This window comes from Stenella coeruleoalba, assembly GCF_951394435.1.
Source record: "Stenella coeruleoalba genome assembly, chromosome: 1".
Lineage (NCBI taxonomy): Eukaryota > Metazoa > Chordata > Mammalia > Artiodactyla > Delphinidae > Stenella > Stenella coeruleoalba.
This window is the reverse complement of record NC_137169.1, coordinates 99,977,325-100,048,132: the sequence shown is the minus strand read 5'-3', so window position 1 is coordinate 100,048,132 and position 70,808 is coordinate 99,977,325. Positions and strand designations below refer to the sequence as shown.

General features: G+C 51.9%; 1 protein-coding gene across 1 annotated transcript; it reads left to right on the top strand.

The window, feature by feature from the left end:
- Positions 1–12,958: 12,958 nt before the first annotated feature.
- On the top strand, positions 12,959–70,527 carry SYT6 (synaptotagmin 6; the record flags this gene model as incomplete). The annotated part of the gene is made up of 8 exons (XM_079940998.1): positions 12,959–13,121; positions 13,790–13,947; positions 23,799–24,064; positions 25,882–26,437; positions 59,032–59,152; positions 63,641–63,812; positions 65,022–65,151; positions 70,456–70,527. 8 exons carry the CDS (start codon positions 12,959–12,961, stop codon positions 70,525–70,527), a joined length of 1,638 nt encoding a protein of 545 aa, XP_079797124.1.
- Positions 70,528–70,808: the final 281 nt, after the last annotated feature.

Genomic DNA, 70,808 nt, shown 5'->3' with positions numbered 1-70,808 from the left:
GTATCAGTTCAAGAACACATAGATCTATTAGTATCTCAGCTTCATTAATAACCCTCAGGTTCAACTTAAAAAAATAAAAAAAGAGCTGGCAATGATATCAAGCTTAAAAGAATGATAAGTTAATTCTGCAAAGGTCAAGGGATTAGAAAAGCCCAAAGGGGGACAGCCCCTGACCTAGGGTGTGACATTCATCACAGTGAGAGAATTTTCCTCCCACCAAAATAGCTACACGAACTAGAGTGGATGAAAGCAGAAGCTCGAGGCCATGGGCTTGCTGACTGTGAGAAGAACTTGCACCCTGGGGGCCTAGCACCAGAGCCTGGACCACCCAGCAGCAGGAGTAATTAAGCTAGGAAAGGTCACCCATTCATAATTTATGTCAAATGGCTCGATTTAACCAGCAGCCCCCTCCTCCACTAGTGCCCACCTCAGTGTTGAGGCAGAGGGGCCATCTGAAGATTTCCAGGCCCGCAAAGACCCTGCCTGTCTTATCTGGGGGCAGAGCACTCCTGCTGGACCTGAGGACAAACTGGGGCCGGGGCAGGGGCGGGGCATGACTGTCCCCATGTGGTTAAGGTGTTCAGTTGGAGGCCTAGGATAGGGGACTTTACCAAGGCCATCCCCTTGTATTTGAGGTCACTCAGTAATCACTTACCAAGTCCGAATCATCATTATTATTAATAAGTGTTTACTGTATGCTAAGTGTTTTTCAGGTATTACCACATTCGATCCTCCAGACAACTCAACAGGTGGTCATATTAGCCCCTTTTACAGATGACAAAAAGGAGGTTAAGTTGGGGGGGTGGGGTTTTATATACATTAAATGAATAGGATCCCCAGTATATATAATGATCTCTGCCTAACTCCAAGGCCCATGCTCTTAGCCTCTGCTGGGTCTTGCCCAATGACAGTTGTCTTGGGCTGAAAATGAAGGTCATCCAACTCTCTTGGTGACAGTTTACTGTGGTCCTATTTCATGTTTTGATCAGAGAGGTCAGTGTAGCGTGACCAGCTCATCTGAAGATTGGCAGTGGCTGGAAGGAAAGGAAGCTTTCTGATCAGCCCCAAACTCTCTCATCTTGCTCAATCCACACAGCCCTACTCACACCACAACCACTCCGTAAAGGCAAGTTGCGAACATTCACAAGTGTTTGTGACACTTGCCCTGGGGCCCAGCCTGCTTTGTGTTGACCCCATCCCTGCTGGCCTCTGACATTCTGGGTCTGCAGCAGGGATCTCAGCTCCTGCCCCTGGTTCTGGTAGCCTTTCGCTTTGGCCTCTATGCTATTGCACATGCAACCAATGAGCTGCTGCTGCAGAGCTTACAGTGAATGTCAGGACTCCCTCGTTCCAACCATTTAGTTGGTGAGCCCTGAGAACCCAGCCCTACTGGCTCAACCTCACCGGGCCAGGACCCCAGTGAGGCACTGGTGACATGCACCTGCTCTTTCTGGCTTGAGTGTGGTGACTCTGATCATAGGCTCTGCGTTGGGAATCTAACTACCCAAAACTTTTTATATGATCTAAAATTCCTTCCTTAGTTGTTCTTGAGGTTCTTTTTCAAACTGCCAACCTGTCATTGCACCCTGAGAAGACCCAAGGAAGAGAATTCTGTCTTCACTTGGGTGGGACCACTAAGGGATGGAGCAGCTCCTCCCGGAAGCAGAAGGTGGCAGCAGAAATCTGCAACAGCTCTCAGGTGAAACTGAGCAGAAGCAATGAGGCTCCTGGTCCAAGAAGAGGATTTCCAGGGTGTGGAGCCAGTCAGGCAGCACCTGCCCTGAGCTACATCTCTAGAGGCACCTAGAATTGGATCCTGGGAGATCAGAGAAGGAAGGGAAAGGTCTCCTCTGATGGTTGCCCCTGGCTCTGGTCCAGGTGACTGAGGTTCTGAGAAGGTCTCAAAGCTTTACCTGGCAGATCTTCAAAGCAGTTATTCTCACTGTGCAGCCGATTTTAGGAATTTCAGGTTGAGGACACGCCCCTCTCCCATCCTGTGGTCCACAAACCTATCTTTTGCCTTCAAACACTTCATGGCTATTCCCTTCTTGGCAAGAAAGAATTAATCAAATTAAAAACAACTCCCCTCATCACTACCACCAATGTTGAAACTCTTATCTCAGTTAATCCATCTGATTAAAATTGATTGAGCACCTACTAGGCAACAGACCCTAAGCGAGGACTGAGAAAACCAAAGTGAACAAAACAGATGCAGAACTTGCCCTCACCCGGCTGATGGTCTGGTCCTTATCTGGTCTAGGAGACAGATAATTAGGTAAGTCGTTCCCATGAAGTCTGAGGGCAGTTAAGGCAGCAGATATATAGGGTCTATAAAGGGCTCTCGGGGTCTAACCCAGATAGGAAGATGGGACCGTCCCCTCCTCCCAAAGCAGATCCTCAAAATGAGGAAAGGCTCAACGTTTGTGTCTCTGGGCCGTGTGGGGGAATGCGGAGGCAGTCAGAGCTGAGGGAGGTGCATGGGAATTGCTTTCTCGGCCAGGGAACTGTCTGAGCAGGGTTTGAGGGTAGCCAGAGGGAACTGAGGAAAGCAGAGCCCAAATTCCGCTCACAAACCCCACGGCAGCCTCCAGGCCAATCAAGACGGCTTTCAGGGAGAGCAACTGACTTCCTTTTGTTATACTGTTTGGCTCTAACAATTTAACGCAATGAATAGTGGAAAGCCCCCCGCCACCCTCCCTGCCACCTTCCACCCCAGGTGAGCACAGCTGTGAGGAAAGCGATTGGTTTTTGGCAGTTTTCACGTGCAAGAATCATGAACAATTGGATATGAGACAAGCCAGGCTGTTGGCGCCTCCTGTAGGGGCTAGAGGCACTTACCTCACTCTCTGTGGCTTCCCCGAGCTATGGCGCTGTGGCCTGTCTGCCACCCCAATGCCTGCTGTATCTGGAAGTCTCCTCTGCATCCAGATCCCACTTCAGCCACCTCCTGTCCCTGATTCCTCCTCCTTAAGCCCTAGGCTTAACCGTTTCCTCCTCCTGCCTTGTTTCTTCCTCTCTGCCCACCGCCCCACCTCCCCGCTGCCCCCACGGTGCTAGGCTTGGGCTCCATCAGCCACTGTTGGTTTCCGCTGGCTGGGGCAGTTGGGGGCTCTCCAGCCCTCCCCCCACTCACTGTGAAGAAGCCCACTCAGGAACCGAGGCCTCAGTGGGCTCTGGGCCTCCCCTCCATGATTTTCTCAGCACTTTCAAAACTTGTCCCACTCCATCCTACAAAGACTGCTGAGATTTCCTAAAAGCTCAGTAGCCTCCCAGAGGGAGAGTAAGTCAGAGAAGCTGTCAGGTGCTTTCAGGAGCAGGGCTGAAAAACCCCCCTGGCGGCGTGTGTCTGACTGTGGCCCGTGTGTGTATGTCCCTGTGGCACGGGAGGTGCGTGTGCGCAGGGGAAAGAATTGGTCAGAATGAAGCAAAGCATGTTCCCGTCAGCATGTTCCCATGTTAGCTGCTGTCCTTACCAGCAGCCTGGACCACCCAGGTGAACAAAAATGCATCACCTGGGGCTTCCCTGGTGGCGCAGTGGTTGAGAGTCCGCCTGCCGATGCAGGGGACATGGGTTCGTGCCCCGGTCTGGGAAGATCCCACATGCCGCGGAGCGGCTGGGCCCGTGAGCCATGGCCGCTGAGCCTGCGCGTCCAGAGCCTGTGCTCCGCAACGGGAGAGGCCACAACAGTGAGAGGTCCGCGTACAGCAAAAAAAAAAAAAAAAAAAAAAGCATCACCTGGCTTCAGCACTGGGCCATCTCCACACCGCTGGGGCAAATCCCCCAATTTCCAAGGCGCTGGACAGGGTCCTGGGGGGCGAATAGCTGTCAGGTTGCTCCCCCAGGCTACAGGGCTCCTCCCTTTTTAACTTTACAGATGTTCTCATCCGAGGCCAGCCTCCACCTCCCCTTCATCCAATGCCCTTTGTTCTCTGCTCCCCTCCCAGCTCCAAGGGCACTTTGCTAATTTGGAAGGCCTGAGAGTCCCACCCTGGGCCCTCTCTTCTCCCACAGCCAGCTCAGCAGTTAGAGGGAGAGATGGGAGGAGAACGTGTGTGCAGGGGTAAGAAAGAGCAGAGATGGTAGAAAGGGAGGGAGGTGAGTGGGAGGTGGGGTGTGTACTCCAAATTCCCCTTAGCAGCGCTCATTGCACAGTAATGACTTGGTGTTATCATCAGAAACGTTTGCACGAAAACAGTGAGCTGTGCCAGCAGACACACACTTGCTTCCCAGAAATGGCTTGATACCTGGAAAAATGAGCAATTTCTTCTCATGAAGAAACTTTTCAGGACCCAGACTCTGGTGTGGTCACAGAGGACTTTGGAGCTGGTTCCCCCCCCCCCCCCCAGCTTCCTGTAGCTTCATCATAAGCTCTCTGAGGGCAGGGTTTGGGTCTTCCTCAGCTGGCCTCCTGACTGGCTGGAACAAACTGGGCTCTTTGTAAAAATCCAGCCAAGTGAGATTGAGCTTCCTAGAGGTGAATCTGGGAATGCGTGAAGGCTGGTGGTTCTCTCTCCCACCTGTCCCTCACCTATGCTCCAGTCAAGAAAAGCTGCTCACTTCCCCTTCCCATGGAGGGCTTATTTTTGCCTGAAAGCCTTACCCCAGGCTGTTCCTGCAGCCTGGAAGGAAGGTGTTCCCCCATTCCTTCCAGTCTCGCCTGCCTAAGAAACTCAAAACTCTACTCCCGCAGGAAGCCTTCCCTGATTTGGCCCATTTAATTGTATTCTGGGATTCTTCTGGCACTCACATCCTTGCTTTGCACTATATTACATTCACATATGTACCTGTCTTCAGAGCAATAGTCACTCACTGAATGTGGATTAGGTGTGAGGCACTGAGGAGATGAAGATGAATGAGATCCAGACCCCAGCTCAAGGAGCTCATAGCCTAGTTAACCAAGTTAATGGTATGCTGTTGCAAAACTCTGTGAAAAAAAAGTGAGCATTGGGCTGACGAGAAAGGGGACATCTTGAGACAGCTTTGGAAGTCAGGGAAGGGGCTGTTCTGAGTGCTTCATGTATGTCAACTCATTTAAACCTCTTGGTAAACTGACGAGAGAGGTACTGCTATTATCGTCTCCATTTTATGAAGAGGAAAACTGAAGCACAGATAGGTTTAGCAACTTGCCCAAGGTCACACAGCTACTACACGGCAGATCTAAGATTTGAACCCAGACAGCCTGGCTCCAAAGCCCACAGTCCTTACCTCTGTACCCCTCTATGTCCTATAGGAACCAGCTGGGTGACGAGGAAAAGAGGAAAGGTGTTCAAGGCAGAGGGACAAGCAATTGCAAAGTTCCAGAATCTAGAGGGGCCATGGGTAAAGGAGAGAGGATGTGCGGGAACAGTCAGCAAAAGCAGGAGGTTGGGTGGGGTGGAAGGATGAGAGACAGGGATTATCACTCTGTGACCGCAGCACAGGCAGCCTCCAGGGATACCCGGAGTGTCTGGAGAGGAGGCTACATAAGTGGACGGAGGCCATGTCTGGAAGGGACTTGTATGCGATGCTAGAGAGTGTCAACCTCATCCTGAAGGCCCCGGAAAGTCTGTGAAGGGTTTCAAGTGAGAGGATGACATAATTACAGTATCCCGTAAGGTGACTTCCATGATCCAGAAGAGGAAGTTTGAGTGTCTAAGCTGGGACAGTGACAGTGGTGCGGAGAACAGGGGTTAGATCATTTTAAATATAAAAACAAGAGGATTTGGTGACAGGCCGAATATGGGTAGAAAAGGAAGAGGCAAGAATCAAGGTTTTGGGTTTAGTTTGGTTTGCTTACGTCCTCCTTTAAGGAGGTACGGCAGGTTTGTGAAGGAAAATATGAATTCTACCTTGAACATATTAGATTCAGGAGGTCTGGGGTGAAAGTGTTCAGAAGAGGAATTTAGAAATGCATGTGTAGGACCAAGGAGAGACTGATGAGTCAGAGCAGAATTGGGAGTCCTTAGGAGCTAGGTTCTGGAGTGAGACTGCCTGGGTTCAAGTGCCGGTTCCATCACTCCATACCTATAAACTGCAGATAATAACAGGGTTGTTGTAGGAATTAAATGATGTAATCCATGTTAAGCAAGCAACATAGACCCTGAAACACAATAAGTCTTAATAAGTGTTTAGTACTATTACTATTCGTATTATTTAGTATTTAAAGCCCTAGGAGTAGATGAGATCAGTGGAGAGAATGTGCAGAGACAGAAGAAGGGATGAGAGTTGAACCCTGGAGAAAATGGAAGGGCTGGGAGGAGTCAGAGGAGAGAGTGAGAGAATCAGGAGAAAAGAGCGATCCAGAGAGAGTCATGTCACAGGAGCGAATTTCACAGTCGATGTGGGCATGGGCAACTCTGCAGCAAAGAGGTCGGAGAACTCATCTTAAACCAATTTCATGTGTGGTCTCTCTCTGCAACCGATTATGCGCACTCCCCCAGGACAAAGGCCGTATGCTTAGGGCTCTGCACACTGTGTGTGATGGAGGGCTAGTGCTTATGGGAAACAACACAGGTCTGTTCTTATGTGCCTGGTCCAGAACTGGGACTTAGTAGGACCTCAATAAATGCTGAATGAATGAATGACGTAAAAAGACAGGCTCAGGTTCTGGCTCTGTCACTTGCTAGCTGTGATCCCAAGTCAGTTATTTTTAGCCTCTCTTGAGACCTCACCAGTAAAAGGAGGATAATAATATTCACTTCCTAGGGCTGTTGCAAGTATGAAATGAGACAACATACGTGAGACCGTTGTATAAACTGTTCCACTTTACAAATGTACAGGAGTAGTAATGAAGGTGGGGGCTGAGCCAATAAAACCACTCACTGTACCTCTAGCAAACAGCAGACACATAGATGATGCTTGGGGGCTGGGATGGAAAAGGATTTTTATCCTACTGAATGGATGGAGGCTAAAATTTAGGGAACAGATTTGTTCTTTCCAGGGGTTCCAGCCCTTCATTGCACAGGGGGCAGTAGGCCCCTGACCCAATGCACACTCTGTTGATTCTTCCTGCTTGGGTTCTGTTGAAATCCAGTATTAAGACTTCCTAGTTTTGACAGGGCCTTTTTTGGATTTGTCACTTTAATTAGTTTTGGTTTTTGTTTTTTTTTTTGCGGGTTTTTTTTTTTTTGCAGTATGCGGGCCTCTCACTGTTGTGGCCTCTCCCGTTGGGGAGCACAGGCTCCAGACGTGCAGGCTCAGTGGCCACGGCCCATGGGCCCAGCCGCTCTGCAGCATGCGGGACCCTCCCAGACTGGGGCACGAACCTGCGTCCCCTGCATCGGCAGGCGGACTCCCAACCACTGCGCCACCAGGGAAGCCTAGTTTTGGCATTTTATCCGGTTTCTTTTCATTAGTGGAACAGCCAGAGTCCTGAGACTAGAAACTCTCTCCAGGCTCCTTGGGGATAATTCCAGTCCTTGGGGTCCTGGTCGTACAAGAATCTTGGCTTGGACCTTTCCTGGAAGCTGTGCTATGACCACAGGACACAACCCAGCTGTAGCAGAGACTCCCTAAGCTGTCCTCTGAGGAGTCCTATCTCTGTCGAGTGAAGCAGCCAAGCATGTCCTGAGCCATGAAGCTGTCTGGTCCCAGCCCTGTGTTTCTTCAATGACACTGTCTTTTCTCAAGACCAGCAACTGGGTCCAAGGGGTAATTGGATGGCTAAGGTCAGAGGGCCAAGACCTTTGCAAAGAGACACAGGAGTGAATCTTTCAGTACTCTGTAATTTCTTTCCAAATACTTTTTATTTATTATGAAGTCAATTTGAAAATACTATAACCTTTTTTTGTAAAAGAAAAAAGTTATTCATACCCTCACCATCCTCCCCAGTAGAAGGAAGAGACACTCACAGAAGGCTTAGATTCCAGTTATCTGCTACATCCTAGCTTGTATGACCAGGGACCAGTCACTTAACTTCCTCATTTACCAAATGGACTACTAGCACCCACCCATTCTGCCTCTTAGGGTTGTTATAAAGTTAAATGAGGCAGATTTGCTCTTGGCAATCTTCAGGGTATGGTTAACCTTTAGACGATGCTCCTGCTGGCTTTCCCTCTATGATCTGAGAGAAGGAAGAAAGGGATAGGAACTGTCATTTGTTTGAACACCTGCCATGAGTCAGCCATAATATAGTAAGCATTTAACTCCAGGTATTTAATCCTTATACACTATAAAGCAGGCCTTATATGTCCCAATTTACAGATGAAAAGTTGAGGTTCAGAGAGCTAAGTGCCTCAAGCGATACAGCTACTAAGTGACAGAGCCAGGATTTGAACACAGGTCTGTCTGACTCCAAAACCGATGCTCTTTCTTCTATCCAAGATCAGTGTGAAGAAGAGTACAATTGGCTTCCTTCCCAGCCCTTCCCGTCCAATATCCTTCTCACTTCTCAAGTAATGCAGAGAAAGCCCTGGACCCAACATTGTTAGGTCCATGTCTAAAACTGTTTTAGGGAGGATGTTGCCTTCTGACCTTGAACCTGTATCTGCTTTTCTGGTCCCCAGCCTGCTTTAGCCCACAAAGCCAGGCTGGAAGCAGCAAACTCTGTCCAGTCTTCCCAAGTCTGATCTGGAACTCTGTATGCTCGAGCAGAAAGCACAACAGAAATGGGGCCTCTGAAATGGGGAAGAAATGAGACAGGGGCAAATATACCCTCGGCTCAGGAGGTTTGAATTGTCAAGGACCTTTCCTAGAATAAAAGCAAGACTGGACTCTCAAAAATACCTGGGCATCGACTCAGGGCTCTGCAATGTCTTCTGCATCTTTCAGGCAAGGAGGAATTCCTGAAAACTCTTATAATGGCTTGGAAGGGCATGGTTTGCAGAAGTCACCCAGCTTTGGCTAGAGTTGCTATGTTGGTGTGAGGTTGGGGGCATAGGGTGACATCTGCTGGAAACACCAATAAAGCTGTTTTGGCAGAAATCCCATGGGGATTCCATAGAAGAGCGTGTTCCAAAAAATGGGATAAAGTTACTCCCACTCCCCAATTCACGACGTCAACTGAATTCTCCACCAGCAGTAGAACAGGTTCAGCTGATGTCTGCTTTCTCTAAGTTAAAAACCTTCGCAGAAAGTGGCCAGATGCCTCAGTAAGCAGGAAATGGGAGAGGTGGAGACAGGCGATCAGTGGTCCTCAAGGTTGGGTCACAGTCCCCTTGGCTCCAATCTGCTCGGCAAAGCAGTGGGTCTGCTTGTGTCTATTTCTCTGTATCTCTCCCTGAGCGTCAGACAATCCACCTATGAATATCAGACTGATTCCTTCACATCTCTGCTGGGGGTTTGGAGGGGAGGAGGGAATGGGGAAAGGGTTCCCTATTTAGAAATTGCATTGAGATGGAAAGACAATATGACACATCGGCTCATGTCAAAAGAGCTCATTCTTCCCGCCTACAGCATTAGCAATTTCCTACTGAGGTTTAATTTCTTTTTTGAAATTATTATTTTGTTTTAATTTATTTTATTTTTCGTATAACTCAACAGGACATTGCTGCTCAGAACAGGTTGGGAAGCTTCCAAGGGCAGTCAGGCCACTGCCTAAGAGACTTGGGGTGGGGGGCGAAGGGGAAGTGTACTTTGGCTATTTCTGATCAGAGGACGGACAGCAAAGCAGTGAGAGGCTGCTGGTTTTTGCCTCAGGCCTCTTCTCGTTCTTCCTCTCGCCTCACCCCCAACCCCCTCTCCTGCTTCTGAGCAGTCTGGCCTCGGGGGCTCCAGGCTCAGGATGCTCCAGCCATGACTGTACAGGAGATGAGGGTAATGAGGGAGGAGAAGCCCAAAGTGGGTCTGAACATCTGTGACACACTCTTTTCTTGAGAGCCAGAAAAACCTGCTCCTCACTCCCTCCTTCCTTTCCCTGCTCAGCTTCCTCCTTTCCCCTCCTGTAAAATCCTAGAGTGTGGTTGCTGGACAGAGACTCAAAGAGCTCCTTATCCCACTTCATTGTCTTGCCAGTAAGGAAACCTAGGCCCTGGCAGGGGAGGTGACTGCCCCGGGGCTGGTTTGGTGCACCAGTCGTGGAACCCAGCCTCCTGTGCCTTTGTTTGCCTGTGCCATGCTGGCTGTCTCCACCCCTCCTTCGCTTCCCCACCCCTAAATAAAACTCAGAATGGTCTTCCTGTGAGAGGTAGCATTGAGGGGCAACAATTTCACTTCTTCCCTCTCCTTCCCTCCCCAGGTCTGAGTAGGACGGACTCTGGGAGCCTGAATTTGGTCTCTTCACATGGGAAGAAGCATAGATGTGTTTTGGGAGTGGGCTTGTAAGCGAAAGGGGTTCTAGAGAGGAAAGGGTCCCATCTTTACATGAGGATATTTTTTCTGCTTTGTGTCTGGTTATGTGACCACAAGTATCAGCAATTAACTGTGGGGGAGAGGGCAGGAAAATGACTACTAAGGCAAAGCTTTGTTCTTAATGTAAGAAAAACCACCTTTCTCTTTTATCTTTCTTTCTGAATGAGTGTCCCTTTATACATCCCTTTACATGCATGCCAGTTCTGTCTCTCTCTGCTCTCTGAATCTATCTCTTCTATTTGTCTCTTTGTATGTCTCTCTCCTTCTCTGCCTCTCCAGGTGTCTCTGTCTCTTATCTCTATCTCGGTCTCTGTCTCTCTTGTTTCTCTCTCTCATTCACAGGCACACAGTCACTTGCACAATCCAGATTCAATGGTTATTGACTGGGGAGCCCCAGCCCCTTTCCGCAGCCCTGTCAGAGCAGAACCTTTTTCTCCCCGTTAGGATAAGAAACGCCAGGTCCGGAGCTGCTGCCGGGGCACCAGAGACGCTGCAGAACCGCCTGCCGAGTGTGGAAGCAGAATCCTGGAACAATGAGAAATTATCTGTTAATTCTCAGTTCCTACCACCTGCTCTGCTCCGAACAGGCTCCTTTGCCTTCAGTTTAGATGCAAATTCCCCCACTCGTTGTAAAGCAAAATATTGATTTCCCTGCATCAGGGGCCTGGGCCCTTGGAACAGACCTGTGTTTTTTCATTTTCTGCAAAGGCAACACAAGGCGCTTTGTTCTGCAAATTTCCCCGGGAATTTGAGAGGGGGAGGGAGAAATCGCCGCGGAGTGAGAGTTGCCATAAACATGGGCAGAGAGCGGTTCTTCTCCATTTGTTGTTTTACATAAACACAAACCAACCCCCTCGGAAACTGCTAATGAGCGTGTGACAAGGGGCCTCTGAGCTCCAGTCTCTCCCAGCTACTGAGCTCTGCATCGGGTGGTGGAGGGAAAAGTGATGGGGCCTCTGGGCCCCTCAGGTGAGTTCTAAGAGCACTGGGAGGAGAATGGGGACTCCACAGCCTCACCTGTTCTTGGAACAGCAGCTGAGCACCTCCCACAGGAAGGCAGCCTGGATTGCATTGTGTGGCTGGGATCATGCCTGCTCAGTCCCTCCTGCCTGAGTTCCTAGCCCTCCCCTGTCGCAAGTTCCTGAAGTCAGGGTGGAAGCTTCGAACCCACCGCAATTGCCCGCCCCACCCCCCCTCCCTTACGGGGTGCCCACGCGACGGTCGCACCAACTGGGCCTTCAGCACCATGGACAGAGCTAGGAAGCACATGGGGGAGAGGAAAAACCGCCCAGTTAGGCCACGGTCCTCTTAGGCCTTGGCTTGACCCTCTGTACCCAGGGCATGCCCAGGGCAGTCAAGTGTCGGCTAGCGCGGCTGGTGCAGATGGAGCACGATGGACACCGCCAGGAGCTGGGGCTCCGAATCTCCTGCCTCCGGAACGCGAGTCACCTCCCGAGCCACTTCCAATTAGCGTGTTAATTAGGAGGAAAGACCCTCCTCCTCCATCCGCCACCCAGGTACACACCAGCCCCGTGGCTTCCAGAGGCTCCAGCTAAAGTTTCCTTCCCAGCTCCGGGAAGGCAAAGGGACCTGAGCCTGGGGTTTCAGGTGAACCGCACAGAGGAAGAGGCCCACCCGCCGACCAGCTGATGACGCAAGACTTTTGTGACAGGGCCCCCTCAGGGCCGCGACCCGGTGGCTCTCCACAGACATCCAGGCTGAGTGAGGCGCCTAGGAGCCCCTCAGTCAATCTGCTCCTGGACCTCACGCCACGATTCCTGGAGGGAATTGTTCTGCCCTATCTAGCCTCAATCCTCCCGTTTAGTTTTCGGTCTTCCTGGACCTTGTTACGCTTAATAGCAAGCGTAACATCAGTGGTGTTGCACGGATGCGGAGAGATGGGTCTGGCGGGAACTGAGAGCCCTCTTGAAACACCCCCCATTCCGATTCGCCAGAAACTTTCCCTTCCCGTTGCCATGGAGAGAGACGGCCGCTGCCTCCCGTCGCCATAGAAACGTGCGGGTACCGCGGACCTCAGGATTGCGGGGCTCAGAAAGTCTTTTTGCAGTTCGCATCGCCCCGCAGTCTTACGGTTTTCTGTCTTCGAAGCTGCGACTTGGGCCAAGTCTGACTAATTTCTCCCATCAGGAACCTTGGCCAAGGTCCTCCCACCCCCAGCGGGGTCATCCTTCTTTCTGTAATAGGTTTGTCTATTTCGTTTCCGCTTGTGTGGCATGTGGCAATTTACCAAGTGTTTTCACAAACACTATCTTTATATCCCCAGGCAACCCGTGAAACACTCGTAATTATTATACCCCTTATAGAGAGAGGAAAAATTGAGGCTCAGAGAGGCCCAAGGTCACACCAGGCCGTGAATGTGGAGCCAGATCCCAGGCTCTTTTCCGAGTGTTGCACCCTCCAGGATGCAGAACAACCTGGCTCCCCCGCCTTGAACCGCCCGGACTCAGACTGGTCGCTGAGTGTAGAGGGGGCGGCCGTGAGGCGCCAGACTTGCCAGCTGCTGCGGGATGCCACGTGAGGGGCGGAGACCCTGCGGGGAAGTGATTAAAAGCCGAACGGAGCCCGAGGGGGCCGCTGCGGGGAGGGTCTTTTTGGGGACGCCTTGCCCCGCCCCAGTCCGGCCGCGGCGCGGTTTCGGGCGGCTGCTTGGAGGGCTGGGGTATCCAGGGCATGAGCGGGGTGTGGGAAACCGGGGAGCCTCGGTGCCAGGCGGCGCTCGCGGTCCTGGCCTCGCTGTGCCGGGCTCGGCCGCCCCCTCTCGGGCTGGACGTGGAGACTTGTCGGAGCTTCGAGCTAGAGCCCCCAGAGCGGAGTCCGAGCGCTGCCGACGCAGGTAACAGAAAAGCCGAGGCCCCCTCCCTTCCTGGATTCTCGCCCTGGCTGTCCCCGCTCCCCAAAGCCCCAACCCCGGGAACCCCGGAACCTAGATGGAGAACTCCGGCGCAGGATTCTGGATTCGGATCCAGCCTCGGCCAGTGCCCTGGCCCATCGCCTGCAGGGCAAGCAGAGAGACGTGAAGGGGACCCGGGAGGGAGAGAATCCCACTGCCCCCTCCTGTGTGACTCTGCGGGGCCCCCGCGGAAAGCCGGGCTCCCGGGACGCGGCGCCCCAAGGGGCCTCAGTTTCCCTCCTGTCTCTCTGCTCGCTCTGCGGGCGATCTGCCAGTGGAGGGGTCTATAGAGCGAGCAGGAGACCAGGGACATCCCGGCTGAGGAAGTAACTCGTCTCTTCGGGGGTGTCGACGTCCCTGGGTGCGTCTGTCGGTCTGTCCGTTAGTTTATCTGTTCTCTCGGGGAACGCGGTTCGAGCCCCCTGGGTCTCTCAGGGAGAAACTTGGATCTGCGGCTGGCACGAGGTCTTTGTGTCCGGGTGTCTCCGGCTGCGAGTGGCTTTCTGCGTCTCCGCTGGGGGGCGGGGGGCGGGGTGGGGGAGGGTGTCTCAGCACCCTACCCCCCTACCCCCCGCCCCTATAACTTGCTCCCTCGGTCTCTCTCTGACTCACTCGGACTCGGAGCCGGTGCGCGACTGAGCCGGTGCCTCTTGCCGACTTTGCCAAGCGGGCGCCTCCTGCCCGAACGGCGCGGACCCGGCGCCGGACGCAGTCCAGGCGGCCGCCGAGCCCAGGCGGGAGCCCGCGCCGGTCGAGCTCGCCGGAGCCGGTGAGTCTGGAGCCCGAGCCCCGCGGGGCCCGGGCCCGGCGCACAGCTGCGGCGTCTCCCGGGAGTCGCGACAGCGGGAATGGCGTGTCGCGCCCTGGCGGCCGGAGCCGCGGGTGGGTGGGCAGCTCGGCCGGCCGGTGGCGGGTATTTACCTGCCTCACCGGCGCCGCGCGGCCGCGCTCTCCCGCTACAGCCGGGCTTCTTTGTCCGGATCCCGACGTCTGGAGGGTCCTGGGCGGAAGGGAGTACCGGGTCGCGTTCCCTCTGCGCGGGGAGAGGCTGGGAGCAGTGCGAAGCCTCGAGAGAATGCGGAGTGGGGGTGGGGAGATCCTGCAGGGACCAAGGCGCCGGGGTTCCTTTGGCTCCGCAGACTGTACCCCTCCTTGTACCCCGGCCCTGACCCCAGTGGCACTGGGCCTAGAGATACGCTGGGGTCGCCCCGCGGCTGCGCACCACCCGCGCGGGAAAGCGAGGAGGGGGCCTCGAGAGGCGGGAATTTCGTCTCCACACGCTTCTCCTGGGACCGGAAGCCGCGGTTCTTGGAGGGAGGTACAGGTGGGGTAAGCTCCCCAGAGGCCGCAGGTTCCAGGGCCCTGTTTTCACTTGAGGTTAGAGATCGGAGATACAGATAGGTCCTAGGTTAGGAACAGTGCCGCTGGGGGATGGGGGAGAGAGAAGAGGGTGGTGGGCCAGGGGAGGCTTGTGTGCGTGAGGTGGAGCTGTGTCCAGTCTCGGGGCGCGTGGAGCCCACCTCGGCCCTGTGTGGGTTGTAGGGGGGCGCTGCTCCCTCTCTCTCTCTCTCCCCGGCCCTGGCAATGTTTAATCAATGGGTCGATTACTGCAGCAGAAGGGACTGAGGTTAGACATGCAGAAGAACTTTCAGAGGGTGGTACAGTGATGGAGGTTGAAGAGGTTGATTCTTCTTGAAGAATCTCTGAGCAAATTAGGCCCAGCAAGTATTATCAGACTTTGGTTCTCCGTGCCCTCCCCATCTACACCACCCAGCTCCCTATATCCAACAGACACACAATTTTCCCCAAGTCAGGGTGTCTCTTCCTTCCTGCCTCCCCAGCTCCTTCCATCCTTTCCTCCAGTGATCCATCTCCAGTGGGGCCCTTAATGCTGGTTCTGACCCCTCCGATCCTAAAGGGGCTAATTCAAGGTGAGAACTCACCTGTCGAGTTCCGTCGGGTATGGAGACTGTTTCTCCTGTCTGTTTAGGGCAGAAATGCTAAGAGTCGGGGGGGGGGCGGCTGGCATATGTGTGTAGCACATCCTGATACAGGGAGGCACTGGTGTTCTGACTCCAGAGGGACACCCCATAGTCTGGAATGATAGGTACCTGGGTGGCCAGGCTGCGGATGAGAGAAGGCTGAGGGGTGAGAGCCAGCAGGCCCAGATGAATCAGTATGCCTTTCCTGCAGGCTGCTTCAGAAAGCGAGGTTGAGTTGTCAGCCTTGGGGAACTTTAACTTTGGCTGCTGAATCACAAGTCTCAGTAAGCCCTGGGGCCAAGCTGGGGCAGGGGAGGGCTGAAAGGGACGGGGAAGGCCGAAGGACACCCTTGATCATAGCAGAAGAAAGAAAATGATTGAGCATGGCTTTGGGATCTTGGGGGTTTAGGGGAGCATGGCGTCTGGGGAGATGCTGTGGTATTCGGGACCAGGGCCCACAGGTATCACATCTCCCAGCCTACTCCCTGCATCCCAGAGCCACTGTCTGGATCCAGATTCTCCAGTCAGAGAAATGCTGCATCTTTTCCTCTGCAGTTTTATGAAAAATGCAAGTGACAAGAGCATGCCCAGTTCCCTTTATCATTGTATGTTTTCCCCTGCCTTCACTCCTTCTCTAAGTCTCTAGCTCATGGGATTTCTAGTAACACCCTGAGATTCAACAACAGAGATTCAGACTCTGTTATCATTTACTGGGACACTCCTATATGCCAAGGTCTGTGCTAGGAACTGCACAGGAAATCTCAATCAGACCCTGACTGGGAAACATCTCTACACAAACTGTCCAAGCTGAAAGCAATTCCCATCTTTTTTTTATAAAAAAAAAAACTCTAAAGGTAAAGGGTCTGCCCTCCTTCTTAATGTCCACCCCCACAACCCTACCCCAGGGGAAATTGGTGGGCAGTTCATCATCTTTCTTTATGTCATTTGCCTTATGGAGGTGAATAAACTTTTTCCATGAGCCAAGTTGCAGAGAGTTAAGTGTGGGTAGCATGGGTCCTGCGTTGTATGGTTCTCAAGGTAGTGAGCAGAAGTACAGAGTTGTTCCGGAAAATGCAGGAATCTGTTGAGAGAGCCTGAGCTGCCCTGCCCCTCCCAGACTGGTAGGCAGGAATGGTTATTCTCCGGCTTACCTATGGCCATGAGATGCATGTGATGTTTGTTCACTTTTCTAATGACTATGGAGATGTTCTGTGATTCAGCCACCTGGCTTTAAAGTTGGCCTTTTGCAGCACAGGTATTTTTCCTGCTTGTGATGCCAAATTAAATGCACAGCATTTCATCAGAATACAAAAGTCCTGTTTCTATAACTGAGTGAGTCACTCCCTCACTCCTTGATGGAAGGAAGGAATTCTGCAGATTTCGCCTTCTTTGGGGAAAGGTGCAGTGCACAGTCCTTTAGAACCCATGGTGATGCTATTCGGACACTACGGTGTGTCTTGGGCTTTACAATTCTAGAACCAGGGTCCAGTATCTAGGGGTTGTAGAGCCCTTGGATGTACAGGTCTAGAAGTTCTCTTCTCTCTGTGTGGAAACTTCAAGAGTGGGGATGGTAGATCCAGAATGCTGCATCCCTCCAAGCTCTGTACAAAAGATGTGTTCTCTTCTAACTGTCCTAATGTTACTCTGTCCTCCCTGTCCACAGAGTTGGGATAGGATGTATGACTGAAAATAAGGAGGAGTAAGACTGAGGCATGTGGATCAGGCCAGGTTTCCTTGGTCTCTGTAGGGCTGTCTGGAGTGGGGCACAGCAGGCTAAGAGAAAGTCCTGACCCAGCTAAGTGGCACCCCTGCTGGTCCAGCTTAGGAAAAGAAGCCTCTAAAAATGGAAGGACTCAGCCACACTTGAACTGAAGGCAGAGGGGCTGAAAGTAGAAGTGAGCAGGGCATCCAGCCCTGAATGCTCCAGGTGTCTGACACTACCTCATCCCTCCCTTCTCTCTGTGCGGGGCGCTGAACTGTTTTTCTCGCTCCACCCAGGCAGAGGACCCAGGCAGACCTCTCTTCTCACTAGTTGCAGGTATAAACAGGGAGAGGGGAGTAGAGGGAAAAGAATGAAGCTTTCTGTCTGCCTCTCCCCCCATCACCCCAGGCTTGATTGCCCCATTCAGAGGGGCTGCATGCCCTGACCAATCAGGCAGAAAGGCACAGTTATACCATCTGCCAAAATACTAATAATTGCTAAATTAACGCCAATGCTCTGTTAGCTCTAACACTCCACATTAGTCTCTGATTTATCCCTGAATCCCCTAATGATGGTGGAAACAGGCTCCCGGTCATAAAGCTTGGTGCGGCCGTAATTAACCCAGCATTGTCTCTCCTCATCACAGCTTTTCCAAGAGCATTAATTCCTTCTCTGTCTGGACTCTGCTAATTATCCCCATTGGTAGTTCGGCCTGGATCTCGGAAAGGAAGCCAAGGCTTTCTGCTCCCCCCACCCCAACCCTACATTTTAATTATACTACGTTCTCCTAATACATTTACAAGCCACAGCAGAGCTTATTATTAATGGAGAACGTCTGTGAGCCTCAGAACAGAATAGCCGCTGTTGCCCCAACACATACACACACGCTCAGGTATTTCTCAGGTACATCTCTGAATGGGACTTTTCCAGGGGCCATTGGTTATTTGCCTGGTGGCTGTAGTGTCTGCATCTTCCAGGGAAGGAGAAAGAAATGGAGGATGGGGAGGCTGGTCATAATCCTAGTCCCCGGGGCTCTGCCCCGGTTCAGAGGGTCAGGCCAAAAAGTAGATTATGCAACCCACCCTCTCCTGATTATAGTGAAGAAATACCTCTCTAGCTTCTCTGCCCAGGCTTCTCCTCTGTAGTTCTTCAGCTCAGCCTTCAGACCCCTCAAGGGCCTGGCTCAGGAACCTGGGCTTTGGCATCAGAAAGTCCGGGTTCAAATACCAGCTCTTCCACTTGACTGAGGTACACTTGAACAAGTTATTTTGTTAACATCTCTAAACGTAGTTAATTTATCTTTGAGAGGTGAATTTCTTAGGGAGGATGTGAAGGTTAAATGAGATCACTGAGGGCCACAGTGCTTACCATGTAGAAATAAATAACAAATACTATTACTAGTATTAGCAGTAATGTTTCTGCCCAGAGTCTTTTCCCTTCCCAGACTACCCGCTGCTCCTTCCAGGCTTTAGGGCCTCTGAGTTTCTTGCTGGTTGGTCTCTGGGTTGTGCTGGTCTATCTCTCCATCTGTGTCTGAATGGCAGCTCCTTGGCCAAGGCAGCTCCTGCTCTGCAGAGCCTGGCATTGCCCGTTTCCGAGGGTCCATCAGCAGCCCCAGACCCTGAAGCCAGCCTTCTCCAGCTTTGAGGGGAGCAGGGAAAATGGTCCTTTCTTTTCACTTCCTCTCCCCAGTTTATCTTTTCAATTACAATCTGTTAGCGAGAACGTCTGTTACTATTACAAAATGGATCTTCCTGACATGGAGGCCCATTCGAAAAATGGAAACAATAGCAAGCGATGAGGACTGCTGATAAATCCTAACACTGTGGGTGGAGAGAAGAGGAGGGGGCACCGGGGCACCAGGGCTCTGTCTCTGGAGAAAGAAGTGTCATTGGGGTGATAAGAAAGCCCTGGGTTGCTAATTAATAGCTTGCCATTTTCCAGAAAGAGAGGGAGGCCATGAGCCATCACCCCTGTCAGACAATCTCACTTAAGGTGACAAGCAGGTCCTGCCTTGATGGCATTCAGGGGACCTTAACTTCCCAGGAAAGAAGGAGCCTGAGGTCTCTCAGGTGCTTTGCCCTCTGGTCCTGGGTCCCCTTCCCTGCCTCAGATGGCCAAGCTTTGGGTCCCTCCTGTACCCAGTAAACTATTATCCTCCACCAGACAAACAAACAACAGACAAACACAAACAAAACAAAACAGGAAGAAGTAATAGCAGCTTACTTTTTGGGAGCATTTACCATGTATTGGGCACTGTGCTCAAAGCCTTAGTTTATTTAATATTCACAATGATTCTGTGAAGTAGGGATAATTAGAATCCCCATTAAATAAAAGAGGAGACCAATGTTTGGAGAAGTTAAGTAACTTGCTCAAGGTCACGCAATTAGAAATGTGGGCGGGTGTGCTCTGTGGTCATTCTGGCACTGGTGCTCAGCTGAGATGTCTGCCTGGTGTCTGAGCACCCAGTGATGCCCACTTCCCCAGCCCAGGCTAGAAGCCAGGTGCCCTGCACAGCGCCAGGTCACTGGGTGTGTTTCTGAAGCCGAATTCCACAGCTATTTGCTCTCCCAGAGGCTGCTGGGTGACTGGCCAACAGGGTTTCCCAAACCAGGGACCCATGGAATACTGGTCTCCTCTGATACCTCCATGAAGATGTTTTGCACCTAATACTGAGTAATGGACTTCTTTCCCCCAGTTTCCAAGAAAACTTTGCAAAAGCATAGCATGTTCTCGGTTGAACATTTTTCTTCCATGAATTTCTTCTCATTGCTTTGGAGCTTGCTCCTGTTCACCAGCTGGCTGGTGACAGTAATGACAAAACAACTGAACAAGTAGCAAGCAAATGAGTGTTGACAGAAAAACTTGGAGATGTGAGATCTTTGATATATTATGTATTATGCCTTGAGATACAGAGACACCTAGCTATATATGAAATAGTTATATTATTTCTACTAGTAAGGCGGTTCCTAGTTTGTAATGATAAAGTTAAAGCTATCTCTGTTTATTAGTGTTCGTGGTTTGCACGTGTTCTGCCCACCAAACAAATTTCAGAACCAGGAGATGTCCAAAATCATATTGGGCAGAGCTAGATAATTCTAATAAAAATAGCAAATATTTATGATATGGCTTACTACATTCTAGGCACTGTCCTGAGCAATTTTGATGCACTTGATCTCGTTTAAATCTCACAATGACCCTATGAGGTAGATACTATTACTGTACCCGTTTTACAGATGAGGAAACAGAGGCTGGGAGAGATTAAAACCAGTAGAGATGGACATTGAATGAGCCCAGTCTGACTTTAGAGCAGTGCTTCTTTCTCTCCAGCCTGAAGGGGAAATAAAGAAGGAAAAAGGCAGGGAGGAAGAATACAAATAAATATGAAGAGCACTGGGTCAGGACTCAAAAGGTGGCTGAATTGCCCGTCAAAATTCTATCTGCCTCCTAAGGTTGAGGTTCAAACAAGACATGAGTGGGAAGAAGGCTTTGAAGGCTGCTATGCACCTGTGATTTACTAGAGGGCAACACATCCTGGTGGGTTGGTCCCAGCAGGCCTAGGGTAGGAAGGCACATATCTCATGTCATCTGGGCCTTTGGACAGCCCTTGGTCCATTATGTACCTTCAGCCAGGCTACACGGGCTGGCTGAGTTCAAGGCCACATGTGGTGATGTTAAAGGGGCTAAATCCTATACAGTCATACCCATCCTGGCCTAATTCTGGTCTTACCAGCCTTGCTCACCACCTTGTTCCCCTGTGTGGGTGAACCCACTCAGCATCAGGACCTAATTCTCCTTGCATTGCCTGCCTGCGAGATATCCCGGAAGAAGATTCTCCAGGCAGAGGAAGGGCCTCCTGGTCTTACATAACCAGTATTGAGCGCGGGGTGCCAATTCCCAATAACCTATACCTCTGCCTTCCCTAATCACATCTCCAAGGGAATAACAGCCAGGGCGGGGGTCACGTGGAGACGCATTCAAAATAGCAACCACACGGAGGAAAAATTGATTCCTCCACCTCTCTTTTCATTTATGAATTCAGTGTTTTTGTCAGGCTGAACATTTAAATGCACTCTACGCTCTCTGGATTTCCCCCATTCTCCCCCTTTCTCATTAAAATTCTAATTATTACCAGAGCAAGCAAGATGTATGATCAAAGGAAAGCAAAACCCTAGAAATACCTTTTGTTTTAAGGTGACCCATATTGCAGAGACTGCACCCGGAACAGCTGTAACAGAGAACAGATGTGGAGGGCCCAGAGATGGCCAGATGCTTAGAATAAGGGCACCCATACCTGTGGTAGCGTTCCTGGTGAACCCCAAGGGGATCCAGGCCTAAAACACAGTCCTCAAACCATTTAGATCATGAACTCATAACAGCAAAAATTATTTTGATTTAATACCTGCAATATGTGTTTTTTGTTCCCACGTTCTATACACACGTACAGAGGGGGTATTGTAGAGCTGAACTGTCTGGGTTGTATCTCAGTCCAAACACTTACCAGCTGTGTGACCCTGGGCAATCTATTCAACCCTCTGTGCCTCAGTTTTCTCATCTGCAAAGTGAGGATAATAATCTTTACCTATTTCACTGGAGAGTATTAAATGAGTGAATACATAAAAAGCGCTCTGTACCTTGGACATAGTAATGTTCAATAACTTGACTAAATCCAACAATAAAATGGTATCATTCCTATTACTGTCAACCTGTATATTACAATTTTGCTTTCTTATTTTTAAGATAATAAATAAATATTATAATAATAAATAAATATTTATTTATTTATTTTAATAAATAAATATTAAGCAATCCGATATTTTTTCTCTTGTGCTCCCAGGATGCATGCACACCATAATTGCAGGTCTTCAGTCTAGAAGTTAAATAGGAATCAGTTTTTCTGGTCCCTGGCAGTCTCTGGTGGACTAACCTCAGTTCCTGTATTGGGGAAAGACTCTGCTGTCTCCATGCAGGGACCTGGGGGCTGGAGGAGGTTGCTAAGGACTTGAGGATCCTGTGCTCTCATCCCTTATTCCTGAAGGTGGTAGCTGGTCAAGGCCAGTACCCTCCAACCAGGGAGCCGGGAGGCAGTGCTAACTCCCCAGAGAGGGTGCCTGATGTTCTGGCCTCCTTCTCAGGTGCCTTTGGATGGGGGACAGCTTTCACGGGGGCCCATGTGCCGTGAGAGTACTCTTGATCCCCCAAGGAGGGACTGGGCATCTCTATACTCCCAGTCTAGCTTAGCACCTGGAACATGGCAAGTGCTCAGTAAATGTTGGCTGAGAGATAATGACAGCTGTTTTATGTGCCATTGATTGACTCATTCATTCTCATGTGTCAGTTTCTATGCTGAGCCCTGAGTCAGACAAATATAAAAAACACAGGGCTATAGTAGCCTATAGTTTAATCAGGGACAAAGAGTCTGGGACAGTGGAATGAGCCCCAGGCTGGGCAGTGGACATCTGGACCCTGGTCCAGGCTCTGTGTCTGACCTGTGACCCCAGGCAAGTCCCTTCTCTGGACCACTGCTCCCATCTGCAAAAGCACAGCCTCACTTGTAGGGTCATTTCTCATCTTAAATCCCAAGATTCTTAAGGCATGGGGACAGGATAATCCAGAGACTACAAGATCACAGGCCTGCAGGGGCCAGGCAGGTAACAGGGAGAGCAGCTGGTGAGCACGCAGCCTTCCGAAGGGCATCGCCAGTTCCCACCATGCGGGAGCATAGGTCTAGTTAGCAAGTCCTCAGGCCTTTTCCAGAGAAGCCAGAAATCTGGTGTGATGATGATGATAGTGATGATGGAATTGCTCAATGTTTCAATCATCATGTAAGCCAGGCGAGCCTCCTCTGCTGGCCTGTCTACAAGTGACCTTTGTGCAAACCCATCATTGGTTCAAGGCCTCTGACATCTCAGAGTAAGAAGAGGCCTTGGGCTCAAAGGTTCATTCCTAAAGGTGGGGTGGGAAGCCTGCTTACTAATTTCTCCCAGAGGGAGGCATCCTTCACAGCTCTCCTGGGGTATTGGGCATCCTACTGGGGGCAGAGGTGGGCTGGGTGTGGGACCGTGAATGCCTGCCTCTGAACGAATCATGACATTCAGTTTTACAGCAAAGCTCTCACATGGCCACAGGAATGGGGGGAAAGGACAGCTATCGGAATCCTCTGTATTTAGCTTTGAAGTCAACTGTGTGGATCAGATTCCAACTTAATACAAGTATTTACTGAGCCTACTATGTGCAGGGTTCCGGGAGTACGGCAGAAGCATTAGACCTAATCCCCCTCCTCGAGGAGATTATGCCCAATCTCATTCACTTCAAGTCAACCTACTAACTATACATCAGCTCCTGCTGTGGGCTTGGCAGGCGCCGGGTAAGGGAAGGGAATGAGGGTCCCCGAGGCCCCACAGCCTGTGGAGGAAGAGAGCTGTCTGCAAAACCAACCCTGCTGTAAATCTGGCCATAGTAACAGCTCTAATAGAAATTCAAACAGCATCCAAATGTGAATGCTTCACGAATTTGCACATTTGCTTAGGCTGCTATTTAAATTACGTTCCCTTCCCCATACACGTGCCCATGGGGAGGGGAGGCAACCCAGGTGCTCCCCAAGCTGGCGGTGGGGGGAGGGGCAAAGCTGGAGAAATCAGACCGAGGTGAACCCGAGGCTGCAGATATTTCACAAGGTGGATACGGAGCATCAACCCTACAACCATCCCTCCTCTACCTGGGCAGCCTTCTCATGACCACTCTTCTCTCTTCTTCCGTCTCTGTCCCTTCTGTGTGGCCCCTCTTTGAACACCCTTCCCTGCTTCTCCCCTCCTGTGTCTGTCCCTGTCGCTCCCCGCCTGGCTGAGGGCAGGCACCTCTGTCAGCCTCCTCACAGTGGTAGTTATTGTGTGTGGCGTGGCCCTGGTGGCAGTTTTTCTCTTTCTCTTTTGGAAGCTGTGCTGGATGCCCTGGAGGAACAAGGAGGCCTCCAGCCCCTCCTCTGCTAACCCCTCCCCGGAGGCCCTCCAGAGCCCCAGCTCCAGAGGCAACATGGCGGACAAGCTGAAAGACCCCAACACCCTGGGCTTCCTAGAGGCAGCCGTGAAGATCAGCCACACGTCCCCAGATATCCCTGCCGAGGTGCAGAGGTCGGTCAAAGAGCACATCATGCGTCACACACGGCTGCAGCGACAGACCACAGAGCCAGCGTCATCCACCAGGTGAGGGGTGGACCCCTCCCTTCCCTACCTCCACATTCCTGGATCCAATACATTAATGAGATTCCGGCCTGTGAGGATCAGAGACCAGAAATAATCATGTGCACATTCTGGTTGGAGAATATGTCCGATGATGTGCTCCTTGGTGGGGGATCAACTCGGAGGTGGGCGCCAGGAGAGGGGAACCTTTGAGGTGGGGTGCTGTGCAGGTGATAAGCCCTGGGATGTGTGTGGGTGCGAGGTGTTGGCTTATCCGGAGGGAAGGAAAGACTTCAGGCTGAGGGAAGAGAATATGCAAAGGCGCAGAGGCAGAGAAGTTCATGACGTGTCTATGTCAATACAGCCTCCTAGATGGAGGCTGCAGTGCGTGGGAGATAAAGCAAGAGATTCCTAACACTTTGAGAATGAGGACAGCTTTGGACAGCGTTCCCCGTATGACAGCAATGGTATACATGGCATTCTTTAACTGAAAAAACAAAATGACAACAAAAAACAACCACCACATAATGACGAAAACCTACTCCAAATTCAGAAACACTTTTCAGTGATGTGGTACGTGCAGGTATAAGGCATTGTATTTGTTAAAAACTTGGGGCAACGCAAGAGGGAAGAGATATGGGAACATATGTATATGTATAACTGATTCACTTTGTTATAAAGCAGAAACTAACACACCATTGTAAAGCAATTATACTCCAATAAAGATGTTAAAAAAACAAAACAAAACAAAACAAAAACTTGGGGCTCTTGTGGATTCCTGGGTCCAGGCCCCCAGGGGACCAGCCAAAGGGAAGCAGGCCTGGTCTTCAGATTGAAAGCCAGAAATGATGAAAGTGCTGGGTCACGTTTACAGAGTTTGTTGTTTGACCTCAGGCAAGTTGCTCACCTTTCCTGAGCCTCACTTTTCCCAACTGTAAAATAGGGCTAATGACTCTCATAAGGGTATCCATGAGGAGCCAGTGAAAGAATCCATGTGATAATAAGAGTTTAGTATAGGGCTTCCCTGGTGGCGCAGTGGTTGAGAGTCCGTCTGCCAACGCAGGCAACACGGGTTCGTGCCCCGGTCCGGGAAGATCCCACATGCCGCGGAGTGGCTGGACCCGTGAGCCATGGCCGCTGAGCTTGCGCGTCCGGAGCCTGTGCTCCGCAATGGGAGAGGCCACAGCAGTGAGAAGCCCGCGTACCGGGGTGTGGGGGTTGGGGGAGAAGAGCTTAGTATATACCTGGCCCTGTTCTAAGCACTTCATTGTATTTATTCATTTCACCCCCACAGCAATCCTATGCAATTGCTACTTTTATTATTCTCATTTTATAACACAGAGAGGTTAAATAACTTGCCCCAGGTCATACAGCTAGAACGTGGCAGAGCCGAAATGAACCTATGCAGTCTGACTCCAAAGCACAATAAATGTTAACTATGGTGGTGGGGATGGTAGTGGTGGGGACGAAGGAATGCCACGTGGAGGGTGGGAAAGGATGGTCCTTCTCAGTCAGGGAGTTTATGGTTTAATGGGGGAACCAGAGTCATGCCTACCAGGAAAGAAACCTAGAAAGCAGGTAGCAGAAAAGCAGTAAAAATGATAATGATCACAATGGCTAACACTTACTGAAGCTTGTTATGTACCAGGCTCCATTCCAACTACTTTTCATATACTAAGTCACGCACACCGAGTGTGTGCAGAGGGAAAGGGGGTCAACTGGCAGGAGGAAAAGGGGGCCTCACAAGGGGTAGGATGAGCCAGGGCCCCGAGCCATGCCTGCCGGCATTCCCCCACTCCTTCCCCCACCTCACTCTCTCACCCCCTCCTGCCCTCCGCCAGGCACACGTCCTTCAAGCGCCACCTGCCACGGCAGATGCATGTCTCCAGCGTGGACTACGGCAATGAGCTGCCCCCTGCGGCGGAGCAGCCCACCAGCATTGGCCGCATCAAGCCCGAGCTCTACAAGCAGAAGTCCGTGGAGGGGGACGACGCCAAAACCGAGGCCAAGACCTGTGGGAAGATCAACTTCAGCCTGCGCTACGACTACGAGAACGAGACCTTGATCGTGCGCATCCTGAAGGCCTTCGACCTCCCCGCCAAGGACTTCTGTGGCAGCTCTGACCCTTACGTCAAGATCTACCTCTTGCCTGATCGCAAATGCAAGCTGCAGACACGGGTGCACCGCAAGACCCTGAACCCCACCTTCGATGAGAACTTTCACTTCCCCGTGCCCTATGAGGAGCTGGCTGACCGCAAGCTGCATCTCAGTGTCTTCGACTTTGACCGCTTCTCCCGCCATGACATGATCGGGGAGGTCATCCTGGACAACCTCTTTGAGGCCTCTGACCTGTCCCAGGAAACCTCCATCTGGAAGGACATCCAGTACGCAACCAGTGTGAGTACCGCCCTGCTCCCTGGGCTTCTCGAGGAGTTGCAGTCCTGGATTTGACTGGGATGTGTCCCGCATCCTCCTCACCCCTAGAGACAAATGGGCCTCTGCCCTTCAGGGTACGAAGGGGACTCTGACTAATAGCCCAGCCCACTCTGGGGAAGTCCTTGCCCTGGGGCCCACGTTGCGGGGCAGGGGTGGGGGGCAGGGAGCAGAGCCCCCATGTGGGTGGGAAGGGAAGGGAACATATCTATGGCTTCTGATCGCATGTTCTGAAGTGGTTCTCTCTACCTGCCAGGCCTCAGGTCTACCACCTATAAAATGATACATGTCTTTCATCATGGGTAAGGATCGGGCCAGGCCCGTAGCCTGACTCAGACAGCAGTGCGAGCCAAGGGCCTTGGTGTGTGCTGGAAGCCCGGCACAAGCAATCAGGAACAGGCTGTATTAATTGGGATAAACCAGGTTATGCCGTAGCCACAAACGATCCTAGGATTTGGTAGCTTAACGTAGCCAAAGTTTGGTTCTCATTCATGTTACATGTGCTTTGCAGCTTGGCCGTTCTTCCTTGTTACTTAGGGATCCAAGCCAACAGAGGCTCCGTTTTGACCTGTGCCCCTATAGTTACCACCTGAGGAGGAAGAAGATGTGGCAAATCATGTGCTCGTTCTTAAGGCCTCCATGCAGAAGTGGCACATGTCACTTTCACTCATATTTCATTAGCCAAAGCAAGACACATGCAACTCCTACTATCAAGGGGGCCGGGCAAAGCAATCCTACCACGTATCCAGAAGGGGGACTGGAAGTACTTACGACCAGCACTAGTGACTACCATGCAGCAGAGCCCCTGCTCTTAGGCCCCGCCTGCCTGGGCCAGTCCGGGAGTTGGAGCGGGGCAGGGGGGGCTTGAAGGGAGACCTGGTTAATCCACACATGCGGGAAGGGGATGCTTGCCTGTTCATGATCAACTGGAATTAAGCATGACGGTGTCAAGGAGCTGGGGCTCAAGTTGGCTTTTAAGAGGGAGGACAGGTTTGGCACAGAGAGTTAAGAGGGCATCTCCAGAGCCCTTTGGTCCAGTGTAGACAGTGTTCTCCAGTCCCTTGGGTGGCTGTTGAGGAAGCTGGGTAATTGCATGCCACAGATGTAGGTGGCATGCCTCTCTCTAAGCCCAGCCAGACAGCTGAGAGCCCTGCAGGGGTGTTGCCACCAAACACCAATGGCCTTGTGCCTCGTGTCTTGAACTCTAACTGATTGAGTGTCTCCTGGGATATTTCTTGCACTATTTCCCTGAGTGCAGACCCTCCCTTTGGACAATCAATACTCAATATCTATGGGCTGAACTTGTAAGGAGAGAGGCTGGGAGAATCAGCCCCACTCTGGTGGGAAAAGGATAAGAATCGATTTGTTCAAAGAGAGAAAGCTTGGTGGGCTCCGTTTCTGCTCCAGAGAAGGTCTCTGGGACAGCCCATTCTCCTAGCTGCTGCTGACTTTGACCAGCCCTGTCTGATGTCTCACTGCCTCCCCTACTTTTGCTCTACCGAAATGTCATCCGCAAGAACAGCACAAGCAGCGGGGCCGGCAGACAGGGCGGGCAGACGGGGCGGGCTGGAACAGCAGCTGTGTGCCCGCCTGAAGCCCAAGAGCTCCGCTTTATAAATCACTCTGAAGTTTACATCTGGTGCAGCTCTTCCCTTGTGGGCTCGTAAGGCAGCAGCTTCATTATCGTGACTATACGGGTAGAGAAAAGCGGCTCAGTCCCCCCCATACTGAGGCTGAGGCCCAAGTGCTCAGAGAGAGGTAGGTGTGAGGGCCAGGGGCTGTGGGAAGCAGGGCTCAACTCAGCCCTCTGAAGAGCCTCCCTTCTCCTCTCCAGAGACCTCCCTTTCCTGTAACTTGAGCTCCAGGCACGATGAAAGCCCTAGTCCTGGAGCGTGCGGTCCGTGCCCAAGGGTGCCCCTCACCTGAATGCTAACTTCCTACATCCTAGAATTCCGTGGCTGTCCCTGCACTCGTCCCACACCCCTTCCTCAGCCCAGCTTCAGAAAAAGGCAGATTGTCCAAAAGGAGCTGGACAAGTCATTGCCACCCTCATCATCCTCAGTCAGTACCACTCTAACCCTCCTCCATCTCTTTCTAAGCAGGACTGTGCCAGGGACTCGGGAGCAAGGGGGGCTGGGATAGAAGACAGCCTCTTTGCGCCACGGAACTTTAATGCAGTAGCTAGTGATGCAAAGTAGCAAATACTGTGAGGCTGTAAGATCTGAGAGTTAGGACAGCCAGGGAAGGTTTCCTGGGTGGGGAAGGAGAATTCAGGTGGGTAGGGAGGGACTGGTATATATAACTTGATAGTCAAAAGCAGGAGGAGTCTGAGCCCAGGAGTTTCTGGAGCAGAAGATCGGGTCATTTGCTCACACTCTCTGTCTTGCTCGCAGTTTGTCTGCACTGAATGTTCTGCGTGGTGAGGCCCCTGGGGCCCTCCCATCCACAGCCTCTCCAGCAGGCCAGCTCTCAGGGGTGGGCTCTTTATCCTGGGGGGTGAGGAATCAGACAAAGGAAAGGAAAAGGTAATAAAAGGCTGGTGCTTTTACCTGGGCTTACTCTAAAATTGGAATTATTTTGAGGCCAGAGAGGCCCAAGCCCTAGTAACGGGCAATGATTGAGCACTCAGTGTACGTGAAATCCTGCAGCCAGCATCGTGGGGCGCGGTGCACATGAGCACAGCCGGCTCCCATCTTTCCTGCATGCCAGATTCCTGCCAGATTTCATTCCTAGAGCTGCATTTTGGCCCCCAGCTCCTCCGGCCTGCAGGCTTGTCGCTGAACACGTCCAGCATTTCTGCCTCTTGCCTTTGCTCCCAAGGTTTTCTCTGGCAGACAGGCTTTTCCCCCACCTCTCTGCGTGGCCCAAACCAATCCACCTTTCAAAGCTTCCCTGAAGCCCTTCCGCTCTCACAGCAATCACTCCTCTGGATTTATTTTCTGGGTCCCTCATTTATACACTGAGTCATCTTATGCCTTGCAGAGTCCCCAGTGGCTCAGGAATGGCTTGTGTCCCACATTTGACTGTCTCTTGTATTCTCCCTCAGGGCTGAGTGTGTCATTTTATGCAAACGTAAGAACTCAGCAGTTCTTGTTGAATGACAGATGGCTTAGTTAATTCAAACAAAACTACGTATTGGTGCACAAGGAAAGGATTATTAAAGAAGAAATGGAATTTGGGTGCAGTTAACCTGGGAAGGCTTCCTGGAGGAGAAAGTCAAGTAGTATTTTGAAAGTGAGTAGAGCCAGGCGTGGTGGGGAGAGACCTGGGCTGTGCATTCCTACAGAGAGATGGTTTGGGTAGATGGTTCATGTCTGGAGTAGCAAAGAGATTAACCAGCCTGGACTGAAGTAGAGGGTCAGGGACCCACAGTCTGGACTGAAGTGGAGGGTCAGTGACCAAGAGTCTGGGTAGGAGGAGAGGCCCTGTGAGAAGTGGGTTCGGGAGGCTGCTCTGATGTCACAGGAGTCCATGAATGCTGCTGCCCTGGTACTCCTCACATTTGTATGGGAGAATCACGTGCGGCCCTGGCAGGTGGAACCAGACAGGTTCCTTGTTTTGGCCCCTGCCCCAGTGCCCAAGGTGGTCTGAAGTAGGAAAGCCTGGAGCATTTGTGCTGTTTTCTTACAACCACTGAACATGGAGCTTCAAGGCTCGTGAAGGGGAGGTGTTCATCTGGGGAGGCTGGCCCTTTGTTAATTGCAAATCTTCAGCCCCAAGGGCCGCTCCCCCCAGCATCCCCAGGTTGTTCTGGATGGAAGCCTAGGCTGTCATGGAGCTAACATACACCCCACCAGAGGGTGAGCAACAGGCAAACAAGATGTGCTAGGACAGTCAGAGGTCTCTGCTGTTCCCTGGAATCCAGAAGCTCAGGCATGGGCAGGTCTGCCACTGAGGCTTCCACCTCCTGCCTGGCTTGACTAAGGTCCTCTGCTGGTCTCCTGGGCATTCCCCGTGGTCTGTCATTTTCTCTCCACACACAACTTCGATCGGCTGAAATCGTTCTCTTCTTCCCTTCCCCCCTCTCCAGCCCCCAGTCTCATTATTTCTATATGAAGCTGTAGATTTATCATTAAAATAGAGCCGCCATCACCAGGGCTTGGTAACATCTCTGTATTCTTGTAGTTATTGTTACAGAGGCCTCAGACCCCAGTGCACACAGGTATTCCTGTTGCCATCCCAGCTCCTTCATGGAGGCTGTCATTGGGGCCATAAACATGTGTTGTGCTTGGTGGCATTGATGGACTCGGCCAACTTCCTGCCTTACCAGGTCCCCGCCAGGTCAGAATGAGTGTGTGTGTGTGTGTGTGTGTGTGTGTACAGGTATGTGTGTGTTTTGGGGGTGATGGAGTGCTCTGTATAATTCCAGAGAGCCTGGACTCGGAGTCTGCAGGGAGGAGGGGGGGCCTTATGTGGTAGAACAGTCTCTTTTCTAGCCTGGCAACGAGCAGAGTTGTGTACAAAGAGCTCAGGCTTTGATACCAGACCAACCTGTGTTGCATTCTAGCTTCTGCACTTTCTAGCTTTGAGACCTTGGGGACATTGTCTAAACCATGCCTCAGTTTCTACATCAGTAAAATGGGGCTAATGATGGTACATACCTCATAGCGGTATTCTATGTAGTAAATGAAATAAAATGCACAAGATGCCTAGGGCAGCACTGTCACAGCGCAGCCTCCTGAGCCCCATTCTTACAGTGCCTTTCCTTCTAACTCGGCCTGTGGGTCACTATTTGTACCACTCCCAGGCCTGATCGCCCACTTTTTTCCAGATCACCTATTCCGACAGGTTGTTGGTTGTTATTATTCCTGTTTTATTTATTTCTCTCTTTTACTTCTTGTCCTATCATGTGTTCTCTGTGTGACCTTGGAAAAGTGATTTGCCCTCTCTGAGCTGTGGTTTCCTCAGAAACTAGTTTCCAAGTTGTGAGATTCTGAGATTCTCAGCTTCCCCTATAGAGAAGTGGTTGGCTCTCTTGCTTTCAGAGCAGGGATACCCAGTCGCTGGAAGTGTGGTCTCCTTAGTAGAGGCCTAAACCCCAGGCTGACAGGCCACAGGGCAGAACTTCCAGACACACCCTCCTCCTTTCAATGTCAGTGAGAATCAGTCCTCTCTTTAAGCCCCTTGGAAATGTCCTCCGGGGAGTTCCTGCCACAAGCAAGTCCCCACCAGCAAGCTTCCTTCCTCCTTTTCCCATGAGGCACAGTCCTGCAAACAGGCTCAGCGCCCTCCCCACCTTTCAGGCCCCACATTTACTGGTTATTAATACGCAGGTTATTATTTGAGCTCCTACTGGGAGCCAAGAGCACAACCAACTTTATTCCATTTCATCCTCACCATAAGCCTTATTATTGTGCCCTGTATGTAAGTAAAGAAACGAAGGTTCCAGGTTCAGTGACATCCAGTGTCACCCAGACAGAAGGTGCTAGAGAGCCAAGACTCAAGTCCAGGTCTTCAACAGAGCCCACATCCTTGCATGGCTAGAGGGGAGTGAGTGTGATTACATTGCTCCTTGGACAGAAGATAGACCCTGAAACTGTGCAGCTCGTCAGGGGATCCAGAAGAGTGACTGGTTTGATTTTCTCTTTGTGGCCTGGATCCTTCCTCTCGTTTCAGGGGGCAGCTTTTGTGCTGACACTTGGATTCCGTTACCATCTCCCCAGTGTTCTTCCTGCGGCACTGAGTTTGACATTCATTCCTCTTTCATTCAACAAACATTATTGAGTGTCAGCTATGTGCTCTCAGTTTGATCACTGAGCATGTGTTGGATACAGAAGCTGGGCCGGGCTGTGGAAAGGATGGCAAAGAAAAAGCCCCACCTCTGACCAAGCTACTGGGAAGTGTGGAGCATGCCCAGTGACCCCCAAACCCCTCAACCCCCTTGCACACAGGGCACATACTTGGGGACAGAGCAATTCAGGAAGCTCACAACCAAATCATGCAAGCCGCGGCACTGCAAGCCATGTGCAGAAGTGTTGAGGCGAGATGGAGAAAAGAAATCAGAGCCAGATGAGACTAGTCTGGGAAAGCTTCTAGAAAAGGAAAGTTTTAGGCCAGGCTTTGATGGCAGTGAAGGAAGAGAGTGTTGAAAGGGGGAGGGGAGTGTGTTTCTCTATTTTCTTTGGATTGGGGGAAGGATCTAGAAAGAACTTCTCTCGAATACAATGGGTTTCTTTGCTTTGTGCAGTAACTACTTGTGGTGTAATTACCGTGTACCAGGCACCAGGCTAGCACAGGGGATACCATAACTTCAACTCAGTCCAGTCCTCAAAGCCTCACAGTCCTATGGGGAGTCAGGAAAGCACCCCCACCACCCCAGGGGACACACAGGTCCCAGCATGCTGATGGAAGGCTGGCCTCCTGGAATGAAATTGCCTTCCTTGCCAGAAAAGAGTTAGTTGCATTCTTTTCTCACACCCACATACTCAAGTCTAGTGTGATCCAAGGGTAGCTCACAAGAGGCCTTTTCGAGTAGAGCCAAAGAATCGGCACAATTGATTCGCTGTGACTCAGTCAGTCACCTGGGATGAAGCCTCCCAGACGCTCACTGACCAGCAGCTTGATGCAATGCCTTCAAAGTACCCACCTTGGGTCTTAGGATCCCAGTTCTGTCCTGGCTAGGAGCCGGGAAGGAGAAGGAGGGAAGCATCATGAACCTTCATCCACTCAACATGTCTTCAGTGATCTCTTCAAGAACTTTTTCGGGTCCAAGAACACTGGGTATTGAAAGACAAATATAGTCCTTGCTTTTAAGGAGCTTACAGTTGGGTGGAGCTTTCGGAGCAAGTAAAAATGTAATCCAAAGGACACAGTTATTTAAGTTGCACGAAATGGGAGAAGGGGAAAATAGAGGTCATTGCTGAAGCTGGGAGAGTAAGGGAGTGGAATGGGAGATGCAGATGGCAGAAGGAGAATTTGAAAACAAGAACTGAGTTTGGGGAACACCCAGAGTCAAGAAGAAGAAGGACAGGGGCCAGAAAAGGGTACTAAGCAGGGGGAGATCCGAGAGAAAAGAAGAGAACTGAGGAAGGCAAAGGAGGGATAGTTCGGGAACTAGGCAACCAGAAGTGATGTGTTCCAGCATCTGTGGGGTAGCAAGCACCGTCTTAGACACTGCGGATGCAGTGGTAAATGAAGCTTACAGTCGTGTGGGGGAGACCATGAGGATGTGAGATAAATAGTGTGGCTGAGGGTGGTAAGTGGCCTGGAGAAAGTAAAGCCGGGAAGCAGCGGGGTGGGAGGGGGGTGGTATTGGGGTTGGGAGGGTGGCTGGAGGAGAGGATCGCAGGGTAAAACAGGGTAGGCAGGGAGACATCCCCAAGAGGAGGCCATCTGAGTAGGCCTGAAAGACAAGAAGGAGAGAACCATGCATATATCTGGAAGAAGAGAGGTCCAGGTGAGAGAATGGTAAATGGAAAGACACTGAGGTGGGAGGATGCCTGGCTTGTTCAAAGAACCGTAAGGGTCCAGTGTGGCTGAAGCAGCAATGGGACTGGGGAGGAGAGAGAATAAAAGATGAAGTGGGAGAGGTAAAGGGGCAGGAAAGGTTCATGGAGTTCCACAGTCAAAAGTTTAAGAGCATCACTAGAGTTGATGGGTTGGGAACAGACTCTACAACAAGGGCAAAGACAGGGAAATCCGTTGGGAGGCTATTGCCGTGAAAAAGAGACAATGGTGGCTTGGACAAGGATGGGGGGTAGAAATGTAAGATGTGCTTCATTCTGGATGCATTTTGAAAGTAGAACTAGCAGTATTTGTTGACAGATTGGGTGCACGGTCTAGGGTGTAGAGAAAGAAAAATCAAGGTTGTCGGCCTGAGTAACTCAGGAGGGAGTCGCCATTGACTGAGCTGGGGAATGCTGGAGGAAGAACCCATATGGAGAGGAAAGTCAGGAGCTTGGGTTTGAACATGTTGTAGTTGAGAGACCGTCGGGACATCCAACTGGAGATGTTGGATAGAAACTTGGATACAGAGTGTGGAATCCAGGGATTTCCCTGGTGGTCCAGTGGTTAAGAATCTGCACTTCCACTGCAGAGGGCACGGGTTTGATCATCCCTGGTCGGGGAACTAAGATCCCGTATGCTGTGTGGCCAGAAAAAGAGTGTAGAGTCCAAAAGAGAAGCCTCGGCTAACCAACTGAATTTAGGGGATGTCAGCATATAGATGGTGTTAAAAGCCATGAGACTAGTTGAGATCCCACATTTAGAGAAAAGACCTAAGACTGAGCTTTGGGACACTCTAAGGTTTAACTGTGGGGACCACGAGGAAGTAAAAGAGACTGATAAGCCCCAGCCAGTGAAATAGGAGGAAAACCAGGAAGGTACAGTGTCCTAGGAAACAAGGACAGTGTGTCCAGGACGAGAGAGGGAAGGATCAAGTGTATCAGACGCTGCAGCGGATCAAGTAAGGTGCAGATCGAGACGTGACCACTTCGTTCAGCATCTGCCTTGCCACGAGCTGTTTGGTGGAGCCCCGTTGGAGATGAGGTCATTTGCGGAATATTGGGACACGGGTTGTATCATTTGGGGGGAACTCTTTTTTATCATTTATGTATCATTTAGGGAGACAAGATTTCAAGGCCTAGGAAGGCTGGCTTTGCAGTGTGCCAGCAGGCTAGCTCCACGTATGGGCCATACTTGGGGAAAAGGTGGGGTGGGGATGGGGGAAAGTGGGTGAGCAGCCCCAGTTCATGCAGAGCAGATCAGGCCAAGACAGCACGTTGCATCAGGAATTGGCAGCAAGTCTAGGTATCCCTAGAATTCTGCCTTGAATTCCCGAGTGTCTGGACTCTTGCAAGCAGAACCAAGCCAGGATAGAAGCAGAGAGAGAGAACCTTCTAAAAGAGATCAGATCAGGGTCACATGGAAGCCCCAGGAGGTGTGAAAGAAGCAAGGCTGGGCCCGGGCTGCCCGCCAAACCCATGAAGACTGTTCCCCAAGCCCTCCAGCCGGAGCTGCTCTGAACCATGTATGAAGCCGGCCAGCCCTGCCCACTCTCTGAGCGGCCTGGCCCCCCGCGAGCCCTGACTGTGCCCTCCCGGCAGCCTGACCCCACTGCCCGGGTCAGAAGCCCTGGGTCACTCCAGGGCTGCAGGCCTCTCTTGTTTACTTTCTGCTCAGCTGGAGCTCCTTGTCTCTGCTAATGTTCATTTACCCACACACTCCCCAGGGCCTGGCCTCCTTACACTCATTATTCTCTGGAATGCTGAGCTCTCCTGCACCCACACCCTCAGGCTGGGGGAAGGCCAACAGTGTCCAGTCCCTGCCCCCACGCAGTTTATTCCTTCAGCCCCCGCCAGTGCAGAGGGCAGCTGGCCGGGCTCTTTCCTCTGCTCTCCTCCCTGAAGAGGGGAGGAGGGGAAGGGCCTGGTTGGTTGCCTCCCGCAAGGATGCCATGTGATGTTAGGGATGTCGAAGCCAGGAGCAGCTTTTCCTGCTCCAGAATAAGACCTGCAGCCCCGCCCTCCAAGCTCACGTCCTGTAATGACCAGGAGGAAGTTGGAAGGGGGTGCGCTAGGGGTCCCTCCATGCTTCAAGCTCAGGTACTGAGAACGTGACTCAACCCGCTAGGCCCCGGGTTCTGCAGCCAATGTGACCTTGACTTTTCTGGGAAATACTCAAAGGGCCAAGGCTCCTCTAGCAAAGGGTTGCTGAAAAGCTATCAAGAACCCAGAAAGGGGGAGAGGCGGGGTGTAGGGTCCGAGCTCCATTCCACAGGCAGTGTGTCTGTTCAGGAGAGAGAGGGGATAGAATCCCAGAATGACAACACGGTCCCTGCACCACAGGGGAAAGCTCCAGGCCTGCAGGTTGTCCCCTCAGCAGAGGTGACGGATGTGCACCTTCCACACCCTCTCACTTGGGCCAAGTGTGGCCAGTAGCCGTTCTTGGGTACATGGGGTTAAAGGTTTCCCATGCAGGGCTGGAAAACATAGTTAATCGTTCCACGCAGGGCTCTGACCCGGCTGTAAATAACGGCTCCACTGGCTTCTTTTAAGTTGTTTCTAAAATCAGCCTTTCACAATAGGTCCTTCCCTGCAGCTTCGGAAGAAGTGGCCTTAAGAGACTGCCAGAGGCTCAGAACAGTGGAGACAGTTCCCTTCTCACCCTTGATAAATTCCTAGCTTCCGGACAGCCCCACTGCCCACTCTGGCCAGCTGCCTGCAGAACCCAGCTCCCACTGGCAACCAGACCGCAGCCCTGTTCTGCCTCCCTCCTCTGCCAGCAGCTTGCCATAGCTCCGAGCTGGCTGGGCCAGCCAGCACTGCCCTGCCCTGGCCCCACGTGCCCTTCATTAGTATGCTGTGCATCTCAATGGTATAAATATCCAATCTTTCCCTTACAAGAGAATGAACGGGAAATCAGTAGGCAACAAGCTCACGCATCAACAAAAATCTGTTCCTCAACACTGGTGCATTTCATGTTCCCCCCACCTTGCCGTGCAGAGCACGCACTTGTCTTACGGCTTCTACCACCTGATGACTCACAGGGACATTTTTCTCCTGGAGAGAGATTATTTGGTCACAAGGGAAGCAACAGCCAGACATCCCTTCTGGACACTAACAAGGACATTCAAACTGCAGGATTCATTTGGGAGGAAGGGATTGCAATGGGTTCCCTACATCAGCAGCAATCCAGAGAGACTAGGGCCACTGGGTATAACTACGACCAGAATGGCAACTGACTTGGAAGAACTGGGGCAGTCCCTGAGGGGTTTCTAATTTCTGCGGATCCTGGTGTTATGACTCTGCTTTCTCGTGGACTCGGGGAAGGTCAGAGCTGGAAAGGGCCTCGGAGATGATCTGGCCCAACGTCCTCCTGCCACAGATGAGCAAGTTAAGACCAGAGAAATTGCACAACTTGTCTGGGGTGGCTCAGTGAGTCTGTGTGAATCTGGACCCCAACCCCGGTCTCATGAGACCCAGCCCCGTGCTCTTCCGACTGACTTCCTTGCCTCTAGGCTTTTATAGGGAATTCTCTTGCCCTGGTTATCTTACTCCCTCCTTCCTCCCTTCCCTTCCCAGGCCTCTGCCCACTCCCTGTCTTCATTCTGTGCCTGTGAACCTCTCTATCCTGTAGGGAAGAGGGCCAAGACTTGGAGTCCAAGGCATGAGGTGTCAAAGGGCACAGAGCAAAGACGACATTCTCTCTGTCGCAATTAGTCTCTTCCACGCAAGAGACGTCTAGTCTCTACTGGGAGTGGAAATAGGCAAACCAACAGGCAACGCCAGCAAGGAAACCAAGGAGGGAAGAGAAACTACATATCAAAGTGCCTCGGACCCTAAGCCAACGAACCCCCACCTCCAAGCCTCCCACTGCGCACACGTATTTACTCCTTGGAGGAGGAAGGAGACAGAGCTAGCTGTAGAGTCTGGGTCAGCCTCGTCCAAGTGCTAGCGTATTTTTATGATGTTTCCATGTCAGCAACAATGAAGAAAGATGTGGCCTCTCCAGCAGGCAGCTCCCATCCCCACCCCACTCCCTTGCCAACCCCGTGCCCAACTGGTCCTCATTCATCCTCATCAGTCGTCCCCTGTAGCCACGTTTTCTTTGCAGGTCTGAAATGACACCTACTCATTCTCCATGAATGTTTAATGCCTTCCTCTCTGGACAAAGTCTCTGAGACCTTGAGGGTTTCTCTAGGGCTGCAGCGAAACTTGGGATGGAGGGTTTTCCATGGAATCCACTTGGCCTTGGGAATTAGAGTGGGGGAGACAGCCCCTGGGATGGGAGGGGCTGGGGCAAGATGTTTAAACCCTCACCCCTCTCTGGCCAGTGCAGGCTGGCATTGCCCTCGGTCTTGATGGCCGAGAAGTACCAATGATTGCTTCAGAAGACTGCCTGTCTTCCTGCTAATGGTCTGGACTTGGCACGGCTTGGAGTTCAGGGAGGGCGCCAACATCCTTGACATTGGGACCAGTTTCTCCAGGAGCTGTTTTCTATTGTGATAAGAAATCGTGTGTCTGAGCACTTACGTGGTGGGAAGGAGTTGAGGTGAGATGGGAACCGATCAGAGAACAAGATTGAGATCGCCGTCTGTGCACACAATTCCGACTGCAGGCATGAGCGGGGCATCAGCTGGGGCCTTTCTCCCTCCACATGCCAGGCTCTGTGCGCTTACCTTTAACCCTCACTACCACCCTGCAGAGCGGGTACTGTTGTGATCCACTGCTCACAAAGCCAGTGGGAAGCAGAGCCCGGAGTCACACCGGGTGCGTGGGCTCCACTGGATGTGCCCCTAACTCTCTCTGCTGCCTCAAGAGCTAGCTCGGGGGGCTGTCCCCGAGAGCCGCCTCTTCCTAGGATGGATGGGGACAGCAGATGTTCTCCGGGTCCCCCTCTGGCGCTAATTGTCTGTCTCTTCTGAAGGGTCCCCTTCTCAGCCTTTTCTTTCACTGACCCAGTCACGGGATGCAAGCCCAGCTCCACCCCACCCCAAGCAACACAAAGTGAGTAGCAGAGCTCGATTGGAGGTTTGTTCTCGTGGGAATCGGGTATCTCTGCCCCTCTGCCCAGTGAACAGCCTCGAGCGGCAGGGGAGGCTGCGGGAGGCACCTGCTCCCAGAGGTTCTTGCTGCCCTGCCTCCCCTAGAATGCCTGCTCCCCTCAGCCTAATGGCTCCTCTCCACCTTCTCCAGGCTGTCTGCCTCAATCACAAACAAACTATGCCCCTCTTTAAATTGCCCTGGGAAATTTTGTTCTTGCCAGCCCTTAAGCCCGGGCTCAGTTCCAGCCCCATCTGCAAACATTCAGAACCCAAGAAGGTATTCAACTGAATGACGGGCCCTCTTGCCCAGGAGCGGTGGAACCCTGAGACTCTTATATTGCCTTTGCTGGCTCCACTCTCCATAGAAGGCAATTGTGGTTTCACATAGCATTTGTTTTCTCTTTTTACCTAATAACTGCTGTGGCCACTGGCATTCCTTGAGCCCACAAAGGGGCATGTAGGGCCGTCCCTGTATAGGCAGGAGAGGCCCCTCTTTAGGGGGACAGGTGAAATTGCTACCTGAGATAGGAAGGGGGACCCACTTTCCAACTCAGCTCTCCCAGTTCTGCCAGTAGGCTGAGAATGAAACAGCCCCGCCCACCAAAATGAGGCCTAAGTGGGAGGCCCCAGGTGGTAGGATTGGATGAGGTTTCAGCCAGGAAGGATACAGGCTGTTAGGAGACCACAGATGAATGTCCGGAAAAGAGAGGGTACCACTCCCCAGAAATGGGCAGAGAGCTTCCGGGGAGGGGCCTGTGAAGCTGTCCCAGCCCTTTGGGCCTGGAGCCCAGTGGTGAAAGGCTTCGAAGGCGCCCTGTCTGTGTGCCATTGTGTTTTCTGTGGTTACTTCTTTGGTTCACCCTCAGCATTTGGAGTTCTTTTTCACATTGCAGGGCTATTTCAGGGAGGCCGTGGGGACCAGGAGTAGACCAGGTATGGGTGTCCACTTGGGTTGGAGCTTTAAACAGAGTGCAGAAGGTGCTAGGCAGATAGAACTGAAGAGAAAACCCCAAAGGGAAGATGGGGCAGCTCAGGGTCGGGGGAGAAGGGAGGTACCGCTTCAGCCCTTCCCCCCCAGGCTAGCCTTCTCCAGAGCCCTTGTGGGGAGGGATGGCGGGCGGGGTTCTCCCAGCCCAGCCCTAGAACAGCACTGGCATGGGACTCCTTCCCCGCGGGGCTGATTCCACTTTTGGAGAGCCTTCAGTTGACTCACAACCCTGTAGTGACACATTGGACCATGTGCTCGGAACAGTCCAGCTTCCAGAGACAGAAAAACAGCTCTGGTGGTGTGTCATGAAAACACAATAAGCACGTCCCTTCTTAAGGAGTTGGGGACAGGCTGGCTTTGTGACTGGCCGCACCTGCTTGAAAATGCTTTAAGGGGAAAAACATGGGCCCAAACTTTCTTCTTGCTTCTGGGCTGTTTTGGTAGGCCTGGGGAGAAAAAGGGGCCAGGGAAAAAAGGCAGGCAGCGAGGGCCTTTGTAATTCCAATTCCTTCTGACAGGGCTTTGTTTTGTTTTATTTTGTTTTGGTTTGGTTTGGTTTTAGTAAATCCTATCCAAGGCTGGGCAGACGCCCAGCTCACTTTCGGGAGTGACTGCACCCTAAGGAAAACTATTCCCCCAGCCCAATTTGGGCAATGTTTACCAGAGAAACTCTGGTTGAGCAACTATTCCTCTTGCGTGAGAAAGGAAGGGAGGACTCAGCAGGGTCCCCTGACCACCTTGGGTCTGGCCAGCTGGAGGCAGCCTGGGCCTCCCTGGGCCAGACCTCGGGCAGCCCTGTACGCACGCGCGTGTACACACACATCTGCACGCACGCTCCGTCCATCAGACACTGGGGACCCAGCAAGAGGCTTCTTCCCATTCAATCTTGCTTAATTGGCTCTCTGGGACTCCAGTCTCCCAGAGAGAGACACCTTTTGGTTGCCCCGAGGAACTGCATTTGGAAAAGAAGAATTTCAGGAAGACCTTGCGTCCTGAAGATTATGCAGCTTGTGACATACCCATGTGGGTGACGATAGTAAGCCCACAACTGCTTCCACAGGCTGTCCCCCACATGTTGAGAAGGGAGGATAAGGATTATCTCTTCACTCTTGGGGAAGCTGAGGCACTGATGAGGGAGCAGGACTGTTCAAGGCCACACGGCCAGCTCTGGTCTGTCAGTCAGGATCCAAGAGGCCTCCGCAAGGCATTAGGCAAACACAGTGCCATCCCCCAAGAACCTGCAGGTCAGCAGGACTGGGAGTCAGGAGACCAGAGCGAGAATCCTGCCTCTGCTGTGTGGCCTTAGACAAATCACATCACCTCTCTGTTTCCTCATTAGAAAAATGTGGGAAATAACCTGTATTTCACAAGGTTGAGGTGAAATGCCAATGAGAAGGGGCCTCCAGAGGTTCTTGCCGCAGTTGATTGTTCCCGGGACTAACAACAACAACACCTAATGTGTTTATAAAGCATGTTCCAAGTACATTATCTCATTTAACACTCTCAGCACAGTAAGAAATCAGCATTTCAATTTTGTAGATGAGGCAAACTGAGGAGATTCTCTGGAGTCAAGTTTTAAAGCAATAGAACAGAGAACCAAAAGTGAGATCATTTTCTTTAAAAGCTGTAAGACTGTAATATATTTTACCCTTCCTTGCCTCAAGGCAAAGCATTATATTCTTGTTTTAGATATTCTGGAAAATACAGAAAGCCACAAAAAAAGAAATGCAACGCACCATAAGCCCATTATCCCGAGATAACCTCCATTAACATTTTGATGAAATCCAGAATCTTCCTCTTAGAAAAACCACCTGAAGGTAGTGAGGGGCAGGAATGCGCTGGAGACCGAGAGAGGGTTGAAGCGTTGTCTAGGTTAGGCCTGGAAGTTCCTGGGATTAAGCGATTCTGGAAGAATGCTAGCATGAAGGGAAGGATGCGGTGTGGAGAACAGGAGGGGGAGACTGTTAGGCGAGCAGGGCCGAGGCTCAGAGGTGGGGTTGTGAAGACCAGGCTCAGGAACCTGGGCCCCCCAGGCCTGCCTTCTCACCATGGACCATGGCCATTGCTCATCTTTATCAGTGAACCCCTGAGTTCCTAGGGATGTGAGGAGTGGTCTCCTCTTCCCAGCTGAATGAGGTTGGGACATCCTGGAAGACCCTCTGGGGAGCCCTACAGCCTCACAGTGAATGCTTGACCTTCTTCTGGGGCCCGGGGGTGGCCCTGGGGATATTACCTCTCCCTCTTCAGCCAGCTGGCTTCCTAGTGGGCAGAGCCCCAGGGACAGCCTCCAGGTATGGGCAGTGTGGTGTGGTACAGCTCTAACCCCACCACGGCAGCATTTGGGCCACTCTGAGGAACCCATCAGCAACTCTGGGTATCTTCCCAACATGCAGGACTGGGTCGCAGCCGACCAGGCCCTCCTCACCAATCCCTGGGTCCAGACCACTCATGGGGCACGTGCCCCAAGGGCCCGGACCCCATCTTGCTATTAATAACAATATTACAAGTCCACCTGGCCCTTACATAGCACTATTGAATTTACAGGACCCTTTTACACACATTGCCTTATTCGGTCCTCAGCAAGTCTTCGCAGGGACATTATTCTAATTCTGCAGATGGAGAAAATTAAGCTGAGGCAAGACAGAGTGAATTGTCTGAAGGTTGCACAGCAAGTACTAAAAACTTTCATTTATTTGTGCCTGTCGCTTTGTGTTGCTCTAAAAAGGATTTAGCTAGCTCACAAGACCTATAAAATGATGACAAATAAACTTAAGACAACATACAAATGTGGCAAGAGAATAAGTGAAAGAAAGTCAAATGGAGTCCAGAGAGGCCACCACCCAGTACGTGTGCCCCACCATGCGAACGCTGTCCGGAGCAGACTCACACTTGCCTGGAAGCATTCTAGCAGCTATGTGAGAGGGAAGCCTAGTCACAGGGTTCTGTGTCCATGAAATAAGTATAAACCAGACGCTTGGGGAAAACAAAGCTACCCCCTGCTCCTGGGACCAGAGGGAGTAATGAACAACATCACGGGGCCAGTTCAGAGCCTGGTCTTTGAACTCCAAAACGTTATGAACACCTCTAAGCTTCAGTTTCTTCAAAGGGGGTGGAGGTAATCATAAGACCTAGTTCATGCATTTGCTATGACATGTAAATGAGGTTCTTAAAAACACAGACTTACTAGAGAATGGACTTGAGGATATGGGGAGGGGGAAAGGTAAGCTGGGACGAAGTGAGAGCGTGGCATGGACGTATATACACTACTAAACGTAGAATAGATAGCTAGTGGGAAGCAGCCGCATAGCGCAGGGAGATCAGCTCCGTGCTTTGTGACCACCTAGAGGGGTGGGATAGGGAGAGTGGGAGGGAGGGAGACGCAAGAGGGAAGAGATATGGGGATATTTGTATATGTGTAGCTGATTCACTTTGTTATAAAGCAGAAACTAACACATCATTGTAAAGCAATTATACTCCAATAAAGATGTTAAAAAAAAAAGATTTATAAGAACAAGTAACTGAGATAACAGACGTAAAGCACTGACACACACTGCTTCACCAGGGCTCCAGAAGCATTAGAGGAAACCAGAACACTGGCTAGTGAGGGTAGCGGATATGACCCCCGAGGACAACCTTTCAGAAAACCAAGCTGGTTTGGCACGGTGGTTGAGCGGGTGGCCCTGTGGTCCGGCTGCGTGGGTTTGAGCCACATCTCCCTCCTCTTTAGCAAAGTGGGCTGGTTAATATCTTTGTGAATATCTCTGTGCTTGCGTCCTCATCTGTAAAATATGGCCAAGAGTAACCCCTAATCTATAAACACAGAGCTCTTAGCCACGTGCCCAGCACACCGCGAGTGCTTGATGAGTGTGAGCTACGAGTGGGACCTTGAAGGCTCTTCCCTTGTAATCATCCTCACCGTGGTGGAGGTTAGCAGTCTCTGGAGTCCAGGGCTCTCGACTTGCCACTGCTGCCCCTCGGGGTCTTGTTTATTTGCATGTCCCCTGTAGCCCTTAACCCTGGCCTTCACCTGTAGGTGCTCAATTCATACATGTGGAATGAAACTGGAAAGTGAAAGAAGGGGATTCCAAAGTGGTCTAGGGGTTAAAAAAACTCCAACTAGCATCAACTGGGCCGCCCAGGCTTTCAAAACCTCTGTTTTTTGATCTGTAAAACGAGAAGGGAACTTTGTAATATCCAAAGACCCTTGAGCTCTTATACTGATTATCACAGAGAGGTCTTTACTCTCAAACTGCTAATTGCGGTAGTTGCAGAAGGTGCTTGGCTAGGAATTCTATAAAGAGACCCACTTCCCACCCTAGTCTCTAAGAAGGGCGTGGGCCAAAACAGAGTGGCGGGTGCTCTGCAGAGCCGTGGGGTGCGTGGTTGGCGGTGAACACAGGTCCCGGAATCTGTGATTTCGCATTGCCTGGCCTGGCAGGAAGGGGCCCGGATCAGCCTGAGAAAGGCCTACCTCCTTGAGGACAGGTGACCTCACTGCTGCAGACAGGAGATGGTGGTATCTGGCGTGAGAGCAGAGGCAGGTGGAGGTGGGGTGAAAGGAGGAGCTGAGAGAGGACGTCAAGGAAAGCCGGGCTGCAACTTGCGTAAGGAGCCTGAGAGGTGGGCCTGAGAGATGGGGGTGTCCAGGGAGCAGCAGGCCCCCGGTCAGTAGCAGTCACCACAACAGGAGTAGCGGGAACCCTGGGGATGCCCAGCATGAGGGGCTGAGGCTAGGCCGGGCCAGGAGTACGGCTGTGGGGTATGGCCTTGCCTTAATGCCAGGCTGGCCTCTTCCTGAACCTGGGGGCTGTCCAGGCTCATTCAGTGCCAAGAGGCAGTCCCTCCGGGAGAGGGAAGGAAGGATTTGAAAGAACGTCCGCTCTGGAGCTCAGGCAGCACTAGCCGTGGCTCTGGTACCGGGCAGTCAGGAACACTGATTGCACGAAACCTCTCTTCCCCACCCCCGGGGCCGCCTCCCAGCCTGAGCCTCACTCTTTGTTTCTGCCACTCTGCACTTGGTGCCTGGAAGAGAGGAAATAACCATTAGTGTCACCTGCTCCCCAGTGGGAGACATTAGCTGGCTCTGGCAGAGCATGTGGCCTATAATTTTTGGAGGAGTTACAATAACGGAGCTAATTTGGTGTTTCATCATCATGCTTCTGGGTGAGCAGAGGGGGAAGGGAGGCCCTGGGCCTGGTGCAGAACAATCTCCCGGCACAGAGCTCTGTACTTCCTCGGGCAGCTTTAGGGGTCCTGGAGCCACGCTCTCTCCTCCCTTGCCCTCCTCTTCCACCAGCAGCTTCTCCTTCCAGAGGTGGATTGTCAGAACGCAGCTTGGAGACTCCTGAGGCCAAGCCCAGCCCGAGGCAGCGCCACAGCAGGACAGAGCAGCAAGGGGCCTGGGCGTTTGAGGAAGTGTGTGAAGAGCCTGCTCTGCACTAGACCCCCCGTGCGAGCGGTTTAAGTGCACACATTCGTTCATCTTCACGGTTAAGCCCATTTTACAGATGAGAAGGTGAGGTCATCTGGTACAATGCTTTCATTTTACAGCTGAGGAAACTGCAGCTCAGGGAGGCCCCATGACGCACCCTAGATCACCTGGCCAACCATCAGCAGAGCTGGGATTTGAACCTAGGCCTCCTGGCTCTAAGTTCAATGTTACCCCTAAGTTTATCCTGTTGCTGGGGACACCTGAGCTGGTGCCTGGAGCCCAAGAAGACCCACAGGTGTCCTTCCCTAACCCCACTTATTGAAGATGCTTCTGGGTGGGGAAGCCCAGGGCTGGGAGGAAAGAATGAGGCAGGCTGCTAGCCAGCACAGCTTCCCATGGGCCTTGAAGTCAGGAGCTGTGGCCTCTGAAACCCAGGCCAGAAGATGTCCTCGTTCCCACCCTCTACCCAGGGACGTGCCCAGGGCAGCTGCCCCTCTCCTCTTCCTGACTCAGATGTCCACAGAGCACACCTGGCCCCTCAGCCCACCAGGTGGGCTTTGGATAGCACATCCATTGGGTGCAGGGCCACCGCCTGCCCCAATGTGGCAGGAGAATGATTGTATGCTCGCTGCACATAAATTTTGATTTTTCTACTAGCAGCTGGCAGTCCTCCCTGTGGTTTCCTCCTATGCCTCCAAATCAGGGGCTTAGAGCAGCTGCCCAATAGGGAACCACCTTGAGGCTGGCTGATGCTCCTTGTCAGAGAGGGTTAGACAAGTTCAATGGCGTTCACGGTTATGCAGCTGGAATGGAGTAGAGTAGGGATTTGAACCCTGGGTTCTGCCCCAAACCCCATGCATCCCCCACTGGGGCTGTTTTGTAGCAGAACTGTGATGCCCTCCCCTCTGGTTGGATGAAGAGCCGAGACCTCAGCTTCCCACCAACCCCCCAGCTGAGAGTTCTTTGTTGATGACTACTGTGGGTCTGGATGAGGGCCACTGAAATGCCTGGAAACTTGAGAAGCCCAAGGACACTGGACTTCCCAGCTTTGGAGAAGGGAAGGCAGTCAAAACTGATACTGTCTTCAAGACTGTGAAGGCATAATGTCTGCGTTATGATGAAACAGCAGGTGGGAACTAGGAGGGAAGGGTGTAAGTAACCTGGGAGGCACTGGGTTGCACGTCAAGGAGAACTTCCTGAGTTCCAGGATGATGGAACACTGTGAAAGGTGTGAGTGAGATGTCTTTTAAAAAGGCCTCATTTGTTGAGTTTAATGTGGTCCTGCTTGGAAGCTAGGATTGGATGAGTTGACCAGTCACTCGTGGTCTCTTGCTGCCTAGTGGCATGTGGAGCTGTCTTGCTCTGATCCACGAAGATCCCACCCCAAGGGAGTGAATCCCAAGATATGATGCTTGCAACCCTCCCAGGAGGCCCACAGGGACTGCAGACCATTCCCTCGCCCCACCTTAAGACCTGAGGAAGCCAGAAAACAAAAGTGAGGAAAATAACTCCAACTCTGCAGGACACAGAGGGAAACACTTTACCTGCCCAAAATTTCTTCATGAAGGGTTTCCTCCTCCCAGACCTGGTGTCTGCACCCCAGAGAAGTTCAGGTGGGAAGATCCGTGCAGAGAGAGCACAGGGTCCTTCCACTGCTGGCCTGGCTTCCTCCTCTCCCGATCTTCTTGCATGAGGCAGTGTCCACTGGAGCAACTTAGCACTGGGTGAGATGATGACATATAGGTGCATTTCATGAGGAACGGCTGACTGAGGATGCCGGCACTGGCTGGTTGAAGTGAGCAGGAGATGGGTCCCCTCACATCACACGCTGGTCCCCTTTCAAGAGGAAGCAGACTGGGACAGCCAGAGAGAAGCAATGACTCTGAGTCTCAGAGCCTTCCTCTTTAGCGCTTCTTGTTTCCAGAATACTGAAAAATTTTGCTTTCAAAACCCACATGGGAGGGACTTCCCTGGTGGTGCAGTGGTTAAGAATCCCCCTGCCAATGCAGGGCACACAGGTTCAAGCCCTGGTCCGGGAAGATCTCACATGCCACGGAGCAGCTGGGCCCATGCACCACAACTACAGAGCCTGCACTCTAGAGCCTGTGAGCCACAACTACGGAGGCCACATGCCACAACTACTGAAGCCCGTGCGCCTAGAGCCCGTGCTCCTCAACAAGAGAAGCCACCGAGATGAGAAGTCCGCACCGCAACAGAGTAGCCCCTGCTCACCGCAACTAGAGAAAGCCTGCATGCAGCAACAAAGACCCAACACAGCCAAAAATAAACAGATAAATTTATTAAAGAAAAAAAAACCCGCACGTGTCCTTAGCCCACCTGATCCTCAATAACCAGGAGCAGAAGGTAGGTGGAGTGGAGCACAGTTCCAGAGGAGGCTGGGTGGCATGAAGGAGGAGAACAAGGCCTCAGAGTCAGCAGACGGGAGTCCAAATCCAGACCTGGTCAATCACTCTGAGACCCTAGGTGATTACTTAACTTCTGTGATCCTCAATATGGCAATAATTGTGGGTTCCTGCCAGGAATGTTGTATGAACGAAATGAATTAAGTACAGTATGATAAGTACCCAGCATGGTCTCTACAAACAAGCAGATGCTTCATATCTGTCAGTCCCCTTCTCTCTTGACTTTGGCTTTGATCACGAAAATAAGGAGACAAAGTGGAAGCAACGTCAAAATCCCGGCCAGAGTGTGTGTGCTCAATTGGTTCTTCTAACTCCGCAAGGCAATGGTTCTCAACCCCTAAGACTTCCCTACAGGGCTTGTTAAAATATGGAGTGCCAGGTCCCACCCCCTGTGAGGGCGGGCCCAATGATTTGCATTTCTGGCAAGTTCCAAGTTCTGCTGCTGTGTCAGACCTTTCTAGAGCTCCATCCAGTTTTCTTAAACCACCTAGATTTGGGTGAGGCCCCTTCTTGCTAAAACTCAGCTCTGCGGCGTGCCTGAGGCGCGTAGGGAAAAAGTGGCGGGTGACGGGGAGCAAGCGCTCCAGGTGGGTCAGCGTGGCTTTGATCCATCGGAACTTTGCACCTAAAAAAGGAGAAGAGGCCCTTCTATGATCCTAACTTTTGCTTGGCAACACTGATATTGAAGGACTTTCGTCGTACTCCACGTCACAGAGGCTCTAATAGGGTCTTGTCCAGGGCAGCCTCGGAATCTCCTCGTTGGCCTTACGTTACAAACCGAGCATATAGAAGAATCACCTGGGAAGCCTGTCAATCACTCGCACACGTAGGTCCCACCCTCAGAGATCCTGACTCTGTAGACCTGGGGCGCAGCTCAAGAGTCAAGTCCCCACCTCCCCAAGTGAGTCCAACTCAGGAGACCTCCAGACCACACCCTGAGCAACAACTTATGAGGCTCCACCCCGAGCTGTCACCCACATGGACACTGCCGGACAGACCCAAGACCGAGGTTATGCAAGGGCCCACACCCGTCCTTTTCACCGCCTTCTAACCAGGGGCACCTCACGAAGCTGAGTTGCTCATTCATTCAACAAATATTGGTGAGCCTGTGTTATTTATTTACCAGGCACTGTGCTCAGTCCCGGGAATATCGTGGTGAGTAAAATACGGGACAGGGACCAGGGTACGGTAAGCAAGGCACCGAGAGGGCAGTATGTATGGAAGCATTCGCTCTTGGAGGCATGCGTGAGTGAAGCTAAGAGTGAGGGCCTCCACCGCCTTTGCTTTTGCAGCCTGGGCACTTTGGTTTACTCTGCCCTAGTCCTGGACCTGGTAAAACAGATCCAATCCCTGTCCTTTGGGAACACACAGTCTAGAGCAGGGGCTGTGGCTTTGGAGGAAGTGGCCTGAAGGATGAGAGGACACCTGCCATGTGAAGAGTTGTGAAAAGAATGATCAAGCAGAGGGAGATGAATGTGCAAAGTCCCGGGGGCACAGTTGAGGAGCTGAAAGAGCCTGAGGGGCTAATGCGTAGTGAGGAGGGCTGAGGCAGGGGGAGGGGGAAGCGTTGGGCCCTGATCATGTAGGGCCCTGTAGGTCTTGGGAAGGGTTTTTGGCTTTTATTCTACCACAGGGGGAAGCCACTGGAGGGTTTCAAACAGAGGAGTGACGTGGTCCATCTTACAGTTTTGGAAGTGCTTTCTGGCTGCTGTACGGAAAGTGGGGCAGGAGAACAAAGGGAAGCAGGGGGCCTGTTAGGAGGCTGTGGCATGTGAGCAAATGAGAGGGGATTTTGCCCTCTGTGTGGCACTGGAGGTGGAGAGAGGTGGGTAGACTCAAGGTTGAATTGAGATAGAATTGACAGGGCTTGGTGTTGAACTAAATGCAAAAGAGCAAGGCGGGCAGGCATCAATGATGAGGTCTTGTTTCTGCCTGGAGAAACTGGATGGATGGAGGGCCCATTTCCTGAGTTGGAGAAAACAAGAGGAAAATGTAAACAGAAGCAGCTCAGAGTTCACCCTGAGCATCTGAGAAGTTTGAATTTCTGTGAGATGTCCAGGATGGATGTCATGTTGGACATACGAGGCTGGAGTCTAGAGGAGAGGTCGGTGAAGGCGCCATAAATTCGGGGGTCAGGAGCATGGAGATGGGTGTTAACGTTGTGGGTGAGTGAGGAGAGAATGAGCGTTTAGAACCCACTGCTTAGCGGTAGGGACGGGAGGAGGATCCAGCCGGGACTGGAAGGTAGCTGCAGAGGTCGGAGGAGAACTGAACGAAGAGAATGCTTTAAGAGCAGCGTGGGCAACTCCATGAAAGGCTGCAAAGAGGGTCTTCAGAGAACAGCCTCATCACAGCAAGACCCAGAGGTCTGGAGCATCTGGAGACAGGTGAAAACCTAAACCTTCAGGTCAGCAAAGATATGAAGAAGCTAAAGCCCCCATCACTGGTGGTTCAAGCACGTGCCCTCGTCTGGCACCAAAGCCCTGCCTGTTGGCATCCCCGGGGCCCCTGTTTGCAGAAATGTTCCTCCGCTGTCCCAGGAGACTTGCCCCACTGGGACCAGGGCAGCTTCCCTCCTGCTGAGAGCCCTGTGGCCACAGCCCTGCTCGGGCAGAGAGCAGATCGCTCGCCGCTGAGCTGCCCGCCCTTTCCGGGGGAAACTGACACAGTTGTTTGACAGCCACGCAGCAGGACGACTTGAGGCAAGAAATGAAGACAGATGCTCATCATTAAGTTCATTAACGTGCCATTAACTCCTCTCTGTCGTTAGTGAAGATGCCCGTGGATGGACCAGAGAGGAGATGAAGTCCTCGACCCTGGCCTCTCACAGACAAAAGCACCCATGGTGCAGACTTTTCCACTTGACCAGGCATTGCCTCCATCTCTTCTAGAACTTCCCCAAACCCTGCTCTCCTCAGACTCCTTCCAGCCCCTCATAGCTCCTCTCCCTCTCTACCCACTTTTTTTAAAAGTCATTAGGAAGAGATCTGCACCTCCCAGTGTGTGATTCTGACTCATGGATATTTGCCCAAAAGTAATGGTGCGTGTGAAATGCTAAACCTCTTTTCAAGGGCAGGTTCACGAAGGAGAGGCTGTGAAAAAGTTTCCTAAATAAAACCATCTGTTTCCCTGAAGATGTTCAGAGAGAGAAACATTTGTCACCCACTGATGTGCTGTAGTGTCTCAAGGGGTCCCCAGGGACCAAACCCCACCGCGAGGGTCTCCCTCACCTCCCCGCTCCCTGTGAGCCGGAGGCCCTCCTCCATGGGCCGGGCCGGGTCCCAGGCTTTCAGTGTCCACAACACAGGCTGCAGCCGGAGTGTATGGAGTTCGTTTAAGGCGCCTCCATTCCGCTAGATCATTTATTGATAACGCTGCAACGCCCTTGGGGCAGAAAACACTTGAGAGAAAAAGCAGGCATGGAAGTCAGAAGAAATAGAAGCTGCCCCAGCTCCCAGCAGGGAGCCCAAGCAGCACAGCAAACGCAGCCCACCCTTCTACCCCGGCCATCCCCAGCCCTGCAAGCCCAGGCCCGAGGGGGAGCAGGGAACAGCCAGGGGCTCACAGCCGGAGCCCTCTTCTGGCACCCGGGGAGAAGCACCCCCCCCTCCGCTCCCCTCCCCCAGGAGAGAGTTGATTCAGCCATGCGGGCACGGGGCAGCCGGGGTGCCAGTCTCCGCCCTCCTCCGCTGCATCCCCTTCGGCCAGTGGGTCACCAGATCCTGCTGATTTCTTCCCAGATGTGCCTTGCTGGGCTTCAAGGCGTTTGTAACTGCTGTCCCCTAGGCCATTAGACCCAGGGACCATGGGAGACACCCCAAGTCTGACCAGAGGAGTGAGAGGAGGTGACCCAAGAGGAGGGAACAGGACAGCTGGGCTGGAAAGAGGAGTGTTGTCCAGGACAGTCAGAGGGAGGGAGAGGTTATTTCAGGCAGTGGAAAGAACAGGGTGAAGACACGAAGGTACAAAAGAACCTGGAGGGTTTGGGAGGGGCAGTTATAGAGAGGCAAGAGGCTGTAGTGCCTGAAACTGGGGGCTCTCGAGCCTGGCTGCCTGGGCTCGCATCCCAGCTCTGCCACGGAGTAGCTGTGGGCTGGGCCAGAGGCACAGCCTCACTGCACATCAGGGTCCCCGTGGAGAAAATGCAGATAACCATAGGCTTTTGTGAAATTTATACGGCTCGGTACGTATGAGCACTTAGGACAGGACAGCCCATCATAGGGCACCTGGACCAGAATGGTTGGCAAGAAAGGCAAGGGCCAAATCATGAAGAAACCTGAGTGCCACGTGATGCTGTGGGTAAGGGGTTTTCAAGCTGACTCCTGGAAGCTCCAGGGAGGGGTTGAAGGTAGGAGCTCTGGGTGCTTTGTCTCTAAGCCACTTTTCATCCGTTGTATATATTTGGACTTCTAACAATGTTTCATTCGAAGAAGAGTTTTCCAGTTACAAAACAGGTATGGAATGGGGAGCCACTGAAGGATTCTGAGCAGGAGAACGACCCCCTGTTTATAGCAAGGAGGATAGATCAGAGGGGTCGGGGGGAGGGAGTCAGAAAGCTGGGAGGTCCAGGCAAGAGTTGGTGCAGGTCAGAGCTAAGGCAGTGCAGGCGGGAGGGGAAGAGAGGGCCTCGGAGTCTGCGGACCCTTAGGTGGCAGAACAGCATGGTGGGGTAACTGACTGGGTGTGGAGGCTGCAGGAGGGCAAGGAAGCTGGGATCCTTCTGGCATCCACTCTTCCCCCGGCCATTCATTTTCTGCAAGCCTGCTAAGGTCCTGCTTTTCAGAGGGGAGAAAATGCAAACATCTTTCAGGGCCTCTGAAACCTGGGCCTGTCTCCCTAACCCGGGGCTCCCCAGCACAGTGCCTGTCAGCCACTCCCGTGGTGGTCCTCACTGTTCCCTCCTGGCAGGCCACCTCCCCACCCCCTCAGGTCAGACCGGCTTCCCGACCCCTCTGTCTAAACTGCCCCACCCCCACCCCGCCATTCGCTACCCTCTGTCCCAGCCCTGGTTCACCCAGCGCCTTTGTATACTCTCTTGCTTACTTTATTTTTGTCTCCCTCCTCCAGAATATAAGATCCTGGAGGGCTGGGACTCCGTCTGTCTCACCACTACTGTCTCCCCGTATTTGGGAACCTTTAGCAAGCGGGTGACGAATGAATGACACACGTGAAGATGGTCTCTGGTGTGGCGGTCTGGGTGGAGGGTGGTGCGGTGGGCTGAGAGGGAAATGGGGCAGAAGATACCTGCAGGGTCAAGGGCAAGCTGCTAGGTGTGGGCCCTGAGGCAGACACGGTGGGCCCTGCCCCGTTCACAGCCTTGTCTGGGCTCCTGTTGCCCACCCTGCGTCCACGTTGCCCTCTAGCCACGTGGGACCTCCGCGCCTGCCCCCTGTGTCTTTATGCACCCGCTGACCCCCTGCCTGGAATGTGCTTGCTTGTTTCTTCTGCCGTCAGCTCCTTTCACTCACCTCACCGGATCCTACCAAGCATCACCCCCTCTGGGAAGCCTACCCTGAAATCCCCCTTAGAGTTTATTCTTCCCTCCTCTACCTCCTACATCTGTCCACACTTCTCTTACAGTGCTCACTGATCAAGCCAGATACCACTGCTTACCCACGTGCCTTTCTCTCCCCTGCCCCTGCACCAAGACTGTGAACTCTTGATAACAATAGTCATTATAGTTATAATAATTATAATAGCAGCTAATGCTTCCTGAGCGCTTACTCTGTGCCAGGCGCTATGCTAAGTGCTTTACACAAATTACCTCATTTAATCTTAACAGTCCTAAGAGGTAGATACTGTTATTAGCCCCATTTCACAGATTAGAAAACCAAGACCGTGAGAGGATTAAAGTAAGCCGCACTCCTCATAAATGTCAGAGCTGGAACCTGGACCCAGATCGGCCTGACCCCAAATCCATAGGTTCAACCATTCCTTCATCAAGCCAGTATTTCCTGAGCTCTTACTGTGAATCAGGCCCTGGGCTAGACGTGGGGGTTGATGATGAGTAACACCAAACCCTATCCCTGCTCCCAAAGAACCCACCATCTAATGAGGACACAGCATTCATCATATAACCCCACAATCAAGGTAAAGGTTACGGTCGTGGTATGGGCTCTGAAGAGGTCTGGGGGGCTGTGGGAGCAGTCCCGGCATCCAGCCTCCACATCTGATTCACCTCTAACCCCGCTTCCAAGCCCCAGGCCTACACAGAGGCTCACTGGCCATTTCTTTACCCATTGGAGGCAAACTTGCTTCCACCTCATCTCTCTTCCAGCCCCCCCAGCTCCAGGGTAACTTAACAGCACTTTCTGCCTAGTGCTTCAGAGATCCTTTTACTCTCCTGTGGCTTTTCTGAAAGTGTAGCGGATGCTTCTCTGCTGTTGATGGGAAATTCAGGCAAGCCACTTAATGATTAAGAGACTAGAAGTGTTCTCTAAGAGATGGGGAAGCATCGTTCTTGTTTCGCTCAGCCTGGATTCCCGAGAGGGATGCTGAGACATTGACGCCGCTCATTGCCTATGTAGGAGGAGGAAGGCTAGCCCTGGAGAAGAACAAAAAACACTTGGGGGGCATTAGGAACGGAAGGAATGAGTGTCTTTGAATTTCAAAACAAAGTTGCTAGATACCTTGAGGTGGGTAATAAACAGACACCAGTTAAGCATCCTTGGGCCATCTCAATTGATGATGCCTGACAATGGATTTTCCAGTTTGAATGCTTGGTTTTTATGGCTGGCAGGGACCTTAAGGCTACAACATCTAGTGCAACGCCCTCATTTTTGCAGACCGAAGCCCAGAGATGTGAAATGATGAGCCCGACATCTCTGGGCTAGTGAGTGGTGGAGGGACTAACGCCTCCACAAGCAGTGACTTGTGGTTCACTGCTCTTTCCGGGACAGTCCACGGATAGGAATTTTTTTTCTATGCCTATGGCTGTGTGAGTGCATCAAGGAGAGAGAAGTGCTTTAATGAGCTGTTGCAGATGGGCAGCTGGGGACAGCAAGGGCAGTGTGGTGCAATAGATGGGCCTTTACAAATCTTCCTGCCCAGACGCCTGGATACTGCAGCCAGGGGAGAGTGCTACCATAACGGGCGACAATGTAGCTGGACAGGCTGTATGCATGTAAGGACAGATTGCTCCAGGAGCCGACATCCTGGCTGAAGGCCTACCCCCTGCAAGCATTAACCAAGACGCTTACCAGCTGCTACTGGGCTCAGACCCACGCTGTCAGCCCCTGGGTTAGCAGTCGAGAGGGGCAACTTGGATTCTGCTGCTTTCTGGACAGCAGTGACCTCCCCAGCACCAGGGAGCTCATTACCAGCCAGGGGCCCTATGGCGGCCTCCCCTGACAGAGGGTGAAGATGAAAGCAATAAGACGCTGGCTGTTCTGCGGCCCCTGGTCACCCCTGGTTTTATTAAAGCCAAAGTCGCAAACATCCCTAATGAGGATAAAAGGCTGGCAAGGTGCACAGAATCTGGGGCTGAAACCCCCTGAGAAAGGGGGTGGTGCTGAGAGAACCCAGGAAGGCCGCCCATGGGGTCAAGCTGGGCCTGGCTTTGCAGAGAGGAAGGTGGCGACCAGGAGATGCTGACTCTGTTTGCTCAGCTCCATCTATTTACTCGAAAGTAACCCATTTATTTTCCTTTATCAAATAACCTGTCCTCTCCTGCCTGCGTGTGCAGGGGAATTACACCCCCCTTGATCCACAGAGCCAAGAGCAGCTATCTTGGCATCAGGTCCAGCGAGGCCCAGTCACCCACAGCAGAAGGTCCTGGACTGGGCTTCGGGCCCCCCGGCCCCAGTTTCCTCTCTGCGTCCAAGTCGTAGGGGGATAGTGGCTCACTCCCTTTGCCTGTCTGGGCCCAACGATGGAGGGTGGAGCTCACTATTCAGTGCAGGGACCAGGATGGGGGTGGGGGTTCCAAACCTGGCTGCAGACTCAGCACCACGAGTGCCCCCCAGCTGCCACAGTTCTACCACAAAAAGAGAGGGCCCGCTGGGTCGGTGGTCTCCCTAGAGGGAGCCGTCCTTGAGGGCAGCCCATAGCACCCCCGATGATTCCGTTCACCCCGAGGGATCTCCCACATCCCCAGGCAAGTCTCCCGAGCTCACAAACCAATCAGCTCAGACTCCTGCGACGAGACAGCCTTCGAAGCCTCCAGAGTAGCCGTGTGGGGAAAGGGTGACAGCAGCCTTCTGTTCACCCCCCTCACAGGGGGGCCCTAGGAGCTTCCAGATTCCTCATCAGGGCCCTAACGTGATCCGGGCACGTGTGTAGCTCCTCTTGTACTATCGGGCACCCCTGAAGCCCAGCAGGTGTAAAGCAAAGCCCCTGCCCCTAAGGGGCCTCCAGTCCCTGGACGGCATGGGAGGGCCCAGCTGCAGCGAGGCAGGGACTCCGTAACACCTGTGTGCAGCTCAGGGACAGAAAGTGCTGCAGGGGTGTAGGGGAGATATGCTCTGTGCGGGCTGGACCCTGGGCGAGGGTCCCTGTGAGGGGCATGGCCCTGGGTCCTACAAGAGGCATGGGATTGTCCAAGCAAAGATAAGAGGAGGAGGCATTTGGGCCAAAGGGACCAAAGATATACCAGCCAGTTGGAGCAGAGGGTTGGCATAGAGGAACAGAGAGAAATAATCAGGTGAGGAGGGAAGACAGGACCCAGTTGTTGAGGGTTCGGAATGCAAACTGGGAAGATGGGCCTCGATTCCAGGAGCCGAACGAGGGGAGCCACTGAGAGCGTGCAAGCAGCCGCGCTGGCCTAGGAAAGGCTTAACTTCACCAAATAGTCATTTCCTCCTGTGTGCAGTAGGGATACTAAGATCACCTACCTCACGGGGCTGTGGTGCGACTCGACGGAGATAATTTAGTAAAGGATTTGGCGCCTGGTACGCATGCAATAACCTTGGTTCTTATTCCTGTTATTGCGTCTGAAAGGGTTTCTCTAAGTCTGGGCAGGATTGGAGAGTTACAAGGAAATAAAGGGAGCTGGGGGCCTCCTTGTACCTCGGTGCCCCCGCCAGAGATGGAACATTCAGCCAGGTGCACTGCTGACCCGACCCCTGCTGCGTGAGGGGACAGTCATACACCCACAGCACCTGTCATGGGCCACTTCCTGTGTCTCCCTGAGGGAGAGGGAGATCCTGGTGCCTTCTTTAATTGGTTACACCCCACTAAACATGGTGCCTCTAGCAGGTTCTCAGCAAATACAAACAGAAGAACAGGTGAAGTTGTGGTCTAAGGTCTAGAGGAGCCAGGGTTACCTTGAGGTGCTCCCTAGGTGGGCTGGGAGGGCGTTGCTCTCCTAAGGGTCGGAGTCCAGCTGTGTCTCCCACCAGCCACGCAAGCCTGGTCAGGACTTTACACCCAAGTTTAAACACTGACTTCTTCTCTGTGAGATGGAGGGAATAATGGCAATGCACCCTGCCTTGCACAGTGGCTGTGAGCCTCAGAGGTGGAGCTGCCCGTCACAGAAGAGATTCATGGGGCACAGGAGCTCGTGGGGGTTGGTCTTGGCTCTTGTGCTGGGGTGGGGGGGGGTAGCTCTCTCTACGCTGTGTCCAGCTCTGCCCCAACCAGACACCACCCTTCCACCCCTCACATCCACCCCCAATACCCCCGCCCCCTCCACCTCTTCACCCAGGGAGCCGGGAGGATTCACCTGCTACTCCTGGGATTTGATTCACCAGTGGGTTAAAAAAGGACAAATCCTGGGCTAGGGAAAGGGTGGGTATCAGTGCCACCTAGGGGAGAGCATTGAGACCACAGGCTCTGGAAGGGGTGGCGGGTTATTCTCCAGGTGAGGCCAAGTATCAGGGGTCTCTTGGAGTCCCCAGTAGAGGGTGTTTCTTTGTGAGGAGAAGGGACAAGAACCTTGGAGCCACCCTTGACTGCGCTCTTTCTCAAAAGTCACCTCCTCCAGGAGGCCTCCCCGGCTACCCTGTCTAAAATTTCAACAACTATAGCCTCACCCATGAGCATTTCATATCCTGTTTCCCTGCCTTATTTTTTTCTCCTTGATCCTTTTTACCAACTTACTTACCATCTTTCTTGTCCTTTGTCCTATTAAAATGTAAGCTCCGTTAGAGCAGTGATTTTTGTCTATTTTGTTCTTTTCCATATCTCCGTACCCAGGGCAACACCTGGCACATAGCAGGTGCTCAATTACTACTTGTTGACTGACTGAATGAGTGAACAAATGGATATCTGCATCAGAAATCAGAGCCAGCCCAAACCCCGACCTCCTCTTCGTCTACCCTGGGTCTGGGAGATTTAAGAGAGGAAACACCTCCATGTCTTGGAGCCCCACGGCAGCCTCAGAGCCCGAGGGAGAGGTTTTGCAGTGACAGCACCCTCCTCCACCAGGCGTGGCACAGGAAGAGAAGGCAGTCCAGCGGGGTGCTGTTTAATTCAACAGCTGGACACGCTTACCATCTTTGACATTTTCCTATTCCCTGTTGCTCAGAAACTTCCTAGGATTGGGATCCCTGGTCATGATGATTCTAGGGGCAGGAGAGGCAGCAGAGTGTGTGCTCCAGGCTGGGCTCACTTCTGAAGCATGACCACATTTAAGGACAAAGCGGATCCAAGCCCTGGCACAAACTTGGAATGACGCGTGTACGTCTTCTTGGTCAGCACATATCCTGGGCAGGTCCTGATTCCCCGTGCTTCCACACTGAAGCCTGGAAGTTGGAGTGCTAGATGTGTTTCAGGAGAGGCAAGGAAGCTGCCAAAGCAGAGGGACTCACAAAGAATGACTGAGCTGAGAGCTAGAACCAGATATGTGGGGAGAGGGGACCCCTGATGGCCAGAGCGGGTCTTGTACAGAATACTGTCATGATCCCAGGCCAGGCAGGGTGGGGAGTCAAGGGGTCCAGTGACTGAGAAGGGTAAGTTGGAGAATAGGGCTGGGCCCCAAAAGGCCTGGTGGTCTGGAGGCTGCAGCCAAAGGGCATAGGTAGGGCAGGTGAGGCCAAAGCAGGAGGGGGAGGACAAGGACCAGAGTCTGATCAGAGCTCAGAAGGAATTCTGAAGGGGACAAATTCTGCTGAAGACCCAGCGTTGTTATCATTGCCTTTTATACCCAGTTACTCTCAGCATAGAGGCCAGAACGTCAGGCCTTAAAGGCATAGCACTCTCCCTCAGAGAGCCTTCTCCTGGGCTCCGGAGTGGCCCTGCAGCTGCACTGGAGCTGTGTGCCCCTCATCTGCCCTCTTGTCTGCTTTTTTGCAGGAAAGCGTGGATTTGGGAGAGATCATGTTCTCCCTCTGCTACCTGCCCACAGCAGGCAGGCTCACCCTCACTGTGATCAAATGTCGGAACCTCAAGGCGATGGACATCACAGGCTACTCAGGTACCTCTCCTACCCGAGTGCTCGCCAAGTGGCCTGCCAGCAGCCTAGATATTAGGATGTGGAAAGATGTTCAGAGAGAAGGGGGAAGAAGTGTCAGTATTCTTCAAACAGGAGCACGGCCCTGCAGGCAAATGGTCTGGCTTTGAATTCCAGTTCTGCCCCTTCCTTGTGGTGTAATGCTTTGGTTTCCTGATCTGGAAAAAAAAAAACAAAACGTACACAGGTTACTTTAAGGATAAACGAGTTAATTCAAGTAAATGCTTAGAAAGGTGCCGGATACATAATAAGCAGTCAGTAGATATTGGCTATTACTATCATTCTTTCTCTTTGAGGATGGAGAGAAGAAGAAGCAAATAGGTGAAAAAAATTAAGGAACATCTTTCTAGTTTGTGTGAAGCCTCAGGACTTCCAAGGGTTATGTCAAGTTTGAGTGTCTTAAGTGTTTGTAGGTCCACGCAGCGATGGCAGCCCTGCAGACTGAGTCAAAGGAACAGAGGCGCTGAAAAGCAGAGTGCGCTTGTATTTGAGGTTTTCCCGCAGGGCTCTGGGCCTCTGTCTCAGCACCAGGAGAGCTGCTAGGTACAGATGGAGAAAGAAGTCCTGTTCTAGTAACCGAGGAGATGCTGGTTTGGACGCAGCCTCAGAGCCTGCAGGCTGGACCCGGCGTCAGAGGTTTGACCCTTTTCCACGATTCTGCAAGTCATTGTCAGAGAAGGTTTTTGAGTTTTGATAGAACAGAAGAGTCCCAGGAGCCTCCTTCCCCGTGTCGGCTCAAATTAGCCCAAGGGATGGGGTAGAGCGTCCCGGAGAGCCGGCACGTAGAACCGCCTGGGCTGCACTTAGTAGCAAATGCGGGGAAAGGCTTGGTTTGTTTCCCTAGACCCCTACCCAAGAGGCTCTTCTGGAGAGCCATCCCAGTTAGCGATATAAATCCACTCCACAGGTGCCTCTGAACTTGGCTGGGAGTATATGGAAGAGTTTTCCTTTTACTCATTAATTATTTCCTTAGTGTAATCACAGTTGCCATAAAGAGGTGACTGGTCTAGCTGAAAACATCTGGGCCCAGGCCCAACCTGGTGCATTTGGAAGAAGATGAGATATTAGGCCTTGAAATATGAGGTTTCAGGGAAGGGTGGTCAAGAAACGCTGAAGTAAGGTATATCTGTGGTGGCTTTGAATCCCTCAGAGCCTCTGCTCCCAGCCCGCACTGTCTCTCTGCAACACTCATACCTTCCAGGCCAAAAGCTGCCCCAGATAGCGCCTGACCCAATGCCTCTAGCACCTGCCCTGACGCCTCTTTCCACTGAAGCTACCACCACACATCAGGATGTGGTGAGGAGCTTAAAGAACCTCTTCCGACACGTGCAAAGCTCTTAGGCAGCAGCAAGCTGGCTTCCTCCAAAAATACAACCAACGTAGATTGCATTTTAATATCAAAATAAGTGTGTGCAGGGACAGAAATTCACTGAGGACGCTCAAGACTGCTGAAGGAAATAGGATTTTGCTACCCAAGTCCCCACACTATCTCCTCTGGTGTAATTAAATGGATGTGCTAGAGAGAGAGCTTACAGCGAAGCCGCCAAGGTAATCGTAAAGGCTGTTCCACATCAGAGGGTTGGGGGTGAGAGACTTTTCTCACGCTAAGTTCTAACCTCCCTCTCGTGATTGCCTCTCTTTTCTACCTGGGTTTGGAATCTGGTATTAAATCTCAGCTTGATTCTGAAAATTCAGGGGTCCTCTTTTTGCTAGGGATTTCTATTTTGTTCATTGAGGTAAGCAAGTGTCTGGGACAGTTCATGGAACACACTAAGCATTGAATAAGTATGTATTGAAGGATGAATGAATGAATGAATTTATAGGCTAAAGAACTTTGTGGGGACACACCTGCCAGGGGCTTCTCAAGCTAGATCTCCTGTTTTGGAGGATAAGTTTGAGGTTGCCTTCAGCCTGGACTGCTTTGATGTTGGACTAAACTAGGGAGTGGATGTTCTTGGTTCTTGCCTGTTCTTGATTTATATGACGTTGACCTCTAAAACCAAGGATCTTCCTATTCTCCTCGATCTAAACTAGTCGTGAGTCAATTCTTTAAGCCTATCCACCAGAACCATGACAATAAAAAATAATACAAAATAATAATAAGGATCAGTATACCCCAAAGGGATGGTGAGTGAGTGAACACACCCATCTCTGCCACATCTGGTCCGCACTGCTTTGACTCTAATGGTTACAAATGTAAACTTTGGAGTCAGAGCTAAGTTGAAATCTTAGGCAAGTTTCTTAATCTCTCAAACCTCAATTTCCCTATGTAGAAGAGGGGGACGATGAATATTTTATAGGGTTGACATGAAGTTTAACTGACATGATATGTGTAAATCTCTTAGCGTGGTGCCTGACACATACTGCATGCTGAATTATGATGGCCCTCATGACAAGGAGACTGAAACACACGGCTGGTCGTCGTGCCCCCTCCCTCAGCTGCATAAACATCATTGGCTGCTGGAGAGGAAAGGGCCTCAAAGGTCGTCTGGAGCCAGCATTCCATTAGAAGCACAGGCTTCCGCCCTAGAGCAAACACCCTAAGGAAGAGTCCTCTCTCTGCTTAGCCTCTAGGATCATGGTGAGAGTATGGGTTCCTTCAAGGGAAACACCCACTGAAGTTTGTAAATTAGATACGCCTCGTACGAGTGAATAGAGGTGGGGAAGGAAGCTGAGAATCTCCCAGCTAATCATCAGGCATTTGCCTAGTGGCCCGTGGGACAGGTGGCTCTGTCACATCTTTCCAAGCCTGGCGACATGGAGGTTTGCTCCGCTGTGGGTGTGTGTGGAAATAGGCACGGCAGGGGATGAGGCAGCGCTTGGGCAGCCTCAAGCCTGAAGACGCTTTCCAAGGCAATGTTCACACTTCAGGAGCATAGAGGTTGCCAAGTTCAAAACAGGCCTCGGAGGTAGCTATCCCACCCATCTGCTTGGACCTCAACACGGTCCGGGGCGTATCCATAGGGAATGGAGCCTGCGGACACGAGAAAGCTATCTCACAGCAGTTCTAGGAACTCCTCCTTCCTTTTTACTGAACGTCCTCCTGAGAGAGAACCCTTGCAAATGGGTCGTCAGAGACAGCAGGGTGATTAAACACCTCATGGTCTCCCCAGGTACCCCATAAACCCAAGTGCCCCCATGGCTAAGGCACAGCTGCTGCTGTCACGTTGGTGAGTCCGTAGCACATGTGGGCATCTACAGAACTACCTTTAAGGCTTGAGTTTCTGATCCCATGTCACAGGTCTCTGTAGCTTCCCCAAAGCTGTGCACCTCTTCTGCCACCTGAACAATTCCCCAGGGAGCATGAGCGCCTCGTTGGGTACTTGGGTGCCCAGGAGATAGAGCCATACGCCTGTGAATGAGGAGCTGGGAGCGGCTGCTTGGTCCGCACCTCCTGACAGAGTCACAGGAGCCCTGGCTTCTGGGCAAGCAGGTGTCTCAGCACATCAGTGTCTCAAAAGCTGTTATTACCTGTGTGTTGCCCTCCCGTTTCTTGAGTTGTGCAGCATAAATAACAGTTATGACGGTGACTGAGACACCTGAGCGATGAGATACGATCGGTGTCACTTCACTTGGACGAGTAGAAAATTTCAGGGTAGGAAGCTGACCATGAAATACCCATTCAGAAAACTAAAGAAGAGACAAGGATGGGAGGCGCGTGGGAGGTCAGTAAAAAGACATCTCCTCGAGGGCTGGAGAGATTCCAAGATCCCACTGAGAGATGAAATGGCAGCCGGCCACCCTGAGTCCCAGGAGGCTGCCTCACTCAGTCCCCCAGCCACGGCACCCTCCTCCTCCACTGCCCAGAGTGGGCACAAACAGCTTCCGGGGAGGCAGAGAGCAGGGCTCCTACCCCCTCCCTGATGCCAGATGGAAATGAGCTTGATGGGACAATGAGACCCATAATCCTGTCCTCAGGTAGGGAGGACCCGACAAGCATCGTGACTGTCGCTGTTCATTTACTCTGTCTCATTGCTACTCCTTGGGTGTCATCGATTCTATTTTTACCCACTTTATGCTTTGGTTAATAATGCTGACAAGACCCCCCAGAGAAAAGGCTGCAAGTAGGTGAAGGGAACAGAGTGCCTTTGTTTAGCTTCCCCACCCTTTGGAGCCGGCCAGCCAACCATAGAGTTGAGATTTAGTGAACTGCATACCCATGGGCAAGTATCCTGTCTGATGTGGGGCCAGCTTCCCCATTAGTGGAAGTCCGTTAAGCACTCTGCTAAGAAGCCTGAGGTCACCAAAGACTCTGTGTTTATTAAGCGCAGAGCATCTGCAGAGACAGGTGTGCTCTACCTAAATACAAGGTGGTTTAATTATTTTAACAACCCACTGATACCATCTGAGAATAACAGTAGGTCTGGGGCTTCCATCCTTCTGCTGCACAGGATGTTTAAGGACATCTGTTTAACAGGCTCCCTTCCCTTCTCACTGCCCCCATTGGCACAGATCCATACGTCAAAGTGTCCCTGCTTTGTGACGGGCGGAGACTGAAGAAGAAGAAAACCACCATAAAGAAGAACACCCTCAACCCCGTCTACAACGAGGCCATCATCTTTGACATTCCCCCGGAGAATATGGATCAAGTCAGTCTGCTCATCTCGGTCATGGATTATGATAGGTAGGTACAGGTCCCTGAGGGCCACGATTCCCTGCCCCTCGTCCCCACCTCAGTGCAGCACAGGGCTCTCGGACCTTGGACCTTGTGGTTCATGGCTCAGACACTCATTGGTCTCAAATCTGGCCCCACCCAAGGAGGGTACAGGAGTTTGAGGAAAAGCATGGCTTCCCCGCCAAAGTAGAAGCTCAAGCTTCACTTCCCAATGGGCTCATTTCCATCAGGGGCTGCCCCACCCATCAATTTCCCTGAATTCACCCCCGACTACTCCCATTCCTCCATCTGGCATCTGTCCTTTAGAATCCCGCCCACCCCCTCCCCCCGTCCTCTCCGTTTCCACTGCTGCTACCACTCCCACTTGGGGATGTCTGTGCAGCCCTCCTAGCTGACCCCTGCCTCCATCACTTCCTGCCTCAACCCAGCCAACACACCAAGGCACACCTTCCTAAAAGACCACTTTGTTCCTGGGCCTGCCCCTCTCAAGAACCATCAGTAGCTCCTGCTGTCTGGACAAGCTCTTCCCCTGGACTCTCGAGACCTTCCAGATCTGGACCCAGCGTATCCATCCAACTTGATTTCCCCCACCTTGTATGTGTTTCTTCTCCACCACTTTCCAAATCCTGCCTCCCCGTCAAGGCTGGCTCAAACACATTCTCCAACTACGTCAGCCACTGTGACTCCTTCTCTCCAGGTGTCACTTTCACTGAAGGAGAAAAAAAACATGCAGTAAAGCCTCAATCCAGGATCTTTAGCACAAGTTCCCAGACATAGTAGATGCTGGGTGAACAAATATGAGTGATGAGTGATGTTCTTACTGAGCGAATAAATCACATCACAGCCGCTAGGTATGGAGAAATGGTACTCAGAGCAGGTTGATTTATTTCCCAATAGCGCTAATGTCTCAAGTGCTCGCTGAGTCAAAGAAAGGAAGAGACTTAAACTCTCCCACTCCCCAGAGTCAGGCCATCTGCCCACCATTCCTGAGATTCCAAACAAGTTGAGAACCTTTTGCTCATCTGTCTGTGTCCAATGTCCACCCAAGGAGGCTGGGCAGTATTTCACCGCCGCTGGCACCCTGAGGGCCTGCCAAGCATCTGTTTACAGAGCTAAGTATTCTGAGTTAGACCTGGGGGGCTGAGACCGAGACCGCGGGACTCCCCTTTCTGAGAGCATGTCTGGTCACCGATGCCGGGCCCTTTGTTTTTCCCTTAGAGTGGGCCACAACGAGATCATAGGAGTCTGTCGTGTGGGGATCAGTGCCGAAGGCCTGGGCAGGGACCACTGGAACGAGATGCTGGCATACCCGCGGAAGCCCATCGCACACTGGCACTCCTTGGTGGAGGTAAAGAAATCCTTCAGAGAGGTGGGTGAGGTCACGCTTGGCCCTTGGCATGTTTGCTGCATGGCAGCGTGGGCTGGAGAATGGCAGTTGGCTGCCGTGAGACCTCGCCTTTGTGGGTCCTTGGGGGGCACTGGTGGGGGGGGGCATACACGCTTCTCACCCAGGTGTAACAGGCAGAAAGGAAACGGGGGAAGATGGTGGGAAACCGCTTGACAAAAAGCCTTTGATGTTGAGTATATTGAAAGTGACACTGAGTTCAAAACAGAAAAGAAAAACTTGGAGGAAGCCTTCCCGGCAGCTCACTGTGCCAGGCCCGGAATGCTTCCACGAAGTCCCTGAGCCAAGTCAGTCCTTTCAGAGAGAGCCCCAAGAGGGTGAGATCAGAACTTGGCAAGAAATTCTACCCCTGTCGAAGCAGTAAGTTCCCTGAGGCTCTAGCCAGACAGTCCTGGGGCAGTTCTCGCCACGTGGATGGAGCTGGCCAGAGAGAGGATCCTACCCTCGTGAACGTTGCTTCTCCCCATTGTTGGAGAAGAGAGTGTGGCTTCAAGGTGGCCCAGTTTCCAGCCAGATCCTAACAGAGACGTAATGGACACAGCACTGCCTGGGAGTCCCGAGACTTGGGCTCCAGCCCTGGACCTTTCCAACTTGCAGCATAATCTTGAGCTAGTTATTGGTCTCTCAACTGCAAAGAAAATGTTCCTTCCAGTGACACAAGCCCGCCCCACCTCCACCAAACAGCACCAATTTAAGATCCTGCCGTTCATCACCTTGGTGGTCCTCCGGCCGGCTTTTTCTTAAATGGTTTGGGACATGGGGGTAGCCAAGCAAGTTTTAAACCTCATCTTATTACTTCCACCCATATCCTAGAAAGCCAGGTGATCATTCACTCATTTTAATAGGTTTCCAGCCAGGGAGTCTAGAGAGTTGTATAAAAATTGGAAAATCTACTAATAAAAAAATAAGCCACATGGCCCCTCAGCTTAAAAACAGCGTAACCCCTTCCCCATGTTCTGTGACACAGAAAAGGTGTGGGCAGCAAACCCAGAGGATCCGCCGTCTCCTCTTCCCTCTCAGGGTGGTCAAGCCTGCTGGCCAGCAGCGCGAGGCTTCACATTTCTGTCTGGTGTTTGCCTTGATTTTACCACAGCTGTGGAGCTTTAATGAGTGAGGCCCGTCCCTCAGCTCCTGGGCTGCCCTTTCTTCCAGAAGGCCCTCTCTGCAGGGTGTGGGTGAGGTACACACAACCAGCCTGCACCTACACAGGAGGCAGCCAGTGGACATTCAGCACCTCACCGACTGCAGGACTGATTCAGTCTAGAGAGGGGGTGTGGCACCCCTCCTTTTAAAATCCTTTGCAGATATTTAAGGATAGAATAAGTATACTAAAACGTTCAGGATGGCGTGGGGCAGGGGCAAGGAATGGGAGCTGAGAGGCCTCTGATGGGCTGCGGGGCCTCAGGCACCTCACTGCCCCACCTGGTCTTCAGTTTCCTGGTTGGTAAAATGAGGGGGGTGGGCTCCTCCCATCTCAGCTTTTCTAGGAAACTCTGGCCCAAAATGACAGGACAACAGGTGGCAGGTGAGCCCACAACTTGCATCGCCTTTCTGACCTTGAAGCTGCAATAATCCATTGCTGTTACCTGGTTAGTCTGGCCACACAGACTGGAGTAACCAGCCAACAGTGGCTGGAGATGGGGCTGAGGTGCAGGGTAGCACAGAGGGGCTGGGGCTCAGCCCCAGCATCGCTCTCCATGACGAATACCACCTAATTAAGCCCAATAATTGATTTCAAGTCCTGTTGCTTTGAGAACTCCAACTCACTGGTCCAGACTACAAAAGAAAGATAAAGTAGAACCAAGTCCTTGAAAATGAATATTTGATAAGACAGAAAAGGGAAAGTAACAGTATATGGAAAACGGAAAGAGAATAAATTGATTCATATCCTTTGGGTTTACTTTTTTCTTGACCTCGCACACCAAGTTCCCGAGACTTTCCCTTCCCCCACTCCCTGGCCTTCCATGTTCTGCTCAGCTGATCATTTCTCTGTGTGAAGAAGCTGAAAATGACATTCATCTTGGCGACTTAGGATTTCTTCAGTACAAATTTGTAAAAATGTGTACCTGCACTTTTTAGCATCCACAGTTTAAGTACCTGTATAGAGATGCATCTAAAAACCACTAGGGTAATATTAAGTACACCCTCTTTGTGTTCATGTGATGCATTGTACTTGAACATTTATCATCTCAATCATCCTTAGAGCTCCTGCCTTCTTTTTGGTCCTGTTCTGGACACTGAGCAAGAACCTTGCTCTGGGAGCTTGTTTCTCCCGTTTGTATAATACATACAAAACACTTATTCTCCCCCTCCTGGGAAGATAAATGGCATCATATCTAGAAAGCACTATATTTATATTCCACCTTTCTTAGAGGAGTTTCAAGTGCTGTGATCATTTTTTTTTTTCTCTTCTTTTGTGGTACACGGGCCTCTCACTGTTCTGGCCTCTCCTGTTGCGGAGCACAGGCTCCGGACGCGCAGGCTCAGCGGCCATGGCTCACGGGCCCAGCCACTCCGCGGCATGTGGGATCCTCCCGGACCGGGGCATGAACCCGTGTCCCCTGCATCGGCAGGCAGACTCTCAACCACTGCGCCACCAGGGAAGCCCTCATTTCTTTTTTATTAACGAGAACAGAGGGCACCATACTGGCTTGTTTGTTTGGAGTTTTAAAATTAGGTTGAAGGAACAAATTAACTGAAAAGGTATTTTTCCCTGCTGGGGTTTTTTCATGAATAAAAATTGATTAAGCCACAGTGAGCATCCTTCCCCAGCAGAGGCTGTGGCCTCTTTCCTCTCAGCACTCCTGCCCAATGCTATGTGCTGTCGCTGTCACCACACACACAGCCCACGTTGACCAGCGATCTTCTCCAAGGCGGTTTACTATGAAGGGTCAAATTCAGATCATCTGCCAGAGATTTTATATCTCTGTTGGAATGTCACACATTTCAGAACACTAAAAGATCTCACTGGACCACAGCCGCCCTTGAATAATCATCCTCATTGGTGTCCCGGAGACCAATTCATGCTATTTCAGAGCCACCATGATAAGCCTGCAGGAACCATTCATCTTCCCATTGTCCAGGAACCCCATCTCTTCCCTCTGTTTATCTTCACAGGAAAAATCAGGGGCTGGCAGGGGAGCCAGTGTGCCTTCTTCATGTGTCCTGGATAAACAATTATGCTCCGTGTGACTTCTCTTTGAGCTATTATATAAAGGAAAAAAGATGTACTCTGTGTAGCCCTTTCTTTTTCTCCTCCTCTGAGCTGGCCTATCAGTCGGGTTGTTTAAGAGGCATGCTTACCCAGGGGAGAAGCCCGTAATTACAATGTACCTTTCACCGACATTAAAGGTTGTAACAGAAAAAGCAGAAGCTCTAAAATGAAGATCTGTTAAATGAAAGCATTACTAATCATCTTATGTCACCTTCTGGTTAAGAAACACTTGAGTCAGAAGTCACAGTGGGCTCAAAAACCAGGCATTTATTTATGTAAAATATTTCACCAGGGAAACCCTCGCTTGTGATTTCACTCACGTGGATGCTGCAATCAGAGAGACTGCCACCGGAGTTAGGAGTAAGTACCTGGTATGGCACCAAAGAGGTTAGGTTTCTTATTCCATTGTGTGTCTCCTTCTTCTCCTGATGTGGCCAGGTGCAAAGGTGGCCACAGGATGGAGCGGAGGGAACACTGAGTGTGGACGGAGTTAGGAGACCTGGCCTCAGATCCTGGCTCTGCTCCTAACGAGCTGTGCGTTGACTCCTCTGCGTCTTGGTTTTCTTATCTGCAAGAACAAAAGAGCTAGCCTCGATGATCCCCCAGGCCTGCCTCGGGGTTTCGCATGCTAAGATTGCTCAGGCCCAGGTCACGCTATGGTGGTCATCAATACCTGCCTGTCCAGCCTTTGATTACTTGTAAAGATCTTCAGGTTGGCCTGCCCAGTGGGTACTAAGGGACCATGAAGGACCGAGCCTGGGGACAGGTAACAGAGGCTTTCCTAAGAGCCAGGAACATGAAAGCAATCAGCAGGTCTGGGTCTCTTCTCTGTGTTGTGGGTTCCCACAGGAGATGCTGGAAGGGATGGTCTAATCCTTAAGTGGCTCGGCTCTGTCTAGAAAGGGCTGTATTGTGAGGTGTGGGGTGGAGAAGGGACCGCGTCCTTCCCCATCCTACCCCTACACATAACACAGAGGTGTAGTCCACTTCTCCTCAGCCCCATCCCTCCACGTGGAGACCCCAAAAACCCATGAGAAGCAAAAGGGGCTGCACTTCAGGTTCAGAAAGGCCATCTCACCCACGTACCTAACTTCTCTCCCTGGAGCCTTGTCCCGCAGGCACCTAGGAGAGTATGGTGTCTCCTCTGCTCACAGAAAGGATGGAGTGAGCAGTGGACACTGACTTGCTTTGAAGTTATACAGTCACCAGACGGCTCTGGAATATTCACAGGGTCAGATCCTTGTCCAGAAAACATGGCTCCAGCTCTGCCTGGCTTTTCAATGTAGAGAAGGGTTCGATGGCCCAAGCGTGGGTCATCCACCCTCAGCCCTCTCCTCACTCCATTACACCTCATTATATCACCATCTTCACAGAGGGGTTAGAGTCGGGCTGAGGGGGTGGCAGCCTGTGAGACAGGAGAGGGAGGAAAAGAAAGGTGGAGGCGCCCGAAAGGGCAGGGGGCTGCCATCTCCTCCCACCTCTTCACAAGTTGAGTGTGAAGTCCCCCGGGAAGCCCTCAGACTGAAGAGGAGAGCCCAGCCCTGAAGCGAGATCAGGGCGTTAGCTGTACGAACAGCTCCCAGACAAACTGCTAAGAATTCATGATTGCAGGATCTTGGCCGTAAGGGCATACTCTGCAGACTGCCTCTTTCGCTGCTCACAAAATCCGATTTTCAGTGTGAAAAATGGCTGAAGCATTCAGAAATGGTCCAGTCATAGCACCTCATTAACTAACACACATGCACGCACGTGCACACACGCACGTGCACACACACACACCTGCACGCATGCATTCCACACGCTAGAGAAAGCTTTCATTATCTCTGCAGCAGGTCTTTTCTAAAAATCAGGCCTTCCAAACTAGAAGCTCGAAAGCTGGTCTCCTTACGTTTTTGCATGGCTAACAGCAAAATTCACGAAAGCTTATGAAAAGCCGGGAAAAGGTGAATTCAGTGCATGGGCCGGATGAGCTTCAAAAGTTGAAATGTACATTCCCTTGGCAACGGGTAAGTGGCTTTTTCTCCTCTCCCCAGTGGCAGGGCCGAGCCGCCAGCTTCGACAGCGAGAGCTCGTGCCCGTCTCCGAGACCACCTCCGACACCCTGAGCTGCACGCTGGCCGGGCCACACCAACGAGACTCAGCAGGGTTCTTTTTGCACTTGTTCAACCGTCTAAACACAGTGTTGTGCAGCAGCGGCGGTAGGGGCAGTGCCTCTCACTGCAGAGTCTTAGCTGCCCCGCGTAGGTCAAGGCCGAGACAATTGTCGTGTGGTCAGATCTGTCTTAGTCTTTTCTGTCTCCCAAGGTGATGTTTTTCTGGTTCTTTCACTTTTTATGGATCTGCTGTCAGGAAGAAAAGAAGAGGAAAAAAAAAAAAAAAAAGAGGG